The sequence below is a fragment of the Grampus griseus genome, assembly GCF_964374135.1.
Source record: "Grampus griseus genome assembly, chromosome: 19".
NCBI classification, from domain to species: domain Eukaryota; kingdom Metazoa; phylum Chordata; class Mammalia; order Artiodactyla; family Delphinidae; genus Grampus; species Grampus griseus.
Window position 1 is genome coordinate 36979896 of NC_139013.1, and position 72089 is coordinate 37051984.

The window sequence follows — 72089 nt, forward strand, 5'->3', positions numbered from 1 at the left end:
TCTACAGATTCAAAGCAATCCCTATCAAACTACCACTGGCATTTTTCACAGAACTAGAACAAAAAATTTCACAATTTGTATGAAAACACAAAAGACCCCAAATAGCCAAAGCAATGTTGAGAAAGAAAAATGGATCTGGAGGAATCAGGCTCCCTGACTTCAGACTATACTACAAATCTACAGTAAACAAGACAGTATGGAACTGGCACAAAAACAGAAATATAGATCAATGGAACACGATAGAAAGCCCAGAGATAAACACACACACATATGGTTACCATGTCTGTGATAATGGAGGCAAGAACATACAATGGAGAAAAGACAGCCTCTTCCGGAAGTGGTGCTGGGAAAACCGGACAGCTACATGTAAAAGAATGAAATTAGAACACTCCCTAACACCATACACAAAAATAAGCTCAAAATGGATTGAAGACCTAAATGTAAGGCCGACACTATAAAACTCTTAGAGGAAAACATAGGCAGAACACTCTATGACATAAATCACAGCAAGATCCTTTTTGACCCACCTCCTAGAGAAATGGAAGTAAAAATAAATGGGACCTAATGAAACTTAAAAGCTTTTGCACAGCCAAGGAAACCTGGAAAGGTTTGATCAATGTCTATCTTTGACGAAAAGATAACCCTCAGAATGGGAGAAAATATTTGCAAATGAAGCAACTGACAAAGGATTAATCTCCAAAATCTACAAGCAGCTCATGCAGCTCAACATCAAAAAAACAAACAACCCAATCCAAAAATGGGCAGAAGACCTAAACAGTCATTTCTCCAAAGAAGATATACAGATTGCCAACAAACACATGAAACCATGCACAACATCACCAGTCATTAGAGAAATGCAAATCAAAACTACAACACGATATCATCTCACACCAGTCAGAATGGCCATCAACAAAAAACCTACAAACAATAAATGCTGGAGCGAGTATGGAGAAAAGGGAACCCTCTTGCACTGTTGGTGGGAATGTAAATTGATATAGCCACTATGGAGAACAGTATGGAGGTTCTTTAAAAAACTACAAATAGAACTACCATATGACCCAGCAATCCCACTACTGGGCATATACCCTGAGAAAACCATAATTCAAAAAGAGTCATGTACCACAATATTCACTGAAGCTGTATTTACAATAGCAAGGACTTGGTAGCAACCTAAGTGTCCATCGACATATGAATGAGTAAAGAAGATGTGGCATATATATATATACAATGGAATATTACTCAGCCATAAAAAGAAACGAAATTGAGTTATTTGTAATGAGGTGTATGGGCCTAGAGTCTGTCATAGAGAGTGAAGTAAGTCAGAAAGAGAAAAACAAATACCATATGCTAACACATATATATGGAATCCAAGAAAAAACAAAAAGTGGTTATGAAGAACCTAGGGGCAAGACGGGAATATAGACACAGACCTACTAGAGAATGGACTTGAGGAAACGGGGAGGGGGAAGGGTAAGCTGGGACAAAGTGAGAGAGTGGCAGTGTATATATGGACATATATACACTACCAAACGTAAAATAGATACCTAGTGGGAAACAGCCACATATCACAGGGAGATCAGCTCGGCGCTTTGTGATCTGCTAGAAGGGTGGGATAGGGAGGGTGGTAGGGAGGGAGACGCAAGAGGGAAGAGATATGGGGATATATATATAATTGATTCACTTTGTTATAAAGCAGAAACTAACACACCATTGTAAAGCAATTATACTCCAATAAAAATGTTAAAAAAATACATGCAGTATAATTCTAGTTCTGTCAATGTCAAAATTGTGTGTGTGTGTGTGTGTGTGTGTGTGGAGGGTTATATATTATATATTCATGTTTAGCTGGAAGGAAACATGCATTATATAATTACTATCTCTGAGTAGTGGATTTTGGATGACTTTCAGGTTGTCTTATATATTTTTCTATGATTCCAAGTTTTCTATAGTTGCCATATTTTTCTTTATGATAAAAATATAATAAAGGTTTTTAAATAACTGAATAAAATAAATAAAGACAGCGGGATGCAGCCAGCCCCTCATGGACTACCCAACAGTCCTCTGTTCCTATTTAGAATTCAGGGCCTTCCTTATTTTGTTTCTAATTGTCACTCGTCTTATCTTCATTACTTTCTTACAAACATGCCAAACTGAATTCTCACTTTAAAAAAGAAGCCACCTCTAGCCAGGAAACTATAAACATACAGAAAGAAAAAGAACATATTAACAATTTTATGTTGCTTCTATAGTCAGACAATTGATATTCAGTATTTAACACACACACAAAATGCTCTATTTACCTATACATGTCTTAGCATGCCCATATCCTTATTTAAAAGGTTTACTTTTATTTAACTGTTTCATATTAAGGGAAAAGATCACCTTGGAAGCATCTAGTGATTTCTCTGTATCCATCCATATCTATAATACAAGTTCCTTTTTCCCCATCATTTATTCCAGACCAGGTGGTCCATTAACCACAACCTTTGTATACATCACCCTCGGTTCAGTTCATATCTTTGCTTTGCCTTTTCTCTCCATCTGAGATCACTTTTGCAAAGCAATACTTCAAAACCCAAATCAAATGTCCCCATCAGTTAGAGATCATCTCCCTCTTTCGGCATCCTAGGGTAGTTTCCCCCCTAACTTTTTGCAATTGTTTTTTCCCCAGTGTATTACTGTGTAACAATAACTTTTAGAGAGCAAAGGCTACCCTTCTCTGTGTTCTGTGGTTAGCGTATAGCTGGTCATACACAATCCATAAATATGCATTTAAAAAGGGACAATTAAGGTTTCACAATTGAAACTCAGTCCTTTGGAAACGTGCCAGGGAGCAGAGAGGAAGTGTCTGACTGCAGGAAATGGGGCTATAGAGATCAAGGAAGAAAAGGGGAGAGGGCACCAAAACTACTTTTACCTTCTTCACAATTCTGTCTTACGCTCAACCTAAGGTAACATGAATGGTAGAGACAGGACCCTGAAATTGCAATCGATCCCTAACACACTAACTGGAAATTACTCCATTCACAGCAAATAATAAGAATTACCAGAGCCAAAGCAAAGCTAACTTACTTCCTTTTCCTAGAAATAAAGTAACCAAGAGTTATAATAGGAACCAAAACTGAATGGGGGAGAAAAAAGCATTGCCATTTCCATGGCCAAATGCATTTTTCTCTTTGTTAGAAAAGGAGGAATAAATGGGCCTTGAAGAAAGCTATCTGAAGAATGCATGTGATGTCTTTCAAATGGATACATACATGTATAGATGTGTGAGTATAATATACTTCACCCCCATTTATATAGCATACCTCTGCAACAAGTCAGTAATAGTACTTGGGATTTTAGAGAAAAAGAAGCCCCAGATGTCATCAGGTCCTACCTTTCACCTATACAGCAGGCTCAGTCACCCCAGATCATGGGGTCATTCAGCCACTGTTGTATCCTTATGAGTGTTCACTATTAGGTCATTCCTACTTGACTAAAAGTTTCTCAAGGGAAACTTTATATCCCAATTCCCTACCTTGGGAAATAGTGAAAACTGATAAGTGGTAAAATGAGATAATACATTACTGAGCCACTCTAATGAGTAAAAAATTTTATTTGCTTATATATTTTATTGAAATGTTCCTCCATACTTTTTTACAGTGTATTGAAATGTTCCTCCATCTTTGCCTGAGAATCATGTCTCACTCTGAAAGTACAAAGTGGAAGGCTGACCTCCCTTTAAATTCTTGATTGCAGCTGCCAAGACTTCCATTCTGCTTTTAACACTATTTGTGGTTCCTTAATGGCACATTCTCATGATCTCATTGAACTTCTCTCCTCAATATTGGTTCCATTTGGTCAACACCTTTTGATCACTGATGGACCCTGGGAGCAACAGATCTTAGGTTACTGGATTTAGGTTGCTTGCCTCAGGCCAGATTGGTTCATGACTTGATGAGGATGAAGGCTGCTTTTAAAAAGACAGGTTTCTAGTTTCTAACTATGGAGATGGCTTCATTCCACTGGGGAGGAATTTCAAGTAGTGACATTGCAAAAGTTTTCCAGGTGATTCTAATATATCAATAATTTAGTTACCTTTATGGAGCTGAGGAAGACAGTTATTTACAACAGAACAAGGTTTTCCCAAGGAAGTACCTTTCTGCAGAAAATTTAGCATGAGGAAGGGAAGCATGAGGCCAGGAATAGCATGGTCAGAAGGTATAATTTACCACTAAAGATGGAAATGTTCAATAATAACATTCCTCAAAATGCAGCGTACATATCATAGTATTACCAGAGGTAATTAGAGTAGTAAAAAGTATACCTTTTTTTTTGGACGCACCATGTGGCTTGTGGGATCTCAGTTCCCCAGCCAGGGATTGAACCTGGGCCATGGCAGTGAAAGCCCAGAATTCTAAGCACTAGGCCACCAGGGAACTCCCAAGAGTATACCTTTTAAACACTGATTCAAGCAGTAAGAAGTAATTCCTTTTTGAACTATCTTTAATCCATGCTGATTGCATCAAAGAGAAAGTTTCAGTTTTCTAGTGCTTGATAATTTCCACTTGAAACAAAGAGAAAGTTGGCTCAAATTCAGAGCCTTGTGAGCAATAAGGTCGTATTACAATATAAGAGTATTCTCTTGTTTTCTTAGGTTTATTTTTACCTTCTCTTTAACGCAAGTGATACTAGTTTTCCATGTAAAATACCAGTATATTCAAACCTCTTTAGCACATGCACTTAAGTAAAAATGGTGAGTATATTTAAATATCGTCAATATTGCAGATGACAGTTGTGACAAAACCATGGACATAGCAAGAAACGACTGCAGTTTGGAAAACTGATCAATAGCAATGGCTCAATCTCCCAGAAATAGATTTCTTACTGATTGGGAGCAGGGAGAGAATTGGTAAGGGCTAAAAATCTATGTGGTCTCAGATTTCTTGAGAAAGATGCCTGTTCTGAGGTCTCTATCTCAGTTAGAAACTGCAGGGGCCATGTTGATGGAGAAAATCAGGGAAGAATAAATTAGAAAATGGATTATCTCATACTCCTTGAAATCTCCTGTCCATAGCACACCAACATAGGTATATTGCTCAGTACTATCCAGAAAACCAGAACCAATGGAGTTTCTTTCTTTCTTCCTCCCTTCCTTCTTTCCTTCTCTCTCTCTCTCTCTCTCTTCCTTTATTGAAATGGGTCCACGTGGTTATGAAATCTAACAAGTCCCAAGATCTGCAGTCAGCAAGCTGGAGACCCAGGAGAGTTGATGGTCTAAGTGGCACTTCAAAGACCAGCAGGCTCCAGACCCAGGAAGAGCTGATGTTTCCAATTTGACTTGAAAGCAGGAACAAAACAATGTCCCAACTTGAAGACAGTAAGGCAGGAGGGGAAGGTGAAACTTTTTGTTCAATTCAGGCCTTCAACTGATTGGATGAGGCTCACCCACATTAGAGAGAACAATCTGCTTTACTCAGTCTACTGATTCAAATGTTAATCTCATACAAAAATACCCTCATGATAACAGAGAATAATATTTGATCAAATGTCTGGGCACTCCATGACCTAGCCAAGTTGACATATAAGATTAACCATCCAAAAAAAAATAACCAACACAATAGGTATTCGTTAGAAAAAATACATCAGTAGAATGTAAAACTTAGGTTCTATCTACCACAATGTTTGTCACATCTTAAGAAATGTTAGTTTCATTCCCTGATTTTTAATCTTCCTTTCTCTTACATATTGCTTGGCATGTGTTGAAAGTTCAAGGCATGTTTGCTGAATAGAATGGCAAATCTCGCAAGTTTGCACGTTTCTAGGTGTGGGCCTGAAAATTCTCCTTGCTACAACCATCACCTACATTCCCCCTGGCTTTTGTCTCTGTTTTCTCTCTGCCTCCAGATGTGCCACTACAGGTTACCTTCCTGTGCAGCCCAACTTCTGTCAAAGTCTCCTCAGGAGGTCAGAAACCAGAGTTTTCTCCAGAAAGAAACCAGTGTCCTTATGGGAGCAGGTTTGAACAGAGTACATTTATTTAGGTCAAATTTTTGAATCATTGAGAATATCATCCACAGACAGGAATCAACCAGCAAGTACACGGTCATGTGTTTTATGAGGTTTGCCTGAAACTGGAAGGTTTTAAACTAAGTCAAAGGAAGAAACAAGGAAGATTATAATTAACATCAATTAAAAGAGATTTTTTTAACGAAGTAAGATGAATCTCACTCAGTAAAATGGGTTAAAGAGGCTTTAAATTTCAATTTTCAAAACAGAGAAGAAACTGAGCAATGACATATGTGATAAGGTCATACTAGACGGCTTCCTGACTTTTAAAAGGACCAAGGCTGTGGGGAGCAAATAGATCTAGAGCCACCCACCTAATTATTGCATAACTCGTGATTTCCCCCTTAACCTTTCTAAGTTTCAGTTATCTCAACTGTAAAATGAGCATGGTGATACCTTTCTCCTGGGGTCCTCCTAACGATGAATAATATTATGCATAAAATGACACAGCCAAGAGCACATCTTAATGCTGTTTGTTCCTCCCTCACTTAAAAGAAAGACATCAGGGATGATAATGATATCATAAACAACTGAAGATATGTTGATTTGTTTAAATAGCCAAGCAAACTTGTCAAAGAAGTGAGTACATACAGGAGTCTATAAAGAATGTTCTTTCATCTCTAAAATACTGGGGAGAAAAGTGGATGAATGCATGAATTAATTCTAACCAAAAGATAAAGGTATAGATACATAGAATGCATGAGGTTATGTAGCTGCTAATTCTCACTACTTTTATCCCTACTTTGAACCTTTTACAGACATTATGTTCCACAGAATAAGAAATCTTTAGAAAACATAAGTGAGAATTGTTCTTAGTTTTGAAAAAAACTATGATTCAAATGAGAAGAAAAATATATTCTATGGCAATGAACTAACTCACTTGAGCATTATTCTTAAAAACAGTTTTCTCTTGAATTTTCACCCATAACCTTTCAAATGGGTATTGTATGTGGATTATGTTAATATTTATTTGAATATCAAATTCATCAAAAAGATATTTAGACAGGAAAACTACATTTATGCTATAAAAGTACTTGGAGATACTCATAAAAAAACATTTTCCTCTTAAGATACCTTAAGTAAGACTTAGCACTTGTACATTTCTTCCCTGAGGCATATTATTAAATATTCTCAGATGAAGAACATTTGAAACTGAAGTCCATAGAATATACAAAATGGCCTATTTTATTATATTAACCATTAAGTTTGTATAGGGAGTATTTAGTGAGAGGAAAAAAATAAACGTTCAGTAATTCAGTAAATGAGATTTATGCATTCTCAGAGGTCTTTTGAAGACTTTTTTTAAATTCATATTTTTAGTGTTTGACTACCCAGTATCACAAAACTAATAAGTGGCAGAGCAGGTATTTCTACTCTATTTGTTCTCAAAATGTATGTATTTCCACTCTCATGCAGGTTATTTGTCTCTGAAAATATATGTCCATAACATCCGTAACAATATTTTAAAATAATATATTAAGTATATGATATTATAATTTGGAAATTCAAAGAGGAATGGGTTAAATCATCAGTAACATTCAACCAGAAACTACTAAAATCTCTGCTCTTTTTGTGGTAACATCACACTTCTATTCTTACTAAACTTTATGATATTTTGCAGATGAAGTTTTTCTTTTGATGAGTTCAAGTTTTTGAGGAGATACTTTATTTGGGGATTATAATTATTAACTCATTTTTATTCCTTACATGAGCTTCCATAAGACAAGTGATTTATTAGCTCTAAGTCAACAGTTATGAAATTTAAACATTACTGATCAAATGCACCTTTAGATGATGTCCATCATGTGACAAAGTTTCTAAACCTTGAATAATAAAACCATTATTTACAGAGGAAAAAATCCTACATCCTATGAGTTGATTTAAAACAGTCTAAACTTATGTAAATATATGTAAACATTAGTGTAGGTATAATATCCTTATACTCACTTTAAAACTTTTAAACTGCCAGAATCATAGCTTAAAACAAACAGAATTATAAAAGAAAAGTAATTAATTTAATGTGAAACATGAGGTCATGTGTAGTAGGTGACCTAGTGTTTTAGATTTCGTTTCCTTTGAATTCTGCATGACTCCACTATGCATACCATGTAATGAGTCAAAGTTTATGCCATTTTTCTATGTTCAAACCACAGAGAAATCTTCATTCCTACAGAATGCCAAGATGTTAGTTTGTCTTCCCTTAATGCAAACATACAACTTTTGTATTAGATCTTACTTTTCAATTAACTTGAAAAAAAACTAATAATTTCTACCTGTTACACACACATATATAATGCTAGAAATTAAAAACAAAATAAAGAGAGCGAGCGTGCACATGGTAAAAATAGTTTCAAAAGTGGTACCAAGTATATCTTTATTTAGGATTCTTGTACACTAATATTTTCTGAAAAGTATCACTATTGAACACCCATTTGACTTTGTGTAATCCAGCATTTTCCAAACTTCTATTTTAAAATCATAGGGTGTTTTTAATAACATATCCAATAGCACAGTTTGAGAATTGATATATAAGGCTGTCAATTGATTTTTAAAAGCACTTGTATATAATTGTTATTAAAATGCATTATTTCAAGTATCTTGTTCAGCTAATTATAGTGAACACCAAGGACAAAAAATATTAAGTTCATGAAATCAACTAAATACAGCCAGTGGGAAACAATAAGAATGTATACTTTCTTTTTCTCTTTCTTTTTCTTCTATTTAGGAGAAAACAGTCTATTGTATTTAAACTATTAAGTAAACAGGGTCTTATTATTTTCATACTTCACCATTTAAAATATGATTTTATCTGAAATCAGGAAATTTAAAATATTTTTTGTCAAATTTGATACTGTCAAAAAGCAGCTTGGCGCTTCCCTGGCGGCGCAGTGGTTAAGAATCCGCCTGCCAATGCAGGGGACGCAGGTTCGAACCCTGGTCTGCGAAGATCCCACATGCCACGGAGCAACTAAGCCTGTGAGCCACAACTACTGAGCCTGCCCTCTACAGCCCGTGAGCCACAACTACTGAGCCCACATGCCACAACTACTGAAGCCCACACGCCTAGAGCCTGTGCTCCGCAATAAGAGAAGCCACTGCAATGACAAGCCCGCGCACCGCAATGAAGAGTAGCCCCCACTCACCACAACTAGAGGAAGCTCGCGGCAACGAAGACCCAATGCAGCCAAAAATAAATAAATAAAATAAATAAATATTTAAAAAATTAAAAATAAAAAAAAGCAGCTTGGTGCTTTGTGACCACCTAGAGGGGTGGGATAGGGAGGGTGGGAGGGAGATGCAAGAGGGAGGGGATATGGGGATATATGTATACATATAGCTGATTCACTTTGTTATACAGCAGAAACTAACACTACATTGTAAAGCAATTATACTCTAATAAAGATGCTAAAAAAACCCATAAAAATAATATTCAGTGAAAAAAAAGGAAGTTTTCATAGAATTTATTTAAGTGCATTGGCAATTGTAATGGGGTAGGGAATCATATAACCAACAGTGAAGTTCTATTATAGTAAATGTTACTTTTGTGCTGCATATGAGAAATAATTGAGGTAAAACATGAGGTAAAAATGAAAAATATAAAACATAAAATATATTATTTAACAATGGATATATCATTAGGAAGAGGAAAAAAGATGCCTATGACAAATGATTAGAAAGGAAAATGTGTAAAGGGCAAAATACATATCCATAGCATGAGAAAGAATGAGGATATATAAGAATGTAAGGAAAGATCTTGATGGATATAAGCCACATCCAAACTGTATGAAAAAATATGGCCAGTTCTGCTTTGAATATCTTATAAAGGGGCCAGACCCCTATCAGATACTCTACCACTTACGTCCCTTTAGATACTTGAGGACGTCTTATATACAGAACTTGTTTCTAAACTTTATCCCACTGGACCAGTTCTCAAACATCTCTTGGAACTTTTTTCAGTTTGGGTGGAACTGTAAGTGGGAAATTGGAACAGAAAACTTTCTCACTTGTACCATTATCATTTCTGCTTTAACTCTCAAAGTGGTATCATTTCCTCCAGATTAGACTTTTCTCCTTAAAAATGAATACTAAACTATAAGTAGTCTTCCATACCACTTGTCTTAAGTATCTTAGCTAGGTAAGTTTATTTATTTCTCTATTCATTTAAAATATATTTCAAGGGGAGGGGGGACTCTCATCCATCCAGGCCCTGTGCAAACTCTGAGGATCAAGAAAGAGAACAAAACAGAAGAAATCATTGATTATGGAATTGTACAACAAATGATCTGATAAAGATTAAGAAGTAAATAATGGATGCCAATAGACAGAATAGTTAACATTATTCCTGAGGGGGTGGAGGGAGAAAATGCCTTCTTGGAAGTGATAATAATATAAGTCCTAAGGAATTAGTAGGAACTACATCGGTAGAATTACAGAAATGAGAGTGAAATCAATTTGTCTATTCCTGGAGCAGAGGGGAGATATTTGGGTATGATACCAAATGGATATAATCCATACAGATAGATTTACATGTCCTAGTCTACAGCAGTTTAATGCAACTGTGGTAAAAATAATAAAATACAGTTGACCCTTGAACAATACAGGTTTGAACTGCACTAATACGTGGAATTTTTTCAATAAATACATAGTACAGTACTATATGATCTGAGGTTGGCTGGATCCACAGATGTAGAACCACAAATATGGAACATGGTAGGCCAACTGAAAAGTGAAATAAGGGTTTTCAACTGCACAGGGGTTGGTGTCCCTAACCCATAAGTTGTTCAAGGGTCAATCGCAATCAGAAGTTTTTCGATTCAAATGTCATTAATTATCTCAAAGTACATCAAAGTTTATTTACTTTACATTTCACAGGTTTATTTGTTGAAACTGCATTTCCTCTTCTCTCTTATTCTATCACACACCCAAAATACTCCAGGTACTCCTACTTGCAAGATGCTCAAATAGTGCACCCTGACATGCATGGAGCTGTCTTTTCTGTTAGGTCTCCTTTTTTTTTTTATTGTAGTAAGAACATTTAACATGAGATTTCCCCTCTTAACAAAGTTTTAAGCGTAAATTACAGTATTGTTATTCATCTTGCATAACTAAAACTGAACAGCTCTCCATGTCTCCCTTCCCCATAGCCCCTGGCAATTACCATTCTACTCCTTGCTTTATGAATTTGATTATTTCAGATCATCATATAAGATTATCATATAAGTGGAATCATACAGTACTTGTCCTTCTGTGATCATCTTATTTCACTTAACGTAATGTTCTCAAGATTCATCCATGCTGCTGCACAATGTGTAGTAGCTCCTTCTGTTTTAAGGCTGAATAGTATCCCATTGTATGTATATACCACATTTTCCCAGGCATGTGTAGATGGATACGTACATTGTTTCTACTTCTTGGCTATTGTGAATAATGCTTTAAAGAACATGGGAATCCAAAGACAATATATAAATGATCAACAGGTATAGGAAAAAGGCTCAACATCACTAATCATCAGGGAAATGCAAATCAAACCACAATGAGATATCACCTCACAACTGTTAGGATGGCTATTATATATTAAAAAAAAATAAAGACAATAGGGCTGGTGAGGATGTGAAGAAATTGAAACACTGTACACTGTCGGCAGGAATGTAAAATGATGCAGCCACTATGGAAAACAGTATGGAGGGTCCTCAAAAGACTAAAAACAACCATATGATCCAGAAATCCCACTTTCAGATATTTATCTGAAAGCACTGAAATCAGGATCTTGAGTACATAGGCCCCCTTCTTTCTGAGTACCTTATCACTAGATTGATATCTCTGTTTAGAGATTCTTCACACACAAATGAGCAGAAAATTGGCCCCTCTCTTTCTAACTTCTCTCTCTCTGGAAAATTTCCTGCTCCTTAGAGGGTGGGACGCAGGAACTTGAATGTGCAAGAAAAGGAAGAAATAGGGCTGTTAAAGACAAAAATCAGATTCCATTTCCCTTCCAATTTACTGCATTGTAGGTAATATATATTGTTTCCCTGCAGGGAATTCACACTCAGAACCCACACCAGAGGTCAGACGGATTAGGAGTGGAGAGTCATTCATTAAGCTATTAAACAGGAGCAAATGTTTTACCAACAACTTAAGCACATTTCACTCCACTTATGTTTCCTGATTTCACATGCCTAACTTGGATCTTTCGTACTAACTCTTGCTCTTAAAACTTCTTTCATATAAAGGAGGTTTTCCATATGGTACATAAAAACTCAAAGAACAAATAAGTTCAGAAATCAAGGCCAGGTTTCCCACTGCTAACCTGTCAGAATGAGAGTCTCTTTTTTTTTTTTCTTTTTAAATCTCTGAAGGCTCAACAGACTTATTACAACTGTCAGACTTCCCTTAGACAAGTTGGCCATAATGTAAATAAATAGTCTCTCACCTTTGAAATTCTAACACTCAGCAGAAACATAAACCTCAAAAGCCACAAAAGGAAAAGCTGCCCTGAATTAAGGATGAGGCCTTCCAGCATAACATAAAATCATGTTTAGATATGGGGTACTTCCTCACTGAGCATGCAGATGAAGTTAGGACTAAGATTGTAAATTCAAAATAGGCAAAGTCCTTAGGAGCAGAGAAAAACTAGTAGAATCTGTTGCCAGTCAATTTGCTCTAAAATAATCACTAAAGGAAATTCTTCCAACAGAAAGAAATATCACAAGAAAACTTGGAATATTGGGAATAAAGTAAAAACAACAGAAATGGTCAATATCTTAGGTAAATATAATAGACTATTCTCTAAGAGCTTTAAAATGTTTTACCGTTGAAAGCAAAAATTCATAATATTGTATCATGGGGTTTTCAACATATGTAGCTTCAATTGATAAGAAACTGTAACATAAAGCAAAGAAGCTAAAGGGACTATATGGTGGTAATGTTTCTACATCCCAATTGATATGATAAAATGCTGATACTATTATACTGTGAAATATTAAGAGTCTATATTGTGATTTCTAGAGTAATCCACAAAAATACCATAAAATTATAATCAACTATATAATAGATAAGTCAAATATTAGTACTAAAAATGTTAAAATATGCCACAAAAGATAGGAAAGTAGAAATAAACCAAGGGACAAAACAGAAAACAATTAATAAAATTATAGACTTAATACAAACATACCAATAATTACATTAAATGTGAAGTATCTAAATATGCCAATGAAAAGACAGAGATTAGAGGAATACATCTATAAACATGTGTTGCCTACAAGAAATTCCCTTCAAATATGATATAAGGAGACTAAAATTAAAAGCCTAGCAAAAAGACATAACACATGAATGCTAATCAAAAGAAAGCTGGGGTGGCAATACTAACATCAGACAAGTAAATTTCCAGTCAAAGAAAATTACGAAGGATAAGGAGAGGCATTACAAAATGATAAAAGGGTCAATTCCCTAAGAAAATATATATATACACCTTACTACACAGCTACAGAATACACATTGCAAAACCAACAGAAATGAAAAGAGAAATAGATAAATCCACAATAAACATCAGAAACTTAACACTTTTGCTGAGTAAAAATCAGGATCAATATGAGTTAATACTCACAAAATCAGCAAGGATATCGAAAAACTGAACACCACCATTAATCAACTGGATCTAATCGACATTTATAGAGCACTCCACTAAACAACAGCAGAATATGCCTTTAAGCCTGCATGGAACATACACCAGATACATCATATCCTGGATCATAAAACAAACCTTAACACATTAAAAATAAGAGAAATCATATAAATTTTGTTCTTTGATCACAGTGAAATTAAACTAGAAACCAACACCAACCACTTACCTTGTTGGAGCCTTTGTATGAACTCTTGTTTTTAAAACTCCATTCATGTAAAGCAGGTTTTCCACGAAATACATAAAATTTCAAAAATCCCCACAAAATATTACCAAATAGGATCCAACATAATATAAAAGAATAATAAACCCAAACCATCTATGATTTATCATGAGAATGCAAGGCTTGTTTAACATTTGAAAACAAACATCTCCCACTATAGTTACAGTCTAAAGAAAATCCACATGATCAGAAAAGTTCATGCCCCAGAAAGTATCTGACAAAATTCAACATCCACTGCTAATAAAAATTCTCAGAAATCAGAAACAGGAGTCACTCAACCTGATAAAGATCATCTACCAAAACCAAAACAAAACTACAACTACCTCACCCTTAATAGTGAAAGACCGAATAAGAGTATCAACTCACACCAATCCTATTAAACACACCATTCCTATTCAACAGGAGGCTGCAGCCAGGAAAATATAACAAGATAATAAAATAAACGTCATACAAATTTGAAATGAAGAAATAAAACTGTTCTTACTTGCAGATGACCTCATCATCTAAGGAGAAAATCCCAGAGTCTAAAAACAAACAAAACAGAATAAAACCTCTCACAACTAAATAAATGAATTTATCAAGGCTGTAGGATGCAAGGTCAACACATAAAAATCTATTGTATTCCTATGTCTAGTAATGTAATACACAATTATAAAATGAAATTCAAAAACAATATGTAAATATTTAAAATAACCCCAAAAGGAAATACTCTTGTATAAATATGTAAAACATATATAGAAACCGTATTCTGAAAACCGTAAATGCACTGATGAAAGAATCGAAGATCTTAAAAAACAGAGATGCATAGGGAGCATCTTTCTATTTAACCAATTCATGAACCGCTCAATAAAACCAATTTGATCTTTAAAAAAATGCAGATACATATTGTGTTCATGAATTGGAAGACTCAACCTCATAAAGATGTCATTCCTCGCATTTTTTTTAAAGATTGAATTTAATTCAAATCAAAATTACAGCAGTATATTTTTGTAGATATAGCGAAGGTCATTCAAAAAATTTTGGGGAGTGGTAAGAGCGATGTCACCAAGATGGTGGAGTAGCCGACTGCAGCCTCCATAAAGAACAGCAATTAAGCAGCTATCCACAAATTTACATAGCTCTGGGAGAGCTCAGGAGACCACTTAGAAGCTTCAGCAACACAGCTGAGCAAAAAAGCCCGATAATAACCTCACAAATAGGGAAGGAAGAATAGTTTCAGTTTGCCTGCATCACCCCATCCCCCAGGCTGGGACTGCTTGGCGCTGACAGGGAACTCTCAGACCCCAGAGAATTCCCTTCACCAGGAAAAGGAGAACAGGAAGAGCAACCAGCTTCCCAGCCTGCCAGGGCCCTGCAGGAGGACGGCCTTTGGTTTCATCCCACCCAGCGACTGGCACAGCCGAGCTGTCTCTAGACAGCTCGAAACAAGGAGGAAAGCAGAGGCCACGGATACCAGCCCCCGGCAGCGCGCCCACAATTCCCGGTCACCTGCTCCGCCACGGACTCCAATACCCTTTGCCTCCGAGGGCCTCAACAGCTGCTGCAGATGCCAGTGGACCCCTGAAGCTTTCATTACTGAGGACCTCACTGTGGACCCAGCGGTCTGCTCTGCAGAAGACACCAGCAGTTTTCCTCACTGAGGAAAATAGCGGCTAGAGCAGCCATCACAGACTCAGACCACTCCTGCCGCTGAGGACTCCACAGGTTTTCTGGCGTTTACAGATGACAGTGACTGAGTCTCTACCCGCTTCTGTCCTCCTCCTCTCTGGCTGCCAGAGCCACCATGGACGGTCCGGCGCTGGAAGCCCGCACTTGCAGCCATCTTGCCTCTTCAGGAGGCACTTTAGCCTCCGACGACCGCTCAGGTTCCCGGATGTGGCAGGGTTCCCGGATGTGGCGGGATTCCCGCCACCCGCCTCCTCCGCTGTGCGCATGCTCACAGCTAGCCCGAGCGCTGGCGGCACAGAAGAGAACCTGACGAGACGCTCGCGGACGCTGACGAGGCTCGGATCCCAGGCTCCAGACCCAGGGCTGTCGCCTGTGCCCACAGCTACACCTGTAGCTACAGCAGACCCCTGTCACTGGCCTCCACTGCCGCGCACAAGCCCGCGACTAGCCGGCCAGCCCAAGGAGTGCACACCACAGCCAAGGCCTCTCAGCCACTCCTGGGCCTGGTCCAGTCTGTCGTCCCTGTTAGTTCACGAACTGGAGCCTGGACATGGAGCTTCAGGAGTGACTGAGGAAAGAGGCAGCCCACTCCGAATTGGTAGGTGGCCCTTTAAATAAGCAAGGGAACTTACCCAAGAGACTCGTGTTGGGAGACTGCGAGACAAGTAGGTATCTGCACCTGCCCGCAGAATCTTGACAGTTAATAGAGAGGCCTTAAGAGAGTTCAGTCACGTACACCCTCTCAGTTACTCTCTCAAGGCTATTTCACTGAAACGGCTCCAGCTGTGGGAATGGTGGGCAGAAGGTACATTCCCAGGACAGGGGAGGGGTGAGGAACACTGAATTCCCAGCTCCAGCTCGCAGGTCGGCCAACGGTCACGTCATCTGGATGACCTTCTCCAACACTTTATTCCTCGGAATTAGCTGTTATATGCGCTCCTCTTTCACTCCTCTTCCAGAATGTGCCCTGAGTGGTCAGCCAGGGGTTTCACTTGCATGAAAGCGGCTCGTTTGGCGGCTCTCTGGCTGCACCATCCCTGTGAGACATCCCACTGCAAATTACAATAGAAAACGCCTTTCCCAGGTGTAACGGGGCTCGGTGTTCTCAGCAGTAGAACAGGTTGATCCATAACATGAGTCAGGTCGCTGGCTGTCTCCCATGATTTCTGTACCTTTACAGTGTTGAATGTCTTGGCAGGGGTTCCCAGTCTGATATATGAGGTAACAGGCTCTACTGGTTGGTTATTCAGATGTACGAAAGCCTGGTACCTATGCTGGTCCAGCAGGCCAAAGTGGCTTTACTTTTTACTAATTTAATCTGCTGCTTTAATATTCCATTCTTCCATTCTATCAACCCTGCTGCCTATGGGTTATAGCAGAGATGGAAACTCCATTTCCTTTCATGTTCTTTTGCCCAGGCTTGCATGCCATGACGCTTACAATGTGACCCCTAATCACTGTCTATTCCATGAGAATGTACTCATGGTACTTAGCTTCTGTAATGCCCTAATGAGGGTAGCCTAGTTTGCTTGGCAACAGGGGAAAGCTTGGGTTAGGACAAACATGGTGTCCACAAAAATCAAGACATACTTAAAAACCTCATTTGGAGGGAATGGGCCAATATAATCAATTTGCCAATCCTTTACAAGTTGGGAGTTCTGGCGGATGGCCCCAGATTCAATTCGCAGTTGCCTTGGGCATTGTTTAGAACACAAAGGACACGCTATAATTACATTAACCAACTCACTGTATATAAAGGGCAAGTTAGCATCCTTGGCAATATGTCATCCCATCTGGGTGCTGTGGTAGCCATTCTTTCTACATATCCGATCTGCTGTTTCTACTGAAGGGTCAGTTGCTAGGGCTTATATCTGGTCTAGGGCATCAGCTTCCTGATTGCCAGGAGGTTTTGGTACCTTGTGAGCCAGAATATTGAAAACAGTGAGTCATCCTCAGACTCTTGCAGGTGAAACCAAATGTCTTTCCATATATCCTGACCCACAAGGGCTTATTTATGATCATCCATTTCTCAGTAGGAAGGGACCTTCTTACTGTGACATGTTGTTTCTAAAGCTTTCTGGTCATATCTGAATCTATGCTTATTTTTATTTATTCAATTTTTTAAATTGGAGTGTAGTTGATTTGCAATGTTATATTAGTTTCAAGTGTACAACATAATGATTCAATATTTTTATACATTACACTCCATTTAAAGTTATTATAAAATATTTGCTATATTCCCTGTGCTGTACAATATATCCTTGTAACTTATTTATTTTATACATAGTAGTTTCAAATTCTTAATCCCCTACCCTTATATTGCCCCTCCCACCTTCACTCTCCCCACTGGTAACCACTAGTTTGTTCTCTATATCTGTGAGTCTGTTTCTGTTTTGTTATATTCATGATTGCTTGATTTTTTAGATTTCACACATAGGTGATAACATACAGTATTTGTCTTTCTCTGACTTATTTCACTAAGCATAATCCCTCTAGGTCCATCCAGGTTGTTGCAAACGGCAGAATTTCATTCTTTTTTAGGCCTAGGGGGTTAATATTAAAAATGTATAAGGAACTCCTACAACTCAATATAAAAAATAATAACAATAACCCAAATTTAAAAATAGGCAAAAGATTTGAAAAGATATTCCTCCGAAGACACACAAATGGCCACCATTAAATAATAGGTGTGCAGTGTCACAAATCATCAGGAAAATGCAAATCAAAACATAATGACATATCATTTCACACCAGTTAGGATGGCTATTAATAAAAAACAAACGAAAAATGATAAACGTGTGTCAGGGATGTGAAGGAACTGGAACTCTTATACACTGTTAGTAGGAATGTAATACGGTGCAACCACTATGAAAAACAGTGTGGAAGTTCCTCAAGAAATTAAAAATAAAGCTATCATATGATCCAGCCATCCCATTTCTGGATACATATATGAAAAAAAATTGGAATCAGTGTCTCAAGGAAACATCTGTACTTCCATAGCCATCATACCATTATTTACAATAGCCAAGGTATCAGAGCAACCCAAGTGTTCATTGACAGATGAATGAATAAAGAAGATGTGATATACTCTGCATACGGTGGAGGAGTATTCAGCCTTAAAAAGAAGGAAATCCTGTCATTTGCAGCAACATGGATGAACCTGAAGGACATTATTGCAAGTGAAATAAGGCAGTCACAGGACAAATACTGCATGATTCCACTTATACAATATTAGGTATTTAAAATAGTTAAAATCGTAGAAGTAGAGAATAGAATTGTGATTGTCAGGGTCTGGGGGAAGGGAAATGCAAGTTATTTAATGGGTACAAAGTTTCAGTTATGCAAAATGAGTAAGTTCTAGAGATCTGCTGTACAATATTGTATCTATAGCTGACAACACTGTATTATGCACTTCAGTATTAAGAGGATAGATCTCATGTTATATTTGTACCACAGAAATATTTAAAAGAGGGGGCTTGTATTAGTCATGGTTCTCTAGAGAAACAGAACCAATAGGATATATAAAGATATGGAAGAGGAGATTTATTATGGGAATTAGCTCATGAAATTATGGAGGCTCAGGATATGCCATCTGCAAGCTGGAGAACCAGAAAAGCTAGTGGTATAATTCAGTCTAAGTCCAAAGGCCTGAAAACCACAGGAGCCTATGGTGTAACTCCCTGTCTGAAGGCCCAAGATCAGGACCTCTAAAGTCCAGGATCAGGAGAAGATGGGCATTCGAACTCAAGAAGAGAGAAAAAGAATTTGCCTTTTCTTTTTTGTATTATTCAGGCCCTCAATGGATTGAATGATGCCTGCCCACATTGATAAGGGAGGATCTTCTTTACTCAGTTGACTGATTAAAATGCTAATCCCTTCCAGAATCACCCTCACAGACACACCCAGAAATAACGTTTCACCAGATATCTGGGCATCCTTTAGTGCAATGAATTTGACACATAAAATTAACCATCACAAGACACAAAGGAACCTTGGAGGTGATGGCTATGTCTGTTACCTTGATTGCCGTGATTGTTTCACAGGTGTATACATGTGTCCAAACTCATCAAATTATATACACTAAATATATGCAGTCCTTGGTATATCAATTATATCTCAATAAAGCTGTTTAAAATTTTCAAAGGCAGTATTGGCGAGGAAAAAAGCAACAAATGACCAAACAACCTGAATAGGTAATTCACTAAAGAGGATTATGTATGTCAAATAACCCTATAATAAAGATTTTAAATTTAATTAGTCATTAGGAGAATGTAAATTAAAAGCATGATGACATACCATTGCACACCTATTAGAAAGGCTAAAAAATTCTGCTAGTGTTAATTATAGACAAGGGTGAGGAGCAGGTGGAACTCTCATAAGTTCCTGATGAGAATGCAAAATGGTACAACCACTCTGGAAAACATTTACACAGTTTTTATAAATTTTAACATACACTTACCATATGACCCAGAAATCGACTCCTGGGTATTAATCCTATAAAAATGAAAACTTATATTCATGCAACAACCCATACATAAAAATTTATAGCAGCTCTAGTTGTAATTGCCCAAAACTGGAAACAATCCAAATATCCTTTAATGAATAAATGGATAAACAAACTCTGGTACATCTACAATGGACGACGATTATGAAATAAAAAGGAGTGGGATATTAATATATGCAACAACTTGAATGAATCTCAAAGAGATTATTTTGATTGAAAAAAGTACCTGTTTCAAAAGGTTATATATTTTATGATTCCATTTATATGGAATCAAAAAAATAAAACTGTAGAGGTAGAATACAGGTCAGCAGTTGCCAAGGGTTAGGGTTGGGGGAAAGGTGAGACTGTAAAGGGATAACCTGAAGTAGTCTTTTGGAAACGATGGAACTGTTCTTTGTCCCATTTGTAGTATACATGATTCTATACAGGTGCTAAAATTCATAGAATGATGAAAGAAATAAATCAGTTTCACTCAACAATAATTTAAATAATAAAATTACTGAGAGAAGTGTCCTATTTGGTTCAAATGATAGCCAGTGTTTAACATCCTCACATATAGTGGGGTGTATTAGTCATGTATTAGTCACTACAACAAAATGATGCATATTTTATTTTCAGGTAAGTCATGGATGTGTTTAAGGGAAATTTTCAAACTGCCTTGATGGCTTCATGTCAATGAGGAAGAGGGGAGACCTAAAATTACCAGGTCAGGCGAGCACTTTAACAGAACATATTTACCAAGACAGGCTGTATAATTAATAACCATTTGAACTGGGTCTTGAGGTATTAGTAGGTGTTGACCAAATTAGGACCAATTATGTCTGGATCTTAAGTTTGTAGAAAGATGTAGAATCTCATGGTATTTGAATGGGGAAAGATCTCAATTTCAAAGAGCTGAGTTTTCAGGGCAGAAGAATGTTTGATTTTATCTTGAGGTGAGTAGGGAACTGCTGAACATTCTTAAGCTAAAACTACATCCTCCACCTGATTTCTAAATAGCTGTAAAAACAGAACAGAACAACAACAACAACAAACCCTTAATTTAGAAAAGCCTAAAGTATTGCCAGATCCTTTCAAAGATTTACATGTTATTTGACCTAAATTCTTTTATTTTATCTCTAACAAAATCCAAGTAATCTTCTGAATTTGTTTGTCTGAATGTACTGGTTTTGCTAGTATCTTGTCTTTAAGAAATAAAAAAGAAAGCTAGAAGCATTAATAACACATTAAAAGAGAGTAAATGAAAAAGAAATTGTTTTATATTTCTATCTATTTCGTAAACAAGCACTAGCACATATCATGTATCCAGCAAGGTGTTAGGTACTGGAAATTTAAAACTAAAATGCATATAACAGACACGGAGACATGGTATCTGCCCTCAAAGGGCTCTCTTTTCCATGAATGATATAGATATCAAGAGGTAAACCTATGATTATAGTATACTGAAGTTTGGGTTATGGCAAAATTATTCACAAAGATCTGTGGAATCCCAGAAAAGGGGTCCCAAATATAGCCTTAAAATGTTTCTATGTCCTGGGAGACGAGTAGCAGTGAGCTAGCTAGTATATCACAGGAAGGAACTACATGAGAAACAGGAAACAGGCTCAGATTTTCAAAAGTGTGTCACATCCAGGGAACTGCAAGTAATTCTGTGTAGGTGGATACATGGAGAAGTGGGGACAGGCAAACCTGACAAGACATATGGAGATGGTTGATAATGGAACTTGCGTTTCGTGTCAGAGAGAGTAAACCTGATGCTTTGATTCTGTCTTTGATTAGTTCTGAAACCCAATCAAAATTTTCTTTGGAAATCCAGTAAGCAAAACCAGGTTAAAACTGCAGTTTTCTAGTTGTGTGCGTGTGTGTGTGTATGTGCACGTAGTTGGGTGGGGGTTTGAGGGAAAGGGAGACTGGCACAACTGAAGGTCTGTCTCCAACTACGTTTCTGGCCGGTACTCCCTGAGGATCCTCCCTAGCCAAAATTTGAAAAACATTGGTATAATAATTGGGTAGTAACTAAGGGACTTTCAGAAGAGGCATGGTAAGATCGTATTTAGAATTTGGAGTGAAAAATATACATAACCTTCAGTCAGTATCCTCAGAAGAACAAAATTTAAAACAAAAGAACAAAAATTAAAAGCACCCTCTTTGATTAAAGTGATCACCAATATATACCATTGTCATACATGGTAGGCATGTGGCTATGACAAAATGAGGCGCCTTTCATTTTTAGGTACAGTACGGAATGCTTAAGGGAAATTTTTCTACTGCCTTGGTCACAGCATGGCAATGCAGAAAAGAGATGACCTAAAATCATTGACAGGCACATACTTGATCAGGACATACGGAGCAAAACAAGGTTTTTAAATAATAAAAAAATTCAATGTTTTTTTAGAAGGAGAAATCAGCTATTTCTGACATCTCTAGATCAGAATTTGTCTGTGTTCTGCAGGAATATTCATATATAGCAAGTTCCCCAGGGATATTCATACACATTAGAGTTTGATGATCTGTGTGTCTAGACTGTCACCTGGATGATAGCTCAGTCTTGGCCTTACATATTCAAACATTGGGTACAGCACTGAATGGAAGAAGAAATTTGGGGGATGCTTGTAGATTTAAATGTTACTGTTAAGGAAAATGAGATAGTGAGAGTTTATAAGGCTTATCTGCAGTCACGTAGTCCTTCACAGGCGTCCTGAGAATCAAACTAGTTACTTTACTTGATACAATACCCAAGAGATTCACTAATATTCTTATTTCATCTCCCTAACACAGCCCCTGCCTGGATTCCCAAGTAGACATTTCATGTCTCTCATGCACAGGATATACACCTCAAAGAGAAGACCACTTTTAACAAGTAACAAATAGTGAATGCAGGTGTTTTTTTTTTAATATTTATTTAATTTAATTATTTATTTTATTTTTATGGCTGTGTCTGGTCTTAGTTGTGGCACTCAGTATCTTTGTTGAGGTATGCAGAATCTTTCGGTGCAGCACACGGGCTCTTTGTTGCTATTCATGGGATTCTCTCTAGTCGTGGCACGAGGGTTTTCTCTCTCTAGTTGCGGCATGCGGGTTCCAGAGCACGTGGGCTCTCTAGTTGAGGCGCTCGGTAGTTGTGGCGCGAAGGCTTAGTTGCCCCGTGGCATGTGGGATCTTAGTTCCTCTACCAGGGATTGAGCCCCTGTCCCCTGCATTGGAAGGCGGATTCTTTACCACTGGACCACCAAGGAAGTCCCAGGCTGCAGGTGTTTCAATTCCACTGGCTGTTTGGGAAAAACATTTGGGGATAATAAGGTGTATATGAGGGGGTGTCAAGGAAACTGAAATCACTGATGCTCCCAAATTATCATTTTGCCAACAGTTTCAAGTTCCGTTCACACTAATTTCTGACTGCAACTAAAGTACAAAACAATCATTTGAGTTTCATATTATCCTTTCTTTTTGGTCTCTTGAGGACATACTAAGAATTTGTGAAAATGGCATAGTCAGATGTCAGGAAGAAGCAGGAAATCTAAAGAGGTGAATCTAAAGGATTTGAAGCATGTAATCAAGAAATGTTTTGTTTGTTTGTTTAAGTGAGTTGACTTTTTATGTGCAAATTTGGATCAGGAAATCCCATTTATACCCTAATGAGGCTGTGAAGCTCCTTGGAACTCTCCTCAGCCATTGGGCATTTGGCCTCCTTTAACTGAGAGTGAGCTCTGAGGTTTCTTCTGATTCAAGTCAGATTGACAGTGTCTTCAGAAAAAACTCTGACCTCCTGCTGGAGCAAGGTAATAAATAGTTAAGATGTTGGGAGGGATATGGTGACTCTCACCTGGCTTGATCCCTTCAGATACCAGGAGGCTTTCCAGACTCTGAGAGAAGATTCTTAGCTGATGATTACACCTAGCAGAGAATCAGTAGAAGTAAAGCAATTATACTCACTGTGTAACTTAATGACACAATGTAATGTGTTTGCTAAGTGGATGTGAATATATGTGGGCTATTAAAGCAAGGTTATGGATCTGAAGAAAGCAATAACCAAATTCTAAAATATTTATGAATAGTTAACAAGCTAATATTAAACAGACTTTTAAGAAGTTTCAAGCAACTTCATGTAATAAATGGAATTAACCAGAAAGAAACAGCAGCTCCAAGGAGTATCAGTGCAATCAATTTTTTCCTCATTTTGTAATAATTTATTTGTATTATTCTCCAAGACACTGTGAAAATATGTGTTTATTTCTGCTTTGATGTATTGAAACTCATTACCATGGGGCTTTTTCTAAATATCCTCTGAAATATATAAATTGCAGACATAACAATATTGTTTATAAATTGACTTTTATTTTATTATTATTATTTTTTTGCACCCAAGTCTTAGTAAGTTCTAATCTCAGCATCTGTTGATAATTGTTGTGCTTCTGTTAGTGGGGACAGAGAAGATCCCAGGGTTTATAACTCTCCATCTGTGCTGAAAAGTTAACATTTATTTCATAATATTGTTTTTAACATATGTATATCACATAAACACCTTGCAGGATAATGTGACCTTCTGATGTATTGATAGCATTCACTATTGCTGATTGTATCATGGAGTGTTGATACCATATACTTGCTGTATGACAAACTGAGATTTTTGCTTTTAAATTTAATCCATAAGTAAAGGAAATACTATACAATTATTTTAAAGTTTTTTGAAATTTTGGAAAAATTTATCATTCTAGTGATTTTTAGGTGTACAGTTCAGTGGCTTTAATCACATTCACATTGCTATGCAGCCATTACCACCGTCCATCTCCAGTACTTTTCATCTTGTAAAACTGAAACTCTGTACCCATTAAAAAATAACTCCTCATTCCTCTCTCTTCTGACTCTGACAACCACCATTCTACTTTCTGTCTCTATGAATTTGACTCTTCCAGATACCTAATGTAATGGAATCATGCAGTAATTGTCCTTTTGTGACTGGCTTATTTCAGTTTGCACACTGTTCATGTATTTTGTAGCATGTATCAGAATGGCATTTGTTTTATGGTTAAATAATATAAAATACAAAATAAAAAAATAAATAATATAAAATATTTTATGCATATTCCACAGTTTATCTATTCATCCATAGGTGGATATTTGGTTTTTTCCATTCTTTTGACTAATGTGAACAATGCTGCTATGAACATGGGTGTACAAACATCTGCTCAAGTCCCTGCTTTCAATTCTTTCGGGTATATACCCAGAAATGAAATTGCTGGAACATATGGTAATTCAATGTTTAATTTTTTTGAGGCACTGTCATACTGTTTTCTGAAGCTGCTGCCCCATGTTGCCTTCCTACCAGAAATGTACAAGGGTTTTAATTTCTCCACGGCCTTGTCAACACTTGCCATTTTCTGGGTTTGTGCGTGTGTGTGTGTGTGTGTGTGTGTGTGTGCGCGTGTGTTTAATAATAACCATCCTAATGGTGTATAGTATTATTTCATTGTGGTTTTAATTTGCATTTCTCTAATGATTAGTGGTGTTGAGCCAGTTTTTATGTAATTATGTTCATTTGTGTCTCTTCTTTAGAGAAATGTCTATTCAGATTTTTTGCCCATTTTTATATCAGGTTGTTTCTTTTTTATTGAATAATTTGTGTTTGTGTTCTTAAATGAATTTTTTTTTCTGTTTTAGTTTTCTTAAATGCATTGTTTTGGACTTTATTCAAGTTGTTCTTAACAACAACAAATGAGACTTCCCTACATAAATTTTCATGGGCTGTCTACTTGCATCTTTCGTCATGGGATAAACATATTTTACTACATGCACAGACATATTTTAAGCTGAACTAATGTCTAAAGATTCATGAAATAATGGTCAAAAAGACCAATCCAGTTACCTCTTATAATCCATAATTTCTCCAAAGTAGGTAAAAGAAAACTAGTAGTTATTAGTTTTGTCTTACAAAAATAAAGAGTTGACATAAGTGAATTTTACCTTAGAAATAATAGAGCTGAATTTGGTTGAAGATCGTTTACCAAAATGCAATTAGCAGCAACCAGACCCCATAGAAACAGCTGTCTTTGACATCTCCAATAAGATATCCATCTGAAAAGCAGTACATCTAAACACAATGTATCCTTCCACTCTAAAACCTCCCATTCACTTTAACCCTCCTTCCAAGCAATATTACTCCCCCCCACTCATGAACTCAAGTCAAAAGGTTGGCAGACATCTTAGACTCTTCCATACTCTCTCTCATCCCTCCTCAACCAATCTAAGTATAAATTCTACCCCACAAGTCGCTCACAAATTTACTTTTTCATCCCTTTTGATATTTCCATGTCCCAGACCATGATAACTGGTGCATTGGAGGAATTTCATCTCTTGATTTCATTTTCGTCTCTCATCAGCTCATTTCCTACATCACAAATCTTTCTAAAATACAAAACTGCTAATGTGTCCCTCTTATCTAACACTATTTTATGAGGTTCTCAGTGCCCTTAGGATTAGGTCAAAAGTTCTGATTTAGCTAGAAAGGAGCATTATGACTGCACCATGCTTTGTAAATCTCTGCATATTCTTCTTTTCTCTTCCTCCCACACTTCAGCTCACTTAAGTTCCCTAAACACAAATTCTCAGTTCTGTGACTTTGCACAGATTGTCTCCTGTGCCTGGGGTACCCTTTACCTCTTTCATCTTTGCAAATTTGACTTCTATTTCTATGTCAGTTGGCAATTTAGAAGAAATTCCTTGGTTGTCTTTCCTTGATCCCCAAATCTGAATAGAATGTTTCCACTCACTGCTTTCATGCACCCCATGATTTCCCTAAGGTCATTTATCACATGGTGTTATAATATCCTTTTAATTCATCTATACCTCCACCAGACTAAGATTCCTTGAGATCAAGTAACACATTTGTTTTGCGTGTAGTTTTAGTCAATCCCCTACCCTAAAATGTTTGGTGTTATGGGCTGAATCATGTCCTCACAAAATTTATATGTGAAAGTCCTAACCTTCAGTATCTGAGAATGTGACTGTATCTGGAGATAGGGACTTTAAAGTGGTAATTAAGGTTAAATAAAGTCATTTGGGTGGGCCTAAATTCAATCTAACTGATGTCCTGATAAGAAAAGGAAGAGACACCAGAGATATATGTACACAGAGGAAAAGCTATATGTATATGAGGACACAGCAGAAAGGGGGCCACGTGTAGGCCAAAGTAAGAGGCTTCAGGAGAAATCAAACCAACCAGCATCTTGATCTTCCAGCCTCCAGAACTGTGAGAAATAAGTTTTTGTTGTTTAAGCCACCCAGTCTGTGGTATTTTGTTATGGCAGCTCTACAGACTAATGCACTTGATAAATGTTGACACTCAGCAAAAATGTGTTAAGTGAGTAAAACTTAGAAAGGTATAATCAAGGAGGATTTTCATAGATTTCTAATGAACTTTGTCCTAATTATTTTATTAACACAGTCCTGTACCTACTATGAAACATTTATTCTACTATATGTTTTTTCATCTATAACAATGTTGCAAGTAGGTCGTTATTACCTTCAATTTTCAGGTGAGGAAACTGAAGTTCAACAATTTTGACTGAGTTTTCTGAGGATACCTCATTCATGGTAAAGCTAAGTTTCAAGCCTGTGCTACTGATTCTAAGTTCAGAACATTACTATCATAACCTAATACCTCCTAAATCATTTTTTCTAATCAGGTTTACTTTATTTGGGTTATCCTATAAATAAAGCAATAGCATTCTTTTCTTTGAATACCCACTCTTAAATATGATTTTGTGGTATATGATACTTTAGACAAACCATATAAATTAATCTTGAGAGATAAGATTTGCTCAATGTTTGGTTTACAAGGCTTGAGTCTGTAAGGCACTAATTGATTAATTTGGAAGGTTCATATTAAAATGCCAGTTTAAAAGCATGCTTCAATTGTGAAAAGTCCTATAATTAATACATGAGAGTTTATTTTAAAGTGAATTAACTATTCCTGTAGCACACATTTCACCCTTTTTCTGGCTAAATGATAAAGTTGAAAGCCTATTCAACTTAGAGTCAGAGACAACTGGTTTCATAATTCTCCTGCAAGACCTACAAGTGACATGTTTTTGTTACTCATATCATCTCCCTGGCTGCCATTTCTCTTTAAAATAATGTGCACCCTAAGAATAGTAGTGAGACCAAAAAGAGTAAACTCATATAAAACCCTGACACATATTAGGTTTTCAATCAATGTTATTACTTTTACCTTTGACATGAAGGAAGAAAGATTTACTGTACACGTTATAACTGACCATCTCTTCAAATCTAGGGCCATTCAGCCACATCTAAAACTATTAGGAAAGAAGAATTGGAAATAATAAGTTTGCATAGTTTATCTAAAGCAATGTCTTAAAATCAGAAGACTCTGAAGAAATATAAATATAAATACTTTGTCACTAACACTCCTTTCTTTTCCTTTCAGTACTTCCAAATGGCTGCTATCTCTTCGTGATCCATTGGAAAACTGCCTTTTCCATCACCGGGTTTATACAGTGAGAGCAGAGCTTGAGGAAGTGAAAGGCAGCTGGTGCTTTGGTCAAGTCTCAGGAACTCTGTCTACAAATTACAAGGGAGAGGAACTCCATCTTTGCCAGGACGGTAAGTTGTCTTTAAGTCTGCTTCAGCATATTCTCCCATTTGGTCCTTAATCATCTCCTTTATAACTTAACAGAAGTCAGTTCTTTCTCCATCTTAAAGAAATCCTTAAAATCATGTTTCCTTTCACCGTTAAACTGTTAGGGGATGATGAGAGGATGAGAATGACCTACTACTCTCAATAACTTACTGTTAGTAACTGCTGTAGAACCAGTGCATGAATAATGGCATTCTGCAAATCTGGCATGCTCTGGTTATATTCAGTTTGCTGTCAAGTGTGTCCTGAGTTTATGGGCTCTGCCATCTTCACAGTGGAAGAAAGTGTCTTCCTCCATCTTTCTTAACAGGTTGATGAGCTTCAGCCATGCCTTCATTGTTTCTGTCATGTTTTTAAAGAACTGGTCTACATGTTGCTTGTCTCTTACTCTAGGGGTACTTTGTTGCTTGAAAATCATGAATTTTGAACCTTTCCAAAACAAAAAAAAAGCTTATCTATGCTATTACTGCTAATGCTGCCCTTTCTATGTTGTGGCCACAAATCGTTTTCTGTATTTCTGTCATAATGATAATGTCTGCCTGGTTATGTGTCCAATTAAAATATACATAGTGACTGGGTTCATCAGAAAGATCGTAGAGTAGGAGGTCCCTGGCTATATTTCCTCACAGAAGGAGCAACTAGCAGTTATCCACAGACAAGAATGCCTTTTTGAAAATCTCAGAACCCAGGGGTGAGAGTAAAGGACACCCATGGACTAGAAAAAAAAGACAAGCTGCATTAGAAGAGTAAGAAGAGTTGTGTCACTTTGACTGTGACAGCCCTCCCCCATGCTGACACAGCACCACACTGAGAGGGATTCTCTGGGCCTACAATTTCTCAAGTGGAGAAAGAGAGTCCAAGGTGGATATTCAGCTTCCCCAGAATCCAAGGCACTTCCCAGGAGGCCAGATTCTGTCTCACGGAGAACATGGGGGAAGTGACAGGGTTAGATCACCTGGAGTCAGCTAGGAACAAAGAAGAGAAACAGGACTCACAGTGACCAGCACATGGATTTTCGTGGTGGCACTGCATCCCTGCTGGTAGCATCACCTGACCAGTGAGCCCATTCAGCCACTCCACTCACTCACGGAGCTGACCTGGTGTCCCTGTCCAGCCAGGGAGCATGGTTGGCAGTTCTGCCTGCTTGGCTTCCCGACCAGCAATCCAGCCCAGTGGGAGAGCACAGCTATTGGCCTCACCCAGGCAGGAAGCCACACCAGAGACCCTGCCCCACTGCAGGGGGGCAAGAAGCCAAGTCAATGATCCCAATGAAATGAGAGGCAGCTGTATGGAACCGGAGAGCCCAGAGAGTGACCCAACCCAATTGTGGAGCCCAAACTCCAGCCCCGCCCAAATCTGGGGTACATACACCAACCTTATTCAACCAGGGAGATTAATCAGCAACCCTGTCCAGCTTCTAGGCACAACCTGCAGTCTGCCCAAACTGGTAGCCTGGTAACAACCCAAACCTACAGCAGAGCACGGCCAGCAGCACTGCCTGAGCAGAGAACCTCGCCAGTGATCCTGCTCAACTGTGGGGCGCAGTTTGTGGCCATAATCAATTACAGAGACCAGCCTGCAGCTGTGCCTGAAGGCAGAGTCAAGCCAGCAACACCCATCTTCCAGGAAGCACAGCCTGGGGCCCCACTTTACCAGGGGTAATTATGGAGCCCAACTGTGGACCTGCTCAGTTGCAGAGTACAACCAAGTGGCATCACCCTGCCAGTGAGCACTAGTAAATGAATTCAGTAAAGTTGCAGGATAGAAAAGCAATGTACAGAAATTAGTTTTATTTCTACACACTGACAACAAACTATCTAAAGAAGAAATTAAGAAGAAAATTCCATTCAAATAGCATCAAGCACAATGAAATACTTAGGAATAAATTTAACCAAAAGAAGTAAAAGATCTATACACTGAAAATATCAAACATTTATGAAGGAAATTGAATAAGGAACAAATAAATGGAAAGATATTTCATGTACATGGATTTGAAGAATTAATATTGTGAAAATGCCCACACTACCCAAAAGAATCCACAGATTTAATGCTACCCCATCAAAATTCCAATATCAATTCTCACAAAACTAGAAAAGTAAATCCTAAAGTTTGTATGGAACCACAAAAGACCCCAAATAGCCAAAGCAATCTTGAGAAAGAAGAACAAACTTGGAGGCATCACACTTCCTGATTTCAAACTGTACTACAAAGCTAAGGTAATTGAAACAATATGGTACTGGCATAAAACAGGCACATAAACCGTTGAAACAGAATAGAGAGCTCAGAAATAAACTCATTCATATATGGTCAACTAAACTTCAACAAGGCATCAAGAATGCACAATGGGGAAAGTATGGTCTCTTTAATAAATGGTGTCAGGAAAACTGTATATTCACATGCAAAAGAGTAAAGTCAGACCTTATCTTACATCACTCATAAATGAACTCAAAATGGATTAAAGACTCAAATGAAAGACCTGAAACCATAAAACTCCTCGAAATAACATAGGGAGAAAACTTGACATTTGTCTTGACAAAGATTTTTTGGATATGACACCAAAAGTGCAGGCAACAAAAGCAAAAATAAGCAAGTGGAATTACATCAAAGTAAAAGGCTTCTACACAGCAAAGGAAACCATCAACAAAAGGAAAAGGTAACCTATGGAATGGAAGAATATATTTTCAAACCATATATCTGATAAGGGGTAATATTATATATATATATAGGAACTCCAATATCTCAATAGCAAAAAAACCCCACAAATAACCCAATTAAATGTAGACTTAGGACCTGGATAAACCTTTTCACAAGGAAGACATACAAATGGCCAACAGATACATGAAAAGATGCTCAGCATCACTAATCATCATAGAAATTCAAATCAAAACCACAGTGAGATATCACTTCACACCTGTTAGAATAGTTATTATCAAAAAGACAACAAATAACAAGTGTTGAAGAGGATGAGGAGAAAGAGAACCCTTGAGCATTTTTGGTGGGAATATAATTCGGCACAGCCATATGGAAAAGAGTAGGGAGATTCATCAAAAAAAAAATAGAATTAGATATTGATACAGTCATCCCACTTCTGGATATATATCCAAAGGAAATGAAAATAGGATCTTAAAGAGATGTCTGCATGCCCATGTTTATTGCAGCATTATTCACAGTAGCCAAGACATGGAAACAATGTAAGTGTCCACTGATAGATGAACAGATAAAGAAGCTGTGGTATATATATAAATACATGTAAACAATGAAATATTCAGCTATGAGAAAGAAGGAAATCTGTAATTTGCATGACATGGATGGTCTTTGAGGGCATTATGCTAAGTGAAATAAGACAGAGAAAGAAAAATACTGTATGATCTCACTTATATTTGCGATCTAAAAAAGTTAAATTCATGGAAATGGAATAGAGCCATAGTTGCCAGGGGCTAGAGGGTGGAAGCAATGGGGAGATGTGGGTCAAAGGGTACAAACTTTTATTTATGACATGAATAAGTTCTGGGGATCGAATGCACAGCATCATGAATTTAGTTAATGTTACAGTATTGTAAACCTGAAATCTGCAAAGAAAGAAGATCTTAAATGTTCTCAACACACACACAACGTTAACTATGTGAAGTGATGGATGTGTTACCTAACTTGAGTGCAGTAATCATTTCACACTGTATACATATATCAAATTGTCGTGTTGTATACCTTAAATATATGAATTTTATTTGTCAATATACCTCAATAAAACTGGACAAAAATATATGTAGTGTTGTGGTGGGGCTTGTTAGAAATAGTGAGAGGTGGTATACACTACCAGGATGGCAGAATACAATTTATTTTTATAATTGGTGTTTGTCTTTTTCAGAAAATATACAATTATTTTTGGAATTTGAAATTTCAGAAAAATTCAAAATGAAAAATGAATTTTTTGTGAAAAATTCATTCACAATCTATCACAGAAAACCATTTTTAGTAATTTAATATAATGTATCTTATGTATAATTTCATTTTATGCATATGTCCATATATGATAACATATATGTATATATATATGTAATTCTATATTTTATACTAACTTAATGCATAAAAATCTGAATGTTACCAAAATTTTGCGAGCATTACTCATGATTACACAATCTTCCATCCCATAGATGTGGCTCCATCTATCTTTTTAAATCTCCATTTGGTGTATATTTAAATTATTAAATATTTGTAAATGAAAAAGTAGTGGGTACAGGTTGAGGTGTTTTGTTGAACCTCTAATACTCCAAGGAGAGTAGCTTCAGAATCACTGATCCTGATTGTGGTGATGGATTATTTGAGTGCAGGTAGTGTATCTCACCTTTAGAGCTCCAAGCTCTAGAAAAATTCCTGCCACGTGGTGTCAACTCAAGTATCTGTGAAAGAATGAAATCATGAATATCTATAAATATATACTGTGACATTGCTTTCTTTCATGTTGCCATGTCTAGATAAGGATCGGAATAGACATATAAACTATGAAAAATCAGCAGCAGATATTTATTTAGAATGCCAATGTGCAGTGACCCCTAGAGCAATATTAGCGGCTCTCACAGCATGTGCTTATGGGGCAGAGGCCAAGCCTCTGGGGGAAGAGCTTCTAGATATTAGCAATTGAGAGTTAGCCAGCAATCTGAGACCTATGCTTGAAGAGATGGTAGAACTGGGCTTGATTTAGGATGAAAATGATACTCAAAGTCATGTGCATCTGTAGGCATGGTCTTGCACCAGTTGTCTTCAAACAGTAGCAATCCACAAGGATGCCATTGTACAGCAATGTGAGAATAAAACATCCAGGTCTTGGACCCTCAGCAACCTTCACCTTATCCGTGAATCCCCATAACATTTTTTTCCGTTGCTCTCATACACACATATCACTATTGGAGTCTAAGGGGCTAGTTCAAATACAAATTTTGGCACTTACTACAGGTAAGTTGCCCATGTCTCATTTTCTTCCTCCGCATTCCAGGATTATTGAAAAAATTATGTGAAGTGATTTCTGTGATGTATCTTGTACAGTTCCAAGGAGCAAGGAGGTATATAATATATTTTCCAACACTCCCCTCATTTTAGACTTGATAACATTTGAGTTTAAGTAATTTAAACGTAGTGATTCTTATTTAAAATAAAGCAAATAGCGAAAACAAATTGTTCGGATCCCTGAGAGTTGGCATTAGGGTCCCATTAAAATTTGTGAGCTGGGAAATTCCATAATAAAAAGTGATACTCTAGAAAATATATTTTGTCAGCATTATAAAAGGTAGATTGGAAGTGAACATGGGCCTCTGGCATGAAGATACAGCAGTAAAAGAAGTATTTATAAGAATACTTTGTTAAAACAGCACAACGCTATGAAGGAAAGAATTTCAGCATCAGGGTGGCTTTGGAATTTCTTACTTTTCAGGATAAGAAGAAAGGTGTCATAAAGCTGCATATGTTTATCACTAAGAAAAATTATTTTCATTAGTATTTATTTCAAGAAAGAAAGTATGTTGTTTTTAGATCAGATGAAGAAAGAAAAAGGAGATAAAATAACAAATTACTTAGCAGTTAAATAACTAAATATAGCATTGCCTCTGTTCACTTGTGAAACCTAAGTGAATAAGATTCATCACTTGTAACATTGTCTTACTACTTAAAAGGTACTCAGAGGACATAAAAGAGTTAATGCATTGTACCTTCTCCTAGAGTCTAGCTTAATCTCCTCCTCCTTTAAGCCATAAGAATAGCCAGATCCAAAATCATCTCCAAATGAAATGTTATATGAAACTAAATAATTATACCTTCATTTAATCACATTTATTATGACTTTATCATTTATGAGGAATATACTATGTTTAGGAATAACCAACTTAATTAATACCACAATAGTTTACAATTCTTGTAGTGGTGGTATGGGGGGAGTGCTCCTATTTCTTTTTAGAGTACCATTACTCATGAAGATGTCTTTATTTTCTCCTGGATTTTGTTACTAACATTAACAGTTGGCACTCATTTTTTACAAAGAAACTCCATTTCTGTTCACTTCCCAAAGATTATTATGTGCACAATGAACAGTAAAGTATAATAGAGTTGAATTGGGATACATAATGCTATCTCTACCTATACTAAGTGACTGACTCCCACACATCAGCCTCCTCCGGTAAGATTCAAACTCCTGCAAAATTATAAATCAATTTAGTTCATGGAGTTCTTGATTGCTCACAAAGGGAGGTGTTCAGTCCACGATCCCCAAGGGTTTGCAAGTGCCCCTAATTGAAGTGCTTTGAATTGTACATCGAACAGGGATAGAGAATTCAGATGCATTTGGAATGTCTTTGTATATGTTCAGTTGAAATGGGCACACATAGCATAATTGCATTATGATAGAAAAGCATTATTCTATATCAATAGTACTAACTGGATTTTGTTTGGGGAATTAATTGCCCTGCACTTAATTTGGTCTAGAAACATGAACTAAGTAACTTTGATTGTTTCTTGGAAGAAGGTTAAAAGTAGGTAATAATTTTGAAACAAAGGCCAGTACACAAGCACAGTTGAATAAGCCATGAGTGGTGAATGTAAACTCCATTCTGATTGGGGGCTTCGACTATGAAATCCATTAGATTCGCTGCTTTTGTTTGAGCAGCTGTTGATCTGCAAATATATTCAGTGTAAATGTTTATATTAAACATTTTGACACAGTGTGCAGTTTGCATTGTTTCAATCCAATTAAAAAAAAGTATTCTTAGTCACCTGGTTTCCCATCTATTTGCTTTATAACAGATCCAAATACATTGTCATGAAGTTTTTTGGTTTTGGGTTTTTTTTCCCCCCAAATGAGCATTGATTAGCCACTTACAAAAGAAACTGACTCAAGTCTTTTAGTGAATTGTTGGCAAGTTATCTTTCTGAAATAAAATTAAACTTTAGAAACATTTTCCTAGACATTAAATCCAAGAGCCATTCAGTCTTCTCAAAGGTGCCTCCCAATGATATAGGAAAGTGAAGATTGTCTGGAATTTACTCCAAAGAGAGATACTTAAGAGGAACTTCCTAAATAATATGTCGTTGGTTAGTAAAGTGACTTTCATGGTTTTAGTGTATTTTAGTTGTCTTTTTTCAGTAGAATATATGTTGGCTCAGTATTGGTGATTTCTTTCATATCGAAGATGTATATGGCACGGACCAGAAAAGAAATCTATACCTAAAGACTCATGTCAGTCACTTTTTTATTTTTAAAGTCCTCTATCACTTTAAGTAACCACAGTACCTGTCAGAATAGTAACCTTAGAGTTTGTTCAACCAATGAAATTTATCAAGACTTCATTTGGACTCTCCATTATAGCAGGCTTGGGTTGGGAGTCAGACAGAAGCTGTGTAAACCTTGTGCTATTGTACCTCTCTGAATTTCACTTGAACCACTCTTGAAAATAGAGGGAGTAACATCTACCATACAGTCTTACTCTGCGGTTTGAATGGAACATTGTAATTGACATCACTAGGAGTGATGTCTGCATACAGCAGGCAAATAATACATAATGCTTCTTTCTTTAGGCATTCTTAGCATAATCTGGGAGAAGGGCTTGGCCCTGAGTTCCTGTAATTTTCTACAGCCACTGTCACTGAGAGGATAGCACTATTTGTTTTGTGGGCAAACCAATAGACTGGAAATAGATTATCATTAAAAAAATAATAAGCAAACCTGGAGTCGACTGCCAAAAGGGCAAAAGCACATGATGCTTTATTTTGCTTTTTGTCACATTCTATTGTACCATATGACAGCTGGGGCAGAAATATCCAGTACAGGAGCAAATGATTTTTCAAAGCCTACCAGGTCTGTGGAAGAACAACTTGCTGCACTTAGCTGCTTGAAACACAACTCTGACTTTATTCCCTATTGATCCTGATGTGGACCTTGGGCCACACGCAGAGGGAGGGAGGGTTGGTTGGGGAACTGAATGTGCCCCTTTGGTCTTCTTTATCTCTTTTCAGATTATCACTTCTCAGACCCTTGGTACAAGGCTCTCTTTTATTGTTTTCTTTCTAGTTTTTGTAAGTGCTTCTTATTGTGTGTATCATAAGGATCCCATAAGCTAAATGACTGACTTCTTAGACAAAACTAAGTGTTTCTCAAAAATTATTTGAATGGTATCACTGATATAATAAACCTTTTAACTCTGTCTTCAATAACTACATATTTCTTCATATTTCTCTGTAGAAGCCTCCATAAACAGATAGGTTTAACAGAGGTCAAATGAATAGAAGTTAGGATTTTAACCTTATTATTGAATTAATGGTATATCCCCAGTACTACCATTGGAGAAACACTTGCAAAGAGTAATCAGATGAACAGATTTAGGAGATAATGTTAGTAATACCTGGCATTTTTATTACACCTCATCTTTGCACAGTGCATTCAAGGAGCCTTATATCATTTGATTATTGTTTCATTTCAGTGTGTCAAGGGTTGTGCCCTAGATCCCACAACCCATTTGCCTTGCAGGGAAGAAAACTGTAGCTCTTTGCATTTTGGCTCAGCCTAACTTAGAGATTTTTCTCAAGAGAGGATGTTAAAAATAAATTGAATTTGTGCAGAACTATGAGAGAGAATATTAAAAGGGAATTAATTTAGTCTAGGGTTTTAGAAGAAGCATCCCTGAGGTAGCACAGGATGAAACATGAAGGATGCTAAACTGTTAACTGTGTAGGAGGTGGGATGGGAGGAGGGCATGCTTAGTTTAGAAACAGCAGTGAGGGACAAATAAGAGGAGCAAGGGGCACTGGAGGGACTGAAAAACATGGAGCAGGTGCTGAGGAGAGTGAGCTAGAGAGTGAGTGAGAGCAACAGGGGGGAGAGAGAGAGAGAGAGAACTATTGAGTGAGATAACAAGAGTGAGTGATAAGAAGCTGATATATAAGAGATGAAGAGGAGAGGAAAGGAGAAGAATGAAAGGTATGAGAGAAGAGGAAGGAAGGAAGGGAGGGAGGAAGGAAGGAAGCAGGGAGGGAGGGAGATAAATAGGAATAGGGTTGACGTGAGAAAGAGTAAGGCAATGGGGCTAGAACACTGGTCATTTGAAGCCATTTCAGATTTTGGACATTCTGTAAGGGTTGTGTAAAACACTTGGAGTGTTAGAGATGACAGTGACTGGCATCATCAAATTTGGAAAGTGTGGTTACACAAAGGAAATATGATGACTCTTCCCTTCAGATATTTGAAATCTAATGGAGAGAAGAAGAAGCAGAGAAAGGTATAACAAAAACAGCATAAACAGCATGATATAATTAAGTAAATGGTGGTATCATGAATTATAGAAAGAAAACCAATACTAACCTGAAGGAGGCCATGTAACATGCATTAATATCTGATATGAGTCTTAAAGAATGAATAACTGTTGGAGGAAAAAGAGACACATATGTTCCACGCAGAGGAAATAACATACAGAGAGGTGCAAGATAACAAGGCTTACTGAGGGACCTGCAACTAGACGGGGATAGAAAACATACAGAGTGTGGGGGAGAGATGAGAGGTGTGTTGGAGAAACGGGCAGGGGGAGGTCCTAAGGACCTTGTGATGAAAAATGAGAAGTTTGATGAAAAGATGTTCAACATCTTTAGTCATCTAGAAAATGCAAATTAAAAGTGAAATGAGGGTCTTCCCTGGTGGTCCAGTGGTTAGCACTCTGTGCTTCCACTGCAGGGGGCATGGGTTTGATCCCTGGTGGGGGAACTAAAATCCCACATGCTGCACGCATGGCACAGCCAAAAAAAAAAAAATAGTGAAATCAGATACCACTTCACACACACTAGGATAGTTATCATAGGAAAAAAATACAGAAAGTAGGAGTATTGGAGAGGATGTGGAGACAATAGAATACTTGTACATTTCTTATAGGAATATAAAATGGTTCAGCTGCTGTGGAAAACAGTTTGGTAGTTCCTCAAAAATATAAACATGAACTGACCATATAACCCAGCGATTCCAATCCTAGGTGTATACTCAAAAGAATTAAATGCAGGTATTCAAACAAATAGGTGTATACACATGTTTATAGCAGTGCTATTCACAGTAGCGAAAAGGTGGGAACAATTCAAATGTCCATCAGCAGATGAATAGATAAACTAATTGTGGCTTGTACATGCAGTGGATTATTATTCAGCCATAAAAAGGAATGACATACTGATACATGCTACAGTATGGATAAACCCCCAAAGTATTATGCCAGGTAAAAGAAGCCAGACACAAAAGGTCACATACAGTATGATTCTATTTATATTAAAGATCCATAAAAGTATAAATCCATAGAATCAGGAAGCAGATTGGTGTTTGCTAGGGGCTGGGGTAAGGAGAGAAATGGGAAGTAATTGCTTAATGGGTTTGGGGTTTTGGGGGGGCTGGTGGTGAAAATATTTTGAAACTAGATAGAGGTGGTGTTTGCACAGTACTGAGAATGTACTAAATGCCACTAAATTATTTGCTTTAAAATGGCTAATTTTATAGTTTGTGAATTTCCCCTCAATAGAAATGAGAAGTTTAAACTTCATTCTTAAGGTTATAGGGACCTCTGAAAGAAAGAAAGAATAAAGAAAAATGAAGAAAGAGAAGACTATAGGGAGGAAGAAATGAAAGGAGAGAGGGAGGGAGGGAGGAAAGAGGAAAAGAAAAAAAGACAGCAAATCACACATGTTGTTTTTGAAAAGTGACTACTGACAAAATAGTCTTGGAGGGAAGACAATGTCTTTGTGTTCCCAGGTTTAGATTTCCTGGAGACAGGTCTGAGAAGAGTCTGAATCTGAAATGTATATTTGGAAGTCATTAGTTTGTGGTTAGCTGTTTAAATCTTAAAATCAAAAGAGCTGTCCCTTTCAAAATGATGTCATGAGGAACAGTTCAAGTCTACATTTTCTGACTAGCCCTCAGGTCTTATAATTATTTTTAGGCTAAAAGTTTTAGAGAAAAATATAAGAGCAAAACTCAGAGAAATATCCTCAGGGAGGTCACATTGTATAAAGCATCTTCGCTGAGAGCCAGGTTTCATGGAGTTAGGACACAGCAGAGTCAATTATCCAAAGATTTATGAGCAAATTGTTCTGACTTATAAAGACAGGACATAGTCCAACAACAAAATTTTATGTTTTATTCCCAAACTTTAAAGTGTGCATGCGTGTGTGTGTGTGTGTGTGTGTGTGTATTTTTTCCTTAAAGACATTGATTCTAAGGCTTGGCAGGGACTGTTAATTTTGTAATCCTGAATTCTGTTATTTGCTTAATACCCTGGGGCAGTATGACTGAGGAGTGTTTCCTGACATCTGGGGTACAGATCATGTAAACTGAAAGATCAGCTCACACTAAGCAATTGACATGACGAGGTGGAACGGTTTCATGATTTCCACTGGCCAGATTTTATTCAAATAGTGCTGGGAATAAAGAGACTAGGCAAGGTAATCTTACCTAAACATCTTCTCTTCCCTGGGTCTCATTCATGTCTTTATTTGTCTTTCATGAGTATGTTGAACATAGTAAATAGATAGTTCTCTAACTTATTTTGCATAGGAATCAGTAAGGGAAAGTTTAAAAATGCAAATCCTTGAGTCCATACAAATGTATTCTGACCCAGTAGTACTTGATCTTGATGCTATTAGCATGAGAAATATTGGAAAACGTAAAGTTTAAGGTAACTTTCTGCTCAAGTATTCTATAGTTCAATAAATTTATCTCACTTCCTACGGCAAGAGTATCTTTACCAGCCACAATGAGTCACACCCATGGAATTTTTTGGACATGACCGATTATACACGTAGTCATGTTGATTACCTCTTCAAACAAAATATATTTGCAGTGTCTTTTCTTTATTCACACTGTAAAAAACATAAAAGGCCTAGAAGAAAGTAGTGGATTAGATTAAAACCCTAAAACTTGAGGGTTTTGAGTTAAAATTTTTATAGCTAGGTTTATTTCATCTCTCATATATTAAGCTATCATTTATTTAGCACCTATGGTAAGCCAGACACTAGCATAGTGGTGATTCAGGATAGTAGAGCATTGTTCATGATCTTCAAGAACATCAAAGTTAGACAACTTTGTGAAAGGTATAGTGCCTTAAAATGAAATAAATGTAATTAACAAAAAATATAATAATTCATGTAATAGAGAAATAGTACCTGAGAGGACTAAGAGTACCTGAGAGTATCTTTTTAAATATACTAAACAGTTTTAATAACAGTATTTAGGCATGTGAAAGATTTTATTTAGTTAAGGACAGACATTCGGACAATGGCACACTGAATATTAGCTGAATTTGGGTAGATCAGAGGAGATATATTTGGAAAGATCTACACTTTGTATTTAAATGGTATGTACTAGAATTTGTGCATGTGAATAAATGCTTCTGTAAGACCTGCAAGATGGACAATCAAACAACCTGGTATTTAACATCAACCATGTAATTGAATCTAAGCAGTAAATTCCTGACTCAGCTTGGGGCAGCTAGCTGACTAGGAAACGGGAAATAAAATGTCTGTTGCTAAGGGAAAATAGCAGATATTGAAGGGTGTCTGAACACCCAAAGTGTTGATGCCCTCCCATAATTCACCTGTATAGGATGGTGCAATCCACATAAGACAGAAAAAAATAATGATAAATAGTATTAATTGAGGGTTACCCTATGGCAGGCACTGTTTTTGAATGCTGTGCATATCATATCTAATGTGATCTTCAAAACTACATTGTGAAGTAGGTGCCATAGTTGTATGTGATTTTTTGCTCCAGAAACTGGGTTTAAAGTGTTTTGTCCAAGGTCATACAGCTTGTAGCAGAACCAGACATAACCTACTTTTATTTAATACCAAATTCTTGGTTCCTTGCCTTGACCATCACCTAATACTGCCTTCTAACAAGCAATGGAACCCTGCAGACCTAGCCTAGTTACAGATGTTGCATCTGTTCACCATTTTTAAGCTTCTCATCAATTTAGGGAAATAAACCATGTTAGAAAAGAGAGCAAGCTAATTAATAGTTTTCTCATTTCAGACAGACAGGACCATTAGGGTCTTCCACTTGTACTCAGAACCCCAGTACCCTTCTGAATGTTCCATCTATCAATTCACAGAGTGAAAACAAACAAATTATAATGTTTGAAGGAAAGGTAAATCCAGCCAGGAGATTGACATTTTTTAAATGAGCAGAATTTGCTGAGCTAGCCTAGAGAAAACTCCATGTTATTAGAGAGTTATAGCTGCAAAGGAGGAAATTGTAGCATCCATACAAGTGTCCTAGTTAGAAGATGTCTTTAAACTAGAGGAAAGCTGTTCAGCTCCCAGACCCAGAGGCTGGCAATAGTCCAAGAAACTCACTCACCCTCCACATAGACATGATGGCTATGGAGTAATGCAGCATACAGAATTATATGATTTTCGGCCAAATTTACTCATTTAGAGATCAGTCTCGTAGCCTGACCCATTGCTACTGTAAGAGAAAAAAAAACAGAAAATGATTTATTGTATTTCTTCACAATGCATGTTTCATAACAGCTCTGTTATCATGAATATTACTGCTACAAATAAAATTTTAAAATCTTTACAAAGATAATGTTGAGAGGGAGAACAAATCTGTGGATGACAGGTTGATTGTGTCAAATTAAGAGTTAACTATAGTTGACACATTTCAGAACTTCTTTAGAGATTAAAAACACTTGAAAGAACACCTAGTCATATGCCCCCTTTTTATAGCTGGAGATCACAGAAGATGAATAACTTTGTCAAAGTCATTGAGAAAATTGATGCCAGAGTCTCAATTAAAATCCATATTTTCTTTTTTTTTTTAGCATTCAACAATTTTGAAAGTTTTATTTTTTTAAATTTTTATTGGAGTATAGTTGCTTCACAATGTTGTGTTAGTTTCTGCTGTGCAGCAAAATCAATCAGTTATACATACATCCACCCTTTTATAGATTTCCTTCCCATTTGCGTCACCACAGATCACTGAGTAGAGTTAAACAATAGGTTCTCATTAGTTATCTATTTTATACATAGTAGTGTATATATGTCAATCCCAATCTCCCAATTTGGCATCCCCCCTTCCTCCTTGGTAACCGTAAGTTTGTTCTCTACATCTGTGACTCTATTTCTACTTAGCCAGTAAGTTCATCTGTACCATTAAAATCCATATTTTCTAACTCTCATTCAATGTTGCTGGTACAGTATGTTGATCCAGTTTTCCTTTCATTTACATTTAGAAAATGTCAGTAATGATGCTCTATGTCTAATTCATATATCACTTAGGTCAAACAGTCCTTTGCTATTCAACCAAAACAAGATTGAGTTGCCGTCTCACATGCAGAGGAAGATTCAAGTCTCTGTTCCCCTCTGACCATTTATGGATTTGATTGAATTTTCCCTTCACACTCCTGCCTCCAATTTCTTTCTTCAGCTGAATTAAAGAATTTCTCATTTTTTTCTGTACCTGCTATCCCATCTTAAACATTGCATTGGCTCTCAGGAAAGCAACTCTATTCATTACCCCAAATACTTCTTCCATTGGGTTCTTTGTGTGTAGGGACCTTTTCTTGAAGGTTGGGGACATTAAAATCTGGTTACAAGACTAAAAATGTAAGAAAACAAAATTAGACATATCCTCCTCTCTGTCATATCTGTAGCAAGCACTGAATCCCACCATTTTCTTACGCTAACAGGATTTTTTGTTCTTTTATTTTTGTTTTTTTACTGTTTTTTTTTCCCTTAGCCTATGTCCTAAGTACTCCATTTTCAACTAACAAGTTAGTTTCCTTAAAAAAAGGACCGTTAATGCTATATTTGCCACTTTAATATCATGTTTCCCTATCTATAACATACAAATTTTTTTTAAAAAATTATTTATTTTATTTTTTGCTGCTCTGGTTTTTTGTTGCTGTGTGCAGCTTTCTCTAGTTGTGGCGAGCGGGGGCTACTCTTCGTTGCGGTGCACAGGCTTCTCATTGCAGTGGCTTCTCTTGTTGTGGAGCACGGGCTCTAGGCACGCGGGCTTCAGTAGTTGTGGCACACGGGCTCAATAGTTGTGGCTCGCGGGCTCTAGAGTGCAGGCTCAGTAGTTGGTGTTGCACAGGCTTAGTTGCTCCGCGGCATGTGGGATCTTCCCGGACCAGGGCTCGAACCCGTGTCCCCTGCATTGGCAGGTGGATTTCTTAACCACTGCATCACCAGGGAAGCCCCACAAATTAAGTTTTGACTAAAGTAATCCTCCCTTTGAATAGGACACACATTTTTAAGAAGGATTTGCTTACATCATGTTGATCTGACTTTCCTTTTTCTATGAAACTTAAACCACATGTTTATTTATCTAATTTATCTATGGGCACCCAGTTTGAATGAGCTTTGTAAAAGATGGAAGCAGGAGAGCTGAAATATACTGCTTCCACCCAATAAAGCCAACTGAAAAATCCAAAGAAAGTGGAAATAAAGATAAACTTGGTTCCACACTGAGATGAAGCTATCTGATGCCACACACCTTGAGGTTTCTCTGTCAATATGCCTAAGATGACAGAGCAATCTAAAAAAAGAATGTAAGTTAAGTATCAGCGTCAGCTCCTATCAAAAAAAAAAAAATCCTCTTTCGTCCAAGTGATTGAATAAAGCAATTCTTAGAGGACTCTGTTCCACAATTACCCACCCATCCAGAGCTTAATTGATACAAGCCAATGCTAGATGAAAAGATGATCTCTAGAGAATTCCCTGGTGGTCCAGTGCTTAGGACTCCGTGCTCTCACTGCTGAGGGCCCGGGGTTTAATCCCTGGTTGGGGAACTAAAATCCCACAAGCTGCATGGCGCGGCCAGAAAAAGATGATCTCTTAAAGAAGGGGCGTGTAAAATCAATGCTTCTTTCTCCCATGCCTATCAGCTGGACACAGAGGCTGCCTCAAACCACTTTGGCTGTGAGGCAGAACACACATAAAAAATGCATAAAGTATATATATGCATTGATGTACTCCTACACTCTCTTACTCAGTGATTTGTATCTCCATAGTGCAAAATGACCACCCTCATGGGACTGGGATCAGCCTGTTATCTTTGAAAGTCTAGACCTGGGAATGTCATGGTCTGATACTTAAATAATCTTAAGATTATTTTTTACCTATAGCTCCCTAAACTTCTTCAAAAACAGGAAATAAAAGTGGATCTAGAAAACCAAACCTAAATGGGGCAAGGTGAGATGAGTGTGTCAAGTTGCAAAGCCAAGACTATGAGGAACGGGGAACTCTAAGGGAGGACTTGGGTATCCAGGTGTGTTTCTGGCTTTTGATGTGATATGAACTATGGGACTTAGGGGCACAGAAAATTTATTTATATTTTTTCATTATGCAAAATCCAGGCCTGTGTTGAATATTGTGAAAGATCCACAAAATGCTCAAAATTCCTATTTTCCTTAGATATTTTTATTCTACTTAGGAACAACACCTGTAGCTCTCATTTCAAGAAATATTATTTTCCCAAATTTGACAAAAGATAATCCTTGCAATCCAGATTCTCAATCTATATCAACTACTACTTTCTTCTTTCTTCTTTCTGATGTGTTTTCCCATTTAAAGCATTATCATTTTAATATTATTAAAATCATTTATATTCATTTAACATTTCAAGTAACATAAAAAACAGAAAGAGGAAAGCAAAGGATAGCACCAACCCAGAAGTTACTAGTATTCAAATTAGATGATAGCAGTGGTGGTAGTATAAATTAGTCACTAAACAGACATCTATCTGTCCATACATACAAATAGAAAGATGATTAGATGGATGGATAGAAAGATAAATGATGGATGAGTGGAAGGACAAAAAGGAAGATAGAAAACTAGATGCATGGATGGACGATGACTAGATAGACATTTGTAAACAGACTATTTCTACTCTTACTGATATTTTAAGCAAATGCACTTCATTTATTCTACTTGAATTTAAGAGAAAAAAGAACCTGAAGAAAATCTAACTGAATTGCTAAACTTAAGGTGGTTTTTTTACTTTAGGGTATATAATTTATTAACAGACCCCTAAGAAATTTTTTGAAATGCATTATTAAAATCATTAAGAAGTTAGACTCATTATTTTCCCTACATGTTTAAGGTAGTATGGATTGAATCCCTTTTATGCAAATAAGATAATTAGCACTCTGAAACTTTTATTTTACCCACATCCCTTTTTTTTTATTGCTAATTATATTAGTGTTACTTTGTTAAGGATTACACATTGTACATTCTGAGTCGATAATTTTGCAATTGTCAAGATTTAGTTTTATAAATGGATTAAAAATGAATGCCAGTTTTTATTACGGAATATTTTTTAAAAATAAAAGAAGAGAGGATAGTAGAGGAAGCCCATTCTTAGTTTAAAATAAATCCTGCACATCATAACAAGTTTGACATATTGATACATGCTGCTTTGGAATTAGAGAGGAATCACAAACTCAGTCTCTAAGTTGGCAGGCATTTTAAGAGATTTTTAGGGAAGTTTGACAATGAGTTGTCACAACTGGGGGGGGGGTGCTATTGGCTTCTAGTGGGTAGAGGTAAGGTTGCTGCTAAACATCCTAAAATATGCAGGACAGCACCCCACAGTAAAGAATTATCTCACTCCAAATGTCAGTGATGCCAAGCTTGAAACACCCTGCTCTGATCATCACTCAGTGCACAAATATCCATGATATTTTCTGTCTCTGGTGGTTTCCAGAGTCTACTTCAACACTTCTGTCTTCTCCTGGAAGATTAAAAACGCATACTTCCTCTGACAGTTCCTCAAAGGGCTTAGTTTCTAAGAATCCTCACCATCTTGTTCCGTGTCTCTGAATACCAACCAAGTTTGGTTCAGACATCCAGAATGGACCAGTTTCATCTGATTAAAATGGTTTTCTTTTTAATTAATTCCTGGAAAGCTATATTTGAATTTCCTGAACCAGAAGTAGTCCTGGATAAGAATCATCCTATTGAAAGACCTTTGATCAAGACTCTAGTTTCTGCTGCCTGTTTGCCTCGGTGTTAAAACACCTTGTCTGCCCTCCAAGGATGGCAAATCATTCTCTATTGCATAATGTAAAATCCTTGAAAATGTTTAAAACCATGAAAAAATTTTTGCATTCTGTTGGCAAAAATATACTTGAGTTAAAATGTTTCTACTTCTATTATTTGATTATATAATTAGTATATTTATCAGTAATTTCATTTTCTTTTTTTTTTGCGGTATGCGGGCCTCTCACTCTTGTGGCCTCTCCCGTTGCGGAGCACAGGCTCTGGATGCACAGGCTCAGCGGCCATGGCTTATGGGCCTAGCTGCTCCGCGGCATGTGGGATCTTCCCAGACCGGGGCATGAACCCGCATCCCCTGCATCGGCAGGCAGACTCTTAACCACTGCGCCACCAGGGAAGCCCAGTAATTTCATTTTCTAACTAAAAAATAGATGTTAGCAAAATTTATGAACACACCAAGAAAGAATGTAACAGCTTTGTCATCAGTCCTCTCAAATGGACATTTTCCAGTGGTGCTTCTGAAAAGTCAGTAGCTACTTATACACACATAGAAAGGTACATACAGAGGTGCTGTTGTTAAAACAAGAACAAGTTAAAAATCAAGACACAAAGAATGAAAAGTCTGATATTTATGTGCCTAATGAATCATAATAATTGAACAGGGTTGTTTTTAAAATGCAGGAATATATGGTTAGTGTTCACAGAATGGATGCTGAAGAAAGATGTAGGCTCTAAAGTTAAAATTCCTTAGCTAAAATTCCAATACTACCACTTCAATTTCTGCATCTATAAAATGGGCATATTAAAAAAGCACCTGACTCAGAGGGTTATGCTAAGAATTATTTTAAGTAATGAATGTAAAACTCTTAGTTCAGTCCTTGTCATGTTGGAAATATCAAATAAATACTAGGTAGTATTACTATCATTAATCATTGTTATATCTAATCCAGTCACACATACCCTGTTTTTCCAGAAGAGGTTAATGGGTTTTAACTTCCTCAAAGGAGGATGTTCAGTCAGTGATATAGTCAGTATTAAAACTCTTCTGCCACTGAGTCTATCTGCTCTGCTTTCTTTTGAAACTAAAATGGTTAACAAATTCATTATTTTTAAACCCAGAAGCTCCTATGGAATATCCTGCAGAGAAAGGAGGGAGGCACTTACTAAGAATTTAAGTTAAATAAGAAGTTAGTAAAACTCTACATGCCAGAAATAAATTGTTTGGCCCTAAGTTTTCTTCGCAAGCTCTCACTTCCTTGACGTTTATGTTCATCTCTCTCCCATTTATGGCTCCAAGTCAAGGGTCTGCTCTATCTGGCTGGTGGCAGCATCCAAGAAAGACCTACATGAATGAACCTTGACTCCACACCTCATTTCTTTTCTCCTTTACCTTTTAGACCTAAACTTTAACAACTGCCTCTCCAGCACAAAAATCCTATGTGCTCTGTGATTTGCTCATGTATTGTCCTTGTGCATAGCCAGTCAATGACCTAGAACATAATCTGAGCTAAGTTCAGAAAAGTTTTGTGCAGAACTACCCAGAGACTAACAGTGAGAAATTGCATTGTTTAGTCTCTCTGTGCATCTCTTCCGTTTATTTTGTTTGTTTTGTGTTCAAGTCTTTATTTCTGAACAATTAAAAATTGATTAGAGATCCCTTTACTCCAATACCCCTTACACACTTACTAAATATTTATCTGTATTTATGGTAATAACCTTCTCTTCTCTTCCTCAAAGCACTAAAATAGGAGAAATTGTTTTCATTCATCTTTATCAATTCATTTATGAATATATTTGTGTAATTAATGATTAATTCTAGAATTCATTTAATGCATGCATTGAGTAGCTACTACATGCCAGGAAACTATGCTGGGCCCTTCAAATATAAAGATGAGCAATTAAGATGATCACTCTTTTGATGCAGTGGGAACATAGTATAGGATAAAACAATGTCTTTGTGGGGGAATGAATGGAGGCTTTATAAAGAAAGTCCTAATTCAAGTGATGTTCAAAGAATTACTAGAAATGTACTAGGGATCCAAACAGGAGTGGCTATTCCAGACAGGTGAAATAACGTACAGATAATCAAGAAGTGAGGAGCTCAGAAGCCCAGCTGGTATTCTGTAAAGTCCTGTTTCAAATCTCTGTCTCACAAATGACTGTACAAATGTGTTTGACATCTGTCACTCTAAGTGTCTTCATGACATGAATACCCTAGCCTTGTAACCAGGAAAACTCTTGTTCTCAGTCCAAATAGAAGTTGGGACTCCTTCAGGCAACTTCAAAGAACAGAAATATTATGTGTATGTGTGTGTGTATATATCTATCTATCTATCTATATATATATATAAACATTGTATATATGCATTTTATATATTTAACTTTTAGTGATGTTATCCTCTTGCTTATTCCCATGACCATGGCCACTTGAAATGCCAAACAATGGAGCCAATGGCAACAACCAGTTAATTGCATGCAGGAAATCCCTCCTGCCTCCAGCTAACAGTTAACTCCTCCATTCCACCCATGCTTGATGGTAACTGAATCACTATGGTATCCTATGTTTGGATTGTCAATACATGGGAAGCCAATGCCATTTTCAGTTTAAAAACCAACAAACAAAACAACTTTCTGTATCTGCGGAAACAGTTAATCAGATCCTAACCAGTAAACTACCAGAGTCACTCTGCTTCAAATTAATCAGTCTCCTCGCTTTGTTTTCCTGTGTTCTAAGGCCTGAGTGCCAGCCTCAACAGCAACTATGTAGTATGATAAGAGGGTAACATTAGGTAGGTTGCAAACAGGCTAATGAAGCTAACCCGGAGTAGATCTACCCTGCTTTGTTTATAGGATTCCTTCCATGAAAGGTATACTTTTAGTAAAATGTTACAAATATTTTCTTATTTAAGTTATTTATGGTTGGGGATTTTAATATTTTAGCAGCAAAACATTAAGAGACAAAAATCAATGAATAAACACATAGCCTGTATGGGAGGGAGTTTGTTAGATACTTGGATTGAAACACAATTCCCTTAGGATTTTTCTAGACTAGAAATATATGTGGCACATGAAAGACACTGAGAATATGTCAGAATTTCTGGAGTATAAGTATAAAGGAGAAAATGCAGGGGAGTGCTAATGAAGGGGGAAATATGAACTAGATTATGAAGCAGCTGGTATAGCTGTCAGAGGAGTTGAGATTTTTTTCTTCCTTTAGCCAACAGGAATCCTCAGAGTAATTTTGAGCACAGAGTAATTTTGAGCAAAGGGATGATCTTATTGATTGTATTTATTATAAATTTTTATCTAGTGGCAATATTTCAGTGGATGAGTCTGGAGAAGGGAAGATGGTTAAGAAATTATTTGAACAAGGACACTGGCAGTGGGTTGAAGAATGGGCATAAGACATATTTAAGAGATTGAATGAAGTGAAAATACTGAATTAATGACTGATTACACACTAGATTAAAAACAGGAAAAAATGAAGAGTATTCCTCTAAATGCAAAACTTAAAATTAAACTGTTCTCTGTATCCAAATGCCCTTTCCGCCATTTCAGAAAATATTCAATTATTACTCACAATGCCTGTCTTCCCTTTACACCCACAGACAGCACTGGTGTGGTTATTTATGTCTCCACATCTGGAGAACTAATTTGTTTGTGGACTGTTACAGTTCCACAGAGTTGTTAGCTATCACTGAGCTACACCAAATTCATTCAACCCTGATAATTAAATTAAATACCTACTGACATCAAAGAGACAGCAGAAACTTACTAACAATACCAAAAAGTTTTCCAGGCCCCTAAAGAAAGCGACATTGCATTATAATGGAGAAAGATGACATATTCTGTAATGGAGGGGTGGTCAATTTAATATTCCACTCATATTTTAATGTGTCTGTAGTGTAGTCTAGCGGAATATGGTCTCACAAGTGGAGTAACACATTGGCAGCTCAATATAATAGGACTGACGTTACTATGGAATTCAGTATTACATGGGCATGACCTTACTGAAGAAGATTTAATTACTCGAAATACCAGAAGGATGACAGTATAACAATATCATTGCAAAGGTCTTTAAAAAGAAGAGCTTGAGTGTCATGGCTGCTGACTTCCACACATTTATTTTATTTTTTTATTTCTGTATTCATTTTCTTAGTTAAGGGCATCACCATCAATTTTTGCACAGGCTACAAGTCCTAGAATCATTCCTTCTCTTAAATATTTTTCCCTCTCTTTAAAAAAAAAATGCATACACCTTAAAAAATAATGAGCATTACAAAATAGTCTCCCCATCATGCCTAAGCCACAAGGTGTGTCCTCTCTACAAGTAAATACCATCATCAGTCCTTTATCTATCCTTCCTGTGGTAAGCTAAGAGTATAAGTGTGTGTGTGTGTGTGTGTGTGTGTGTGTGTCGTTGTGGCCGTGTAGTATTTATTGTATAGCTGCACCATGATTTATGTAAATAGTAGCCTGTTGATGGCTATTTAGGTTGTTTACAGTCTGTTAGAGGCTGAATTGTGCCCTCCCAAAATTCATATGTTAAAGCCCTAACTCCCAGTACCTCAGAATGTTACTGTATTTGTAGACAGGGACTTTAAAGAAAAAATTAAGTTAAAATGAGGCCATTAGGGTGGACCCTAATCCAATCTGACTGATGTCCTTTTAAGAAGAGGAAATTTGGATTATTTGTTCTAGTTCTGTGAAAAATGCCATGCATTGCATTGACTCTGTAGATTGCTTTGGGTAGTATGGACATTTTAATTGTATTAATTCTTCCAATCCATGAAGACAGAATATCTTTCCATTTATTTGTATTCAATTTCTTTCATCAGTGTCTTGTAGTTTTCAGAGTACAGTTCTTTCACCTCTTTGGTTAAATTTATTCCTAGGTATTTTATTCTTTTCAACTTGATTGTAAATGGGATTGTTTTCTTGATTTCTCTTTCTGATAGTCCATTATTAGTGTATAGAAATGAAACAGATTTCTGTACATTAATTTTGTACCCTGCAACATTACTGAATTCATTTATTGGTTCTAATAGTTTGGTGGAATTTTTAGGGTTTTTCTATATATAGAATCACGTTATCTCTAAATTAAGAAATTGATTATTTTCCACACTAACTTTTTAACTAGTCATCTGAGTTAATTTCCTTAACTTGTTAGTATTTTTAAGTTGATTCTCTTGGATTTATTAAATATGCCAGTAAAAATTACCTTCTTTCACCCTTGTTCCACTCACTTTTTTCATTTATTTTTCATTCACTCTTTAGATTCTGCACCATTTGCCTTGTCCCACCTTGAATTCTGTTGTCTCAATACCTGTGACTTCCAAGGTTCTAGGTCTGTTGTTTTTTTGTACTGACTGTGTTTTCACAGTTGCTCTCCACTGACTGCTTACCTCAAATCTCATAATACTCAACAATAGTGATGGAGTCATTTTGTGTAAAAGTGCCAGCAAATTTCTACCCACAACCCAGAGTGTACATGGTCACAGATATTGAGAGTCCATCACTTGTACCATATGCACAAGCAGATGAAAAAAGGAGAAAACGACAGTTTTAATTGTGGTAGGGGTGTTTGAACAGGCTTTAAACAGATTCTCTTTGGTTATTCCTTTGCAGTTAAAATATAATCCTGGGGAATTCAAAGCACTCCATTGGGGGGATAGTCTATTTCAACCCTCTAACCCACATTCTTCATCAATGGTTTTATATGATCAAGCACAACTGAAAATTCCAAATGGAGACATTAGGAAGTAAACAACCTTGGCCGTGTCCTCTTTTCCCAACCTTTTAATAACTGTCATTCCTCAGCTCTAAGAGGTTGTGTGATCCAATTTGACAAATTGAAAAAGACTGCTTTTATGCAAAAGCATGAGAAAGTTAATTGAAATCAATCCATGTTCTGTGAAAATGCTACAGACATCAGTGATAATTTAGAGCAATTAAAAGATGTCCTGAAGCAAGGCAGAAACATTGTTTAAAAACCTGTTAAAGGAAGTGAAATTACTGAAAATATTTAAATGATATTATTCACCTAAGATGGACTTGGGACATCTAAACCAATTAGAAATTGTAAGCTATTTCGTTGGTCAGAAGCTGTGTAGTTCTTAAAACCACAGAAATGAGAATTCTTCACCTTGTATCCTTTGTTATTGCAAAATAAACTGTTAAAAACAATCCATTAACCCTAGTTTTGAGTACATTCTTCATGTAAATAGTTGTTTTGGTTCAACCATCAGAAAATAGTTCCGCCATCTATATAAGGGCATTTTAACTATAATAGTGGTTTTTCAAGGTATATTTTTTAGAGATCTAAATGTTATGGGAGGTAATTGGACATGTTGGGTAGGGTGAAGGTAGGACAGAGAGCAAAGAAATAACCTGTTAGAACTCTGGATTGCCCATCTCATGACTAACACACGAACAACTCTGTTTCATTATGTTAACTGCATAAATAAAAATAGAGAGATTAAATATGTGGTTCACCCAGTCACAATTCCCTTTATTTTGACCATAACATACATCACCATATAATCAAGTTTTCTTTTTCCTGGAGCCTGGATAGAGCCTCAGAATCCTTCTTAACACAGTGATGCAGACACCTAGCCCCAAATGATCAGAGTTGGCATGAAACAAATCCTAACATATAATGTCACTTATAAAATTTTTCCTTCATAAAATAAATGCATGGGAAAATTATTTTGTATTAAAAACAAACAAAAATACTATACTAAAATCATTACATAAGGTTCTTCCAGAGCCTTGATTCTTGTTATGTTCTTTAAGCTTCCAGGTATACTAGCCTCTTTATCTGCTTCTAGATCCACAATTGTCCCTCCCTACTCTCAATAAGTAATGATCTAATTGCTCACTTAAATATTTCTGCTGAGAACTCTGCTAGGTCTCCCCGTTGCTCACAGGATGCAGGTGACCACCATATAGGGGCAACAGAAGCTCTCCTTAGTCTGGACACATAACAACAACCTCTTACAGATGCTAAGTCCTGAGTTCACTAAACACGTATATTTTCCTAAATGCTAAATGCCTCATGCAATCTCTTTTGCTACTTTTACCTTCATATACTGGAAAATGTCCATCTGAAATCCCTGCCTCTCTCCTCAAACAAAATCGTCCTATGCCTTCCTAATCATTTTTAAAACTCAAATAATGTGTTTTCCCTCTGTGAGGTCTTTCTTTTTACCCTCCAGCTACAACGCTCTTTGAACCATTCTCTATTTTGTCTCCACTATTCCACCCAATGCATATGTACCTTGGAGCCCTTTTTACATGTGTTCTTTGTTTGTTTTAGTTTTGTTGTTATTTTGTTTTTCAGCCTAGCTCCTCAACTGATCAGTGGGACTCTTGATAGGAAGGGCATTTTCAGATCTCTAGGTGTTTCCTCAGGACTCAGATTCCTGTCTACTATACAGCAAAATGTGAATAAATGAATGCATGCATGCAACAGTGAGCTGTGTAGTACAAAGAGAGAAAGAAGAATCTAGGGATCCAAAGTCTTCACTCAACTGTTTAGGAACAAGCCAAGCAGAAACTTCTGAATTTTGAATAATTGTTGCCTCAATAAGCCAACAGAAAAAATGCTTTATGTATTCCTAATGGATTTGTACAGTAGAATATTCATGGTCTTTGATGGTATTGCTATGTCTAGGTCTTGGTAAAATCCTAATGACTGAGTAGAGACTAACTTTCTTAGGTAACACAGATTGCTGAGGTTCCAGTTGGCATAATCAACAACTGCCATTTATTGAAAGCCTATCATATACAAGAAATTGGAATATATTCCTCTCCATATGTGCAGTATTTAATTGTTGATATACCAATTTTATGTTCATTGTCTTAGACTGGTTTTCATAACTCCCAAAGCTGTCAGGAGCAAAGAGCATTAAGTTTATCTCCCAGTTGAAAAAAGAGTTCCAGAGAGGGAAAGACTTGCATTAGACATACAAAACCAAATGAAACATAAGCTTTACCCTCAGGGAACTTCAAGTCCAGAGGAAAGCCCAGATAAGCAAACTGAAAATAGAAATTCAGTTTGATGAAGGTTGATAAAATGCTAAAAGTATTGTGGAGAATAAACAAAGAACATCTAACCCATTATTACAGAATTCAGAGAATATTTCCTAATAGTGATAATTCCCTGCTTACTGGGATCTTAGAAACCATTAGAAGTTAGCCAGAGGAGCATTTGGATCAAGGATATTAAAGTCTCAGGGAGCAATGCTTCAGGTGTTTAAAGCAAGAGATAGGGCTTCCCTGGTGGCGCAGTGGTTGAGAGTCCGCCTGCCGATGCAGGGGACACAGGTTCGTGCCCTGGTCCAGGAAGATCCCACATGCCGCGGAGCGGCTAGGCCCATGAGCCATGGCCGCTGGGCCTGTGCATCCGAAGCCTTTGCTCCGCAACGGGAGAGGCTACAACAGTGAGAGGCCCGCATACCGCAAAAAAAAAAAAAAAAAAGCAAGAGATAAATGTTCTATTCAAACAGATTTCCTTTAGTCAAGTGAGTCTAAAACCTAAGGTGAGCTTGTAGTTTAGCAAGAGGTGCAATAAAAGAAATTGCTAAGGACCAGATCATCGTGTCTTTTTTGTCAGACTCTAGTTGGACTTCATCTTATATGAAGATATCATGAGAAGTATGAAGAGTACATAGGAGAAGTATAAATAATTGTCAGACCACCAATTGCAGTAATCCTTATAAGAAATGATAATGTAGTTCACTGTTCTAATGTCATGAAAATGAAAATAAAATTATTCCAGAGTTCATGTCAAGGGGATCTGCCCTTAATCAAAGAGTGCTATGCAGAGATAAAAATCTCCTAAAGTAAATATAAAAATTTGAAAATGAATGAGAGGAGGGAAGGGAGATTGGTCCTGACATGATAAAGTATAAGGGGGAAGACTCAGGCTTGAAAGAAAATATATCAAAAGAGCAAAAGTGCCATCAAGAAGACCAGTAAGGAGAGAGTTGCAGCAAACAAGTTTTCTTGGATTAAGGCATTGCCAGTAGGGATGGGGAAAGGTTAATGGATGCCAGAAATTCTCGAATAGTAGAACTGTCAGGACTTAGTTACGGGTTAGATGTGTGTAGATGGGAGACGGGGAGAAGGGTAACAAGAAGAGCTAGAACTCAACAGGTTTCATGCTAACTAATGCCAGGATAAACAAAGGTTTTCCTTTTATGGAAGGCAATGGGTTCGCTCAATAATTGCTTTATCTTTCACAGAACAAGTAGTAAAAACTATGCGAATAGTTCCATAAATTTTGTGTTACAGAGAATAGTCAAATCCATGTTTTTTCATGCTAACATATGAATATGGGCAACATATTGCTAAAATATTACATCATTAAATGAAGGAACTTACTTTTTTAAAAAGATGTTTTCCTCTTGTTCATACATTCAGTGTGTGTAGTTATGAAGTGTGGTGCTGTGAATACAAAGCATGCAGATAATTTGTAGATTTATGGAGTGAAGAGGGACTCTAGAGATTATTAAGTTAAATCACTTCATTTTACAAATGTGAAATTGAACGTCCAGAGAGGTAAAGTGACTCCAGTGCCAGAACAAAACACTTATTTCTTTAACCAGATTTCTAGCCACTGATTTATTCATATGACGGTGGTCCTTTTAAAAGTGTTCATCACTGAGAAAACATATTCTAATGTCTCCCAAGTCTTCAAGATCTTCTTGAAATGCCTCTGTATTTAATCAGTTTAGACTAAGCCATGCAATGGTATCAAACACTAGAACATCAGTGACTTAAAGCCAGAAACGTTTAGTTTTTATCCATGCTGTCACATGTGGGTGGGGGGCTCAGCTCTGTATTTTGTTTGACGCCCCTCGAAGTTGGAGCAGATCTTAAATACTTCCACCTAGAGGAGACCCAGGTCATGTCTACTCACATTCTATTGGTAAGAGCATGCTCATGGCATGTCTGCGTTAGAGGCATATAATCTTCTCATGTGGCTGGAAATAGGAGAATTGGGCATGTGGCTGAGTAGCATATATATCTAAAGTGACTTTTTTGGAAATTGTCTTCATAGTCAAGATTGTGGTACACAGAGTTGGCAAAACCAAGTAAGTAATTTATCCTGTAGAAGTCCTTCTTAATAGATATTTTTCATTGAGTGTATTCTCCTGGACGGTAGAGGTGTCCGTAGGAGGGAAGGTGTGGAAGCCCAGGAGGGCTGATGAAGACAGGGTCTTATTCCTTGTATCCCCAAGGATCAGGCCATAATTACCTGAGATCCAGATTACTCTTGAGGTGATGAAGAGAGATTAAACAGAGGATATTGGTTAAAATGCTTGGCATCCTTTAATATTTCCTGACCAACATAGAAGTGAAGACTTATAATGTGTTGTGGGCTTCCCACAATGTCAAAGCTAAAAGAAAGGGTCTTAACACACAGTTCCTCTAAATATCTGACTGGTAAGAACAAAGGAAAGAAACTCCTCACATATACTTATATATTATTTCAAGACTAAAGCAGGTAGAGAAAATGATATGAGTGCTGGCAAGTATGTGCTTCAGATGTAGTTGTCTCTAAAACAGAAGAATTCAGGGTGTGATTGGAAGGAGGATAAGAGTATCAGGACAAAAGTCTTCTTTAAAGAAAGGAAAGGAGGTATGAGGGATGAGAAATGGATATACTATGGAACATATATCAGCAGTCACCCAGAGTGTCCTCATTCATGACACCAGCTTCTGGACATTTTTACAACTTTTGTTCTCTGATTTTACCATTTGGATGTTTTTTGATGCCCTGGTCTTTTCAGTGGATTCTTTTCTTTTGAAACGTACCATATAGGGTAATGTTTAATGGCATTTGTTCCTAGAGACCCTGGTTCCTGGGTTTGAATTCCAGGTTTACTGCTTATTATGTGTGGCTTTAGGGAAGTTAATTTGTCTCCCTGAGCCTTGGGTTATCAGTAACGAAATACTTCACAATGTTTGAAAATACTAAATAAATGCAGATAAAGCACATGTATTATGTGCCCAAAGTGGTTAATATTTTCACTTTAACTATTATCCAATCATTACTAACACAACTACAACTACTACTACTGCTGTTGCTACTACTACTGCTCCCACTACTGCCATGAAAATCAGTAATATTCTACGATCCACTGAAAAAAAAGTATAATGTTTCTGTTTGAAAATGTGCCCTATCATATGCACTCAGTGTAAGAACTGAGCTTGGGACATTCAAAGCCAATCCCTACTATCAGCATCACCCTTAGATCCAGTTGAACCCTTGTCCTAGACCTTGAAATGCAGGGCCCCACACTTTGGAGTAGCTTCCTTGACATTTTCTATGTGTCTTTTACACTCTTTATGGGAGATGTTGCAGCAGTGGTGCCCACTGGGTAGGATGTCCTGAGCCAAGAACGTAGCATATGTGGGCTTTATTTCTTCCCTTCAGGGCACTTTCCAACCTTCCCAACCAACCCCTAGCCACTCCTTCCAAGTGGAGTTTACCAGTTTCTCAGAAGATATCTAGGACTTATATCTGTGGAGTTGGCTTGGAGCCCCATGACCACCTGAAGTTCTAAAGGACAGCCTGTGAGCAGATAACTTCTGCTGGTCAGGGCAGTTTCTCTTTCACAGGATTACATGAAATTGGGCCACCAAATTATGTGTGGTTCAAATTATTTACATATACAGGGTACCCACAAAAAATATTTTCCCAGGAACTTGAATAAAACAGACATGCATTAAGCACCTGCTGTACTGCTGTGTGCCATACTACTTCCTCAGTGACCTTGCTGAGCCTGCCCCTTCTCTTTTTCCTTCCAATGGTCTTACTGCAGTTTGTAATTCAATTTCTTTATATGTGTATATCTCCCTTGCAGACTATAAACTCCATGAGGGAAGGCACCAAAGAACTCTATCTGCAACACCTAAGATAATGTCTGAGACAGAGCAGACGCTCAAAAAATATTTTATGAATTAATGACTTTTTGGTTTTCTGAATGATTAAACTAACAAGTGTTACAGGAGGTGAATATAACACAGCCCCCCTCCACCTAATAATGATGCTCCAGTTCTCTATCCCATATCAGGGTCTGAAGCCCTGCCCTAAAACATGGATTTGACATCTCATGGCAGGACTATCTACCTGTGCCTAGCAGCCGCCAGTTCTTTGCAGAAGATGCTGCACTAGTCACTATTACCTGTATCCTGATTTGGCATCCTGTCAGCTCTGGATTTAGATCAATAAAATTTTCTAAAATGTATTTGAAGTCTCAAAAAGAAATCCATTTTACTGCTGAAAAGATAAGCTTCATAATGAGATAAAATCCTGATTCTGGAGATGTAGTTCATTTAACCTCGGCTAAGGACAAAAATATGATTTATTGATTTTGATTTTCTAATAAAAATCATCTCACTTTTTTTAAACATCTTTATTGGAGTATAATTGCTTTACAATGTTGTGTTAGTTTCTGCTGTATAACAAACTGAATCAGCTATATGTATACATATATCCCTATATCCCCTTCCTCTTGCGTCTCCCTCACACCCTCCCTATCCCACCCCTCTAGGTGGTCACAAAACACTGAGGTGATCTCCCTGTGTGATGCAGCTGCTTCCCACTAGCTATCTAATTTACCTTTGGTAGTGTATATATGTCAATGCCACTCTCTCACTTTGTCCCATCTTACCCTTCCCATGCCCAGTGTCCTTAAGTCCATTCTCTATGTCTGCATCTCTATTCCCTAGGTTCATCAGAACCTTTTTTTTTTTTTTTAGATTCCATATATATGTGTTAGCATATGGTATTTGTTTTTCTCTTTCTGACTTATTTCACTCTGTGTGACAAACTCTAGGTCCATCCACCTCACTATAAATAACTCAATTTCTTTTTTTTCTGGCTGAGTAATATTCCATTGTATATATGTGCCATATCTTCTTTATCCATTCATCTGTCGATGGACACTTAGGTTGCTTCCTTGTCCTGGCTATTGTAAATAGTGCTGCAGTGAACATTGGGGTGCATGTGTCTTTTCATTTATGGTTTTCACAGGGTATATACCCAGTAGTGGGATTGCTGGGTCATATGGTAGTTCTAATTTTAGTTTTCTAAGGAACCTCCATACTGTTCTCCATAGTGGCTGTATCAATTTACATTCCCACCAAAAGTGCAAGAAGAGACTGATGATGGCCATTCTGACCGGTGTGAGGTGATATCTCATTGTAGTTTTGATATACATGTCTCTAATGATTAGTGATGTTGAGCATCCTTTCATGTGTTTGTTGGCAATCTGTATATCTTCTTTGGAGAAATGTCTATTTAATCTTCTGCCTATTTTTGGATTGGGTTGCTTGTTTTTTTTGATATTGAGCTGCATGAGCTGCTTGTATATTTTGGAGGTTAATCCTTTGTCAGTTGTTTTGTTTGCAAATATTTTCTCCCATTCTGAGGGTTGTCTTTTCGTCTTGTTTATGGTTTCCTTTGCTGTGCAAAAGCTTTTAAGTTTCATTAGGTCCCATTTATTTTTATTTCCATTTCTCTAGGAGGTGGGTCAAAAAGGATCTTGCTGTGATTTATATCATAGAGTGTTCTGCCTATGTTTTCCTCAGAGAGTTTTATCGTGTCTGGCCTTACATTTAGGTCATTAATCCATTGTGAGTTTATTTTTGTGTATGATGTTAGGAAGTGTTCTAATTTCATTCTTTTATATGTAGCTGTCCAGTTTTCCCTGCACCACTTATTGAAGAGGCTGTCTTTCCTCCATTGTATATTCTTGCCTCCTTTATCAAAGATAAGGTAAACAGATGTGTGTGGGTTTATCTCTGGGCTTTCTATCCTGTTACATTGATCTATATTTCTGTTTTTGTGCCTGTACCATACTATCTTGATTACTGTAGCTGTGTAGTATAGTCTGGAGTCAGGGAACCTGATTCCTCCAGCTCCATTTTCCTTTCTCAAGATTGCTTTGGCTATTCAGAGCCTTTTGTGTTTCCATACAAATTGTGAAATTTTTTGTTCCAGTTCTTTGAAAAATGTCATTGGTAGTTTGATAGGGATTGCATTGAATCTCTTGATTGCTTTGGGTAGTATAGTAGTTTTCACAATGTTGATTCTTCAAATCCTAGAACATGGTATATCTCTCCAGCTGTTTGTATCATCTTTAATTTCTTTCATCAGTGTCTTTCTGCATATAGGTCTTTTGTCTCCTTAGGTAGGTTTATTCCTAGGTATTTTATTCTTTTTATTGCAGTGGTAAATAGGAGTGTTTCCTTAATTTCTCTTTCCAATTTTTCATCATTAGTGTATAGGAATGCAAGAGATTTCTGTTCATTAATCTTGTATCCTGCTACTTTAACAAATTCACTGATTAGCTCTAGTAGTTTTCTGGTAGCATCTTTAGGATTCCCTGTGTATAATATCATGTCATCTGCAAATAGCGACAGCTTTAATTCTTCTTTTCTGATTTGGATTCCTTTTATTTCTTTTTCTTCTCTGATTGCTGTGGCTAAAACTTCCGAAACTATGTTGAATAATAGTGGTGAGATTGGGCAACTTTGTCTTCTTCCTGATTTTAGTAGAAATGGTTTCAGTTTTTCACCATTGAGAATGATGTAGGCTGTGGGTTTGTTATATATGGCCTTTATTATGTTGAGGTAAGTTCGTTCTATGCCTACTTTCTGGAGAGTTTTTTAATCATAAATGAGTGTTGAATTTTGTCGAGAGCTTTTTCTGCATCTATTGAGATTATCATGTGTTTTTTTTCCTTCAGTCTGTTAATATGGTGTTTCACGTTGATTGGTTTGCATATATTGAAGAAGTCTTGCATTCCTGGGATAAACCCCACTTGAACATGGTGTATGATCCTTTTAATGAGCTGTTGGATTCTGTTTGCTGGGTTTTTGTTGAGGATTTGTGCATCTATGTTCATCAGTGACATTGGCCTGTAGTTTTCTTGTTTTGTGACATCTTTTTCTGGTTTGGGTATCGGGGTGATGGTGGCCTCGTAGAATGAGCTTGGGAGTGTTTCTCCCTCTGCTGTATTTTGGAAGTGTTTGCGAAGGATAGGTTTTATGTCTTCTCTAAATGTTTGGTAGAATTTGCCTGTGAAGCCACCTGCTCCTGGGCTTTTGTTTGTTGGAAGATTTTTACTCACAGTTTCAATTTCAGTGCTTGCGATTGGTCTGTTTATATTTTCTGTTTCTTCCTGGTTCAGTCTCGGAAGGTTGTGCTTTTCTAAGAATTTGTCCATTTCTTCCAGGTTGTCCATTTCATTGGCATAGAGTTGCTTGTAGTAATCTCTCATGATCCTTTGTATTTCTGCAGTGTCAGTTGTTACTTCTCATTTTTCATTTCTAATTCTATTGATTTGAGTCTTCTACCTTTTTTTCTTGATGAGTCTGGCTAGTGGTTTATCAATTCTGTTTATCTTCTCAAAGAACCAGTTTTTAGTTTTATTGATCTTTGCTATGTTTCCTTCATTTAATTTTCATTTATTTCTGATCTGATCTTTATTATTTCTTTCCTTCTCTAACTTTGGGGTTTTTTTGGTACTTCTTTCTCTAATTGCTTTAGGTGTAAGGTTAGGTTGTTTATTTGAGATGTTTCTTGTTTCTTAAGGTAGGATTGTATTGCTATAAACTTCCCTCTTAGAACTGCTTTTGCTGCATCCCATAGGTTTTGGATCATCGAGTTTTCATTGTCATTTGTCTCTAGGTATTTATTGATTTCTTCTTTGACTTCTTCAGTTATCTCTTGGTTATTTAGTGGTGTATTGTTTAGCCTTCATGTGTTTGCATTTTTTACAGTTTTTTTCCTATAATTGATATCTAGTCTCATAGCATTGTGGTCAGGAAAGATACTTGATACGATTTCAATTTTCTTAAATTTACCAAGGCTTGATTTGTGACCCAGAATATGTTCTATCCTGTCGAATGTTCTATGAGCACTTGAGAAAAAATTGTATTCTTTTCTTTTTGGATCGAATGTCCTATACATAACAATTAAGTCCATCTTGTTTAATGTGTCATTTAAAGCTTGTGTTTCCTTATTTATTTTCATTTTGAGTGATCTCTCCATTGGTGAAAGTGAGGTGTTAAAGCCCCCTACTATGACTGTGTTACTGTCAGTTTCCCCTTTTACGGCTGTTAGCATTTGCCTTATGTATTGAGGTGTTCCTATGTTGGGTGCATAAATATTTACAATATTTACAATTGTTATATCTTCTTCGATTGATCCCTTGATCAATCTCCTTCTTTGTCTCTTGTAATAGTCTTTATTTTAAAGCCTATTTTCTGTGATATGAGAATTCCTACTCCAGCTTTCTTTTGAGTTCCATTTGCATGGAATATCTTTGTCCATCCCCTCACTTTTAGTCTGTGTGTGTCCCTAGTTCTGAAGTGGGTCTCTTGTAGGCACCAAATATACGGGTCTTGTTTTTGTATCCATTCAGCCAGTCTTTGTCTTTTGGTTGGAGCATTTAATCCATTTTCATTTAAGGTAATTATCAATATGTATGTTCCTATTACCATTTTCGTAATTGTTTTGGGTTTACTTTTGTAGGTCTTTTCCTTCTCTTGTGTTTCCTGCCTAGAGAAGTTCCTTTAGCATTTGTTGTAAAGCTCGTTTGGTGGTGCTGAATTCTCTTAGCTTTTGTTTGTCAGTAAAGCTTTTAATTTCTCCATCGAATTTGAATGGGATCCTTGCTGGGTAGAGAAATCTTGGTTGTAGGTTTTTCCCTTTCATCACTTTAAATATGTCTTGCCATTCCCTTCTGGCTTGCAGAGTTTCTGCTGATAGATCAGCTGTTAACCTTATGGGGATTCCCTTGTGTGTCATTTGTTGCTTTTCCCTTGCTGCTTTTAATATTTTTTCTTTGTATTTAATTTTTGATAGTTTGATTAATATGTGTCTTGGCATGTTTCTCCTTGTATTTATCCTATATGGGACTCTTTGTGCTTCCTGGACTTGATTATTTACTTTCCCATGTTAGGGAAGTTTTCAACTATAATCTCTTCAAATATTTTCTCAGTCCCTTTCTTTTTCTCTTCTTCTTCTAGGACCCCTGTAATTTGAATGTTGTTGCATTTAATGTTGCCCCAGCTCTCTGAGACTTTTCTCAATTCTTTTCATTCTTTTTTCTTTATTCTGCTCTGTGGTAGTTATTTCCACTATTTTATCTTTCAGGTCACTTATCTGTTCTTCTGCGTCAGTTATTCTGCTATTGATTCCTTCTAGAGAATTTTTAATTTCATTTATTGTGTTTTTCATCATTGTTTGTTTGCCTTTAGTTCTTCTAGGTCCTTGTTAAATGTTTCCTGTATTTTCTCAATTCTATTTCCAAGATTTTGGACCATCTTTACTATCATTACTCTGAATTCTTTTTGAGGTAGACTGCCTATTTCCTCTTCATTTGTTTGGTCTGGTGCGTTTTTACCTTGCTCCTTCATCTGCTGCATATTTCTCTGTCTTCTCATTTTGCTTAACTTACTGTGTTTGGGGTCTCCTTTTCGCAAGCTGCAGGTTCGTAGTTCCCGTTGTTTTTGGTGTCTGCCCCCAGTGGTTAAGGTTGGTTCTGTGGCTTGTGTAGGCTTCCTGGTGGAGGAGACTGGTGCCTGTGTTCTGGTGGGTGAGTCTGGATCTTGTCTTTCTGGTGGGCAGGACTGCATCTGGTGGTGTGTTTTGGGGTGTCTGTGAACTTAGTATGATTTTCGGCAGCCTCTCTGCTAATGGTGGGTTTGTGTTCCTGTCTTCTGAGTTGTTTGGCATTGGGTGTCTAGCACTTCAGCTTGCTGGCCGTTGGGTGCAGCTGGGTCTTTGTGTTGAGACGGAGATCTCTTGGAGAGTTCTCGCCAATTGATGTTATGTGGGGCCACGCGGTCTCTGTTGGTCCAGTGTGGTGGACTTGGTTCTCTCATCTCAGAGTCTCTGGCCTGACACCTGGCCAGAGCACCAAGACCTTGCCAGCCACGTGGCTCAGAAGAAAATGGAAAAAAAAAAGATTTAAAAAAATAATAAAAATAAATGAATAAATAGAATAAAATTATTTAAATAAAACAATTATTAAAATAATAATAAAAAGAAGAGAGCAACTAAACCACTAAACAAATCCACCAACAATAACAAGTGCTAAAAACTATACTAAGATAAACATAAAAATCAGAAAAAAGTCAGTCTCAGACAGCAAACCTCAAGTCTATATTTGCTCCCAAAGTCCACCACCTCAGTTTTGGGTTGACTCGTTGTCTATGCAGGTATTCCACAGATGCGGGTCCATAAGGTTGATTGTGGGGATTTAATCTGCTGCTCCTGAGGCTGCTGGGAGAAATTTCCCTTTTTCTTCTTTGTTCACATAGCTCCTTTGGTTCAGCTTTGGTTTTAGCCACACCTCTGCATGTAGTTCACCCTCAGGCATCTGTTCCTGCCCAGACAGCATGGGGTTAAGTCAGCGGCTGATTAGTGTGCTCTGGCTCACTCTTGCCAGGGGGGAGGGTGGGGTACGGTAGTTATAATTGGAATGCAGGGAGAGCCTGCCTAGGAGAGGCTGGTGTGAAGTTACAACAGCCTGAGGCGTGCCGTGTGTTCTTCCAGGGAATTTGTCTCTGGATCATGGGGCCCTGGCAGTGGCTGGCTGCACAGGCTTCTGGGGCAGGGCGGGGGGTGTGGATAGTGACTTGTGCTTGCACACAGGATTCTTGGTGGCTGCAGCAGCAGCGTTAGTGTCTCATGCTCACCCCTGGGGTCCGAGCTGATAGCCGCGGCTCATGCCCATCTCTGGAGCTCCTTTAGGTGGTGCTCTGCCTTCTGTGGGAAGACAGGGAAGGAATCCCCTCTCCTCGTGCACCCCAAAACAATGGTCTCTTGTCTCTTAGGGAGGTCCAGACTTTTTCCCAGACTCCCCCCCGGCTAGGTATTGTGCACTAGCCCCCTTCAGGCTGTGTTCACGCAGCCAACCCCAGTCCTCTCCCTGGGATCTGACCTCTGAAGCCCAAACCTCAGCTCCCAGCCCCCACCTGCCATGGCGGGTGAGCAGACAAGCCTCTCAGGCTAGTGAGTGCTGGTCGGCACCAATCCTCTGTGTGGGAATCTCTCTGCTTTGCCCTCTGCAGCCCTTTTGCTGCACTCTCCCCTGTGGCTCTTAAGCTTCCCACCCTCCCACCCCCAGTCTCTGCCAGTGAAGGGGCTTCCTAGTGTGTGGAAACTTTTCCTCCTTCACCGCTCCCTCCCATAGGTGCAGGTCGTGTCCTATTCTTTTGTCTCTGTTTTTTCTTTTTTCTTTTGCCCTACGTGGGGAGTTTCTTGCCTTTTGGGAGGTCTGAGGTCTTCTGCCAGCGTTCAGTAGGTGTTCTGTAGGAGCTGTTCCACATGTAGATGTATGTTTGATATTTGTGGGGAAGAAGGTGATCTCCACATCTTACTCCTCAGCCATCTTGAAGGTCAGTTCCATGTCATCTTTTAATAAGCAATTTATTACCAGATGCTGGGATCATCGGTCCCATAAATATTATGGTTAAAACATATTGAAAGGATAATTTCAATATAAGAATCAATAAAAATATGTAAAAAGCAATATGAATCAAGAGTAAAAGCAATTCCTTCTTGGGGCTTTATAATATTTATAAAAGAGTCCTCAACCCATTGCCTCTTTCTGAATAAAGAAGTAGAAGAGCAATATTGAAAAAATTAACAAATCAAGTATAATCATAAATAACTAAAAAAGTAACCTTAGTAGCTACCATTTATTGAGTACTCTTTGCATATTGGAAGCTCAGATTACTACAAAGAACAAGTTATACTTAGCATCGATAGCATTGCAAGCAGGAGACTTATTCTTTTACATAAATTACCGTATTTAATACTCACAGCAATCCTTGGAGCTCTGAGTTTTAATGCCCATAATTTAGTGAGGAAGTGGAGACCCAGAGGTGTTGTTTCACTCATGCCAAATCACAATTAATATATGAATGTGTTTAGATCATATTTGAATTCTAAATTTGATGATCTTTCCACTAAACTGTATTGCCCCTCCCAAACACAGAAAAATACTAAAATAAATTCCATCAACTATCTCATCCATTGATGGAGCTTTAATTATTTTTGAGGAGAATTGTAAGTCTTTCTTTTTTAATGGATCATCCCCAAGGTGGTTCTCGGCTATTGCTCAGGTTAGTTTTAATAAGCATTGGCATTTAAATTCTTGCATATGATAGCAGGGACTGTATGACTGAAAGCCAGGGCTTATTTTCTGTGAGCAATGTTTAATCAAAAGTGACCCATAATTTCAAGCTCCAATGCCTACCACCACTTTATTACTAGACACTTGTTCATTTTGGAGCCTCCTCACTCAGGTTTAAAATATGATGGGTGATCCTTAGAGAGGCTCTGTCTCTATCCCCTCTCCTCTGGCTGCCCTTTCTAAAAGCTCAGGAAAGCAACTTTCATACTTTAGTTTCTTAATCTCCCCTACTTATGACAGATGAGTCGAAAACTATTAGACTTGCTAGTGATGTTTGCTTAGAGGAAGTAAAGAGTTTGTGGTGTGTTTATGTGCATACATGCATGTGTGTCCATTTGTGTGTTCTGAGAAGGAGCAGGTGAGCTTTTAGTCACATTATTATCAAAATGCAGCCTTTTTTCCAGCCTACATCAAGCCACTCTCTTGTTCAGTCCAGTATTCCAACAGAATTTCCCAACATCTCAGCAAAGGAGGATATTGTAACTATCTGACTACAATACAGCAGGGAGTATTTTCTGTTAAATCACTTATGAGACAAAAGGTACAGATTCTCTCCCCCCTCCCCAGTGATAATATAAACATTAAAATTTATATTTTATAAAAAAAATAGAAAAATAAATCAACCCTAAAGTCATAAAATGGTGCAGTTGCTCACAACATTTTCAAATTGTATGCCCACCTGTAGACATCTTCCCTTCTTCCCTCCCCTCCCTCATTCCCTCCATCCTTACTTCCTTCCATTTTATTTGTATATGTAATTTTTTATGTCACAGATCTGCTTTTATCCAAGGGCTTAAGAGAGTTATTTTCACCATAGTACAGGAAATAAAACAACCAGAGGACTGTTTCCCAACCAGAGGGAAACCGAAATCCAGAATGACGCATGGAGAGATGATTAGCTATATCTTGGAGAGGAAGGAAGCAAGAGAAAAAGAGAAGTGCAAACAGGGAAAGGGCCAGGGAAATGGTCATATTGATGTTGGCTTTTTTATTTCCAGTTGGGGCATTGTATGTTAAATTTTGGTGGATTTATTCAATTTGTACAGTCAGGAGTAAGAGGCCCATTTGGCATGCTAAGATGAAGATACTGGCAGGAACCGGTACCTTGTGCTTCTTCTAAAAACAGTGTTTGCAATGTTCATTGCAGCACTATTTACAATAGCCAGGACATGGAAGCAACCTAAGTGTCCATTGACAGATGAATGGATAAAGAAGATGTGTCATATATATACAATGGGATATTACTCAGCCATAAAAAGAAACGAAATTGAGTTATTTGTAGTGAGGTGGATGGACCTAAAGTATGTCATACAGAGTGAAGTAAGTCAAAAAGAGAAAAACAAATACTGTATGCTAACACACATATGTGGAATCTAAAAAGAAAAAACAATGGTTCTGATGAACCTAGGGACAGGAGAAATAATAATTATTTGTTATTTTATAAGAGGAATGTATTCAGATTAGCAAGACAATTTAAAACAAATCTTTATATGTGTCATAAATGAACTTCAAAGTACATAAAAAATGTTATACTCTTTCGAAAAGTTCTGTGACTCACCTTTGATTCTTTGGGGAAAGTAGAACTAATTGCCCAGAAAATTCTGTCCCACAATTTAGTACGGGAGCTCCCTTTCAGGTGGCAGCAATAATTCTCCATGTCATGAAAAACCATTGTCATTGGAATTTTCCCTTGAGAGAAATCTGACAATTGTCAGAGTAATGGAAAAAGTCACTCAGGGGCATATCTGCGATTTCATGTTACAGATCTGAGTACACTAACTTCATCTGCACACACTACTTCTAGAATTTATTATAATTTACACCATCTGTTGGTCTGGATCCTGTGTTGATTTGTGCATCCTTTGGAAGGCAGAAGCAGAACACCTGACTTCACAGATGTTTTAAGATTCAACCAGATGCCCAGATATAAACTGATAAAAAAAGAATTGGCTAAATTTTGGGTGAATAAAAAAGAATTAAATGCAATTTTAAAATTTCCACCCACATATAAGATAATCAGGAAATGGTTTATTAAAGGTCTACAGACCAAATTTAATTTTTAGGCTAGTTATGATCTTTTTTTTTGCTTCTTTTATTGCTATATAGACTAAATTTCCAGATCATACTTCACCTCTCATGATATCAAACATAGAGCTTAAATCTTGGAGCAGAACCTCACTTGATAGTGTACACACTTACATGAAAAGCTAAATGTTTTCATATATATCTGTGAATGCAAATTAGGAAGATACTGACACTCTCTCATTCTTCTCATCTCCAGTCAAATGTCACCTATTCATACAGATTTCTTTGGTGAAACTATAAAATAATCATAAACTCCAAGTAGTATCCAATGTATATCATCCATTCACGTGCCATTTATCACACTTTGAAATTATGTTTGTTTTTTTGCTTTACTTGCCATATATTCCATGAAAATTAAGCTCTAAGAGGGGCAGACCTTGTCCATCTTGATTACATCAGTATTTTCAGTATTGAGAAACATGCCTGGTAACTGGTAGACACTCAACAAATGTTTGTTCAATGCATAAAGAAAATATATAAGACCCAAATTAGGAACAAAAATGACATATATCTGATTTACATTCATTAGTTCTTTTTCTCTGAAGAAGCTCTGTCCAAATTAAATGCAATATGATCTACATATGCAATTTTAGATTCCTAGTAGCCCCATCAAAAAATGAAAAAGAAACAGGTGAAATTAATGATACCTTTTTCTAGCCCAGTAGATTCAAAATATTAACATTTTAATATGTAATCAATGTAAAATGATGGAGACATATTAAATATTTTTGTACTAAGTTATGAAAATTGTGTATTTTATATTCACATTGCATCTCAACTTGGACAAGCATATGTAAAATGCTTCATAACCACATATGTGGCTAGTGGCCACTGTACTAGACAGCATGGATCCAGATTATAGAGTCTATGTTGGAGTTTGGTGAAAAATAAGATGAAATGGTAGAGCTATTGGTTATAATTTGGAAAGTCTGGAATGGCAAAGTGAGTTATTTGAAACAGTAGACAAGTTATATTTTCAATACAAAGAATGAGTTGATCGGCTTAAGGAAGCCAATCACTGTACTTAAGGAAAAGCAATGTCATGCATGGTGAAAAAAGGAGATGATGAGAAAAATCGGGGTTTAGTTGCCCTTCAATAAGTGAGAAATAATAAGCATTTGAATTAAGGCAGTGACATAGACTGAGAAAGATGGGACAGATAAATCAGACTAGGTAAATATTCTCAAGTAGGCATGTATTCAATATAACGTCACCAAATCTTTATGATTATATCTATTTTGTACCAATAAACATTTCCAGGTTTCATTTAGAGTAATTTGCTGTGATAATAACAGTTAAGAATTATGAATCACTCAGCTGACAGCAAACCTGCTGAAAAGCAAATTGATGGATAAAATATGAACATAACATTTTAAAAACTGCACCTCATTATATCATACTTAGTTGGAGGCTCAAAGTAGAAGTGTTTTTTGATGCTACATCTTTATGTTCAACAGAATATAGGAGAGACTCTATATAAATAGTGATTGCCACCCAAATACTATACCTATCATCTCTGCTCATACAGAGCCAACAAGTCCATAAATCTTGCCTCAGACCTTGTTTCCTCTGTGAATGTGTAACATTTCTTTGGGCCCATAATGTACCAGACATTGTATCAGCACATTACCTCACAGAAATCCCAACTACCTATCTTTCAACTCATTCCATCTCAGTCTGAAGGGATTTTAGATTTCTTTCAGTCTACCCCTTTTTGCTAAAAAGATCAGTTACTATATGCAAAAGACTTACTGTAAACCATTCTATCTGTAAAACATTTAATATACAGTGTTTTGTTTATTCTTTGCAACAACCTTATAGAGAAGGCACTATTGTTACTCACATTTTCCAAAGAGAAAACTGAGCCTGAAAGATGGTAAATAGCTTCCCAAAGTTGGAACAAGTAGAGAAAGGATAAGAACACCATTGATCTGGCATTTTTAAAACAATCATATCAGATATCCTTTACCACTATAACATTTATAATTAAGGTGACCATCTTCAGGGCAATGCCTATGAGAGTTTCAAAAACAAGGTGATCAGTAATGTCAAATCCTACTGAGAAATTAAAGAAAGTGGGGACTGAGGACATTTGTTTAATTGCATTTCCCAAAGAGGTCAACTTTATTTCATAACTTCTGAAGCAGTATTCTTTTATTTATTTTTTTATTGAAGTATAGTTGATTTACAATGTTGTGTTAGTTTTGGGTGTACAGAAAAATGATTCAGTTATACATATATGTGTATCTATTTTTTCCAGATTATTTTCCTTTATAGGTTATTACAAAATACTGAGTAGAGTTCCCTGTGCTATACAGTAGGTCCTTGTTGGTTATCTATTTTATATATAGCAGTGTATATATGTTAATTCCAAACTCCTAATTTATTCCTCCCCCATTTACTCTTTGGTAATCATAAGTTTGTTTTCTATGTCTGTGGGTCTATTTCTGTTTTGTATGTAATTTCATTTGTTTCTTTTTTTTGAAGATTCCACATATAAGCGATATCATATATTTGTCATTCTCTGTTTGTCTTACTTCACTTAGTATGAAAATCTCTGTGTCAATCCATGTTGCTGTAAATAGCATGATTTCATTCTTTTCTTATGGCTGAGTTATATTCCATTGTATAAGTATACCACATCTTGGAATGGGGAAGAAGGAAGATAGCCAGTCATTGCAGAGCAGATGTTGATTGAATAAGAAGTAATGTAGATGAGGCATTCTCAATGGGAATATCTAAAATCCCTTCCTCTATCTCTGTACAACTACATAATTTGACTCCTCAGAGAAGTCACTGAAGATAGTAGTGACAATATAAATTAGGTTATAATTACTATCCAATTTAAGCCTGATCTACTGGATAGCCATAGAAGTTCAGAATCAATAGAGGCTTAAGAAGTATTTAATATAGCATTCTACTGAAAGCCTTCAATTTTCTCTGGTATCTGCGGAAAGAGCATGGAATTTGGCATCCTGGGTTTAAATGCT